The sequence below is a fragment of the Triticum urartu genome, chromosome 6A (genome assembly GCF_056163025.1).
Source record: "Triticum urartu cultivar PI428250 chromosome 6A, HENAU_Tu73, whole genome shotgun sequence".
NCBI lineage: Eukaryota > Viridiplantae > Streptophyta > Magnoliopsida > Poales > Poaceae > Triticum > Triticum urartu.
Window position 1 is genome coordinate 482,796,926 of NC_141878.1, and position 70,348 is coordinate 482,867,273.

Sequence of the window (70,348 nt, forward strand, 5' to 3'; positions counted from 1 at the left end):
AGTCTTGATTCGTGCCAACCCAACAGACACTTTCGGAGATACCCGTAGTGCACCTTTATAGTCACCCAGTTACGTTGTGACGTTTGGTACACCCAAAGCACTCCTACGGTATCCGGGAGTTGCACAATCTCATGGTCTAAGGAAATGATACTTGACATTAGAAAAGCTTTAGCATACGAACTACACGATCTTTGTGCTAGGCTTAGGATTGGGTCTTGTCCATCACATCATTCTCCTAATGATGTGATCCCGTTATCAATGACATCCAATGTCCATGGTCAGGAAACCGTAACCATCTATTGATCAACGAGCTAGTCAACTAGAGGCTTACTAGGGACATGGTGTTGTCTATGTATCCACACATGTATCTGAGTTTCCTATCAATACAATTATAGCATGGATAATAAACGATTATCATGAACAAGGAAATATAATAATAACTAATTTATTATTGCCTCTAGGGCATATTTCCAACAGAGAGCCAAGAGTTACGCAACAATACACATGTTGTGGAGCATCTATATCTCGTATACTAACTTCACACCTCAATATTTCTCTGAAATACAACCATAAAAAATATTAAGCCAAAGTGCCTTGTCAAATCTGAAATTTACAGCATGAAAATAGTACTAAGATAACAATAAAAAAATTAAGCCGAAGTGTCTTGTCAAATCTGCAATTTACGGCATGAAAATATCACTAATATCACATTATTGTTTCAGAGTGGCACACTATCGTTTTCCTCTGCTAACGTACACAAATATAGAAATTCAAAAGGAGCCTCAAACTAACCTTTCACTTTACCACTCCCTGCCTTCCCCTTTGCCATTGCTGGCACCATATTCTTCATGTTCATCTTCTAGGTAGCCCACTCGCAACAGCAGCAAGCCACCGGCCATGTCGCTACACTGCCATGTGCCCTTGCCTACAGTCTGCTGCCTGCATATGTGCCTGATATCTGCCCCGGCAAAACAATCACATGTCTGCTGCAGGCCTCCCCCTACACACCACTATGCTAGCAGCTTGTGTTTCTACGAAATTCAGAAGGTTCCAACATAACTGTAATGCTATGCTAAATTTTACTCCATGCGGAATAGGGCAAATATGCATTGCTATATATATATTTAACATTGCCCAGGATAGTTCTTGACCCTCGACAGAATAATTCACTTAAGATAAGATAGCTTAATTAAAATACATTAACAAGAAAATAATGTGGTAGGTTGAACTTCTTTGCAGTGGTGCTGAAGCTTTCCTGGCAGATTTGACAATTAGCCTCACTAATCAGGTTCTTCGTATCACTGAAGAAAAATGAAGGCCAGTCACAATTTTGAATGGATAGATAACCGTCTAGTATCAACCAACTAATAGTAAAAATACGTGAAGATGGTACTATCATCCGGCATTCAGCGCTGCTCCCATGATTGCAGAATGGGCAGGAAAAGACCGTATCGAGTTTGTCCATCCACTTCCTAGGGGGTGGCCTAGCGGCCGCTTTTCTCTTCCCAATGGTTCAACTTCTCTCCTTCATTCAAAATCTACAAAGAGCAGCGGTGTTATAATCTATCTGTCAAAATGGCGAATTGATGATAATACATATAACACATCAATGGAGTTGCTAATCAGGAGGAAATCAATAGTTGATATTTTCATGAAACATACAACAATTGTACGCATGAGGGTATTCAGATGCATAGTAGTAATTATTAGTATTACCATAATAAAAAGCACCAAGCTATCATGCATCATCCATTGTAAAAGATCCCTGAAATTTGCAACCACGCAAGATAAGACAGCGAACCAATCATACACATATCATCCAGAAGATGGAATCAAGGAACACAACAACATGCATGATCCTACCATGGACAATACACCCAGGGGCGGATCTGGCATAGAAATCGTGTGAAGGCCCCATCCCTAGCCTACTCGAATTGATCGATTTGGTTTAAAAAAAAAGAGAATTGAGGCCGCAGTGGATGAGAAGAAACAACCCATCTAGCTGCTCATGCATACCTCAAAGAGAGGGAGGAGATAAGAAGGCCGGACGAAGACTGGACGGGGTGGAGACAGCAGCAGGATGTCCCCAGGCCAGAGGAAGTTCCGGAGAGGCGACGGCGAGGGGGTGGAGAAAGCAGCAGGATGTCCGCCTCGATGCCCTTGTGCTGCACCTGGGCGCACTCGCGGCAGTCTTGCTCCTCGTCCATGAGCGCCCGGTTGAGCACCAAGAGCAGCCTACTCCTCGCGCCTACTCCGGGCCCGGAGACGGTTGAGGCGGCTGCGTCCTTCGAGGCGAGCGTATGGAAACGTGAGGCCTACCGGAGGTGAGGGAGAGGAGGCAGCGGTGGGTGAGTCGGAGCGGGGCGAGGGAGAGGAGAGAGATGGTGGTCGCCATTTTCGTCCTCTGCTGCCCGCTTATCGTGTGGGATGGTGAAGAGGGAGAAGAGGGGAACTTGGGAGGAGATCCCTGCCTGCGTCGCGTGGGGGCGGCGGTGGACACGACGCGGCCGTGGGGAGAGGTGAGCGGGGCGAGGGGAGGGAGCAGTTATTTTTGGGAGACACAAGTGGAGAGAAACAAGAAAAATCTTTAGTTGTTTCCATAATTAAGGGAATCATGCGAGCGAGGGAGATCACGCACTAATTTTGTTCCATAAATCAGGCAGGTGGGCCGCGGGATCGAGGGATGCGGAGCGCGGAGAATTGGCCGACGATAGCGTCTGCTTGGCGGAACATTTAATCTGAGACGTTGATCTATTTCGCTGACCATTGACATAATATGGACGGTAGAATATGTTTAAGTTAATTTAATCAGAAGATCCTGATTATTCCGTGTACAGTTTGTTGTGTGGTTTTAGAGAAATTTATGTTTGCTCTTTTAATAATAGTACAGATATAGATATAGATTTAGTCCGAGACGGACAAGATTTGGTTCCCTGGGCCGTCCCATTTGTCTCGACCAGTTTTTTTTGGGGTCGCCCGTTGACTTGGCCTTGGTCACAAACGTGGTGGTTTTCACCGATTTTACTCTGCGGGCTCCGGCCCTGCCCTAAAACACGGGCGCCAAGACGCGGACGACGACTCTTTTCCGCCGCCGGCCACCGCAGTCAGTGGCAGCTGCTACCCGCCGACCAAGTACGTTCTCACCGGACATTAATCCCAAGCTCATGTGAAACCATATGCCTTCTTCCTCTCCTGAAGAGTGAAGTCCTGGCAGATCCTGACCGAAAAAACCATGCTCAACCACCCCACTCTGCCGCCCCAGTTTCTCCCACCCCCGCAGCGCCGCCGATCTTGCTGGTACGGACGCAGGCAGCCCGAATCAATCCGACTGGTAATGCCAATACCACCCCCTTCCTCATCACCTGCATTACTTACGATCAGATTGCTCGATGCGTTTCATCCAGATCTCGCCGATTCGCGTGCAGCGGGTGTTCCATGGGTCGGTCGGGCGAGCGATGAAGAGTGGCCCGCATTCAGATGATGGGCTCAAGGTGGTAAGGATCTAAAGCACCAGTCCCATCCCCCCTTTTAGACTCAATTTTGCAGCAAGTGTTGCAACCCAAGGCATGTGCAAGTTAATTTGTGAATGAGTAAAATGCATCATAAGTCCTAAAACTATCGGAGGTGTGTCAGTTTAGTCCTATAACTTTGAAACTGCACTTTTGGGTCCTAAAACTATCAGAGGTGTGTCAGTTTAGTCCTATAACTTCGAAACTGCACTTTTGGGTCCTAAAACTATCAAAGGTGTGTCAGTTTAGTCCTATAACTTTGAAACAGTAGTTGTGGGTCCCAAAACTATGTAAGTTTCTTCCTCTTAGGTCCTAAGCTTGCATGGTTAGCATTGACCCACCAACGTGTCACTTGGAAATGCTTGGATTGTAGCCACGTTGACCTGACCCAATGGGCCCACCAGGTAAATATGCAAAAAAAAAACTAGAGCGTTGTCTCGCCTCATTCTTACGCGCTCATCTTCTCCCATGCACAGAATGCTCAGAGGCGACGGTACAGAGGCCATCAGTGGAATGATGGTTTGAGCTCCAGCGAGGAGAGTAGACCGGTCATCTCAGCCTCCCCCAACAGCAGCAGAACGACATGTCGCACAACGTCCAATTGCTACCCACCTATGGCTACTGCTAGGGTTGTGTCACTCTCGATGACCTCTGCGCCAGCTTTGCAGTTTCCGCGCACTCCTCTGTGTCGCCCGACAGCTCACCACCTATGACCATGCTCGTGCCCAAACAACAGCCTGCACGGCCAACTCTACGGCAAGGGTGTCGGGGCAACGACGATATCATCAAACAGAGAGAGAGAGAGAGAGAGAGAGAGAGAGAGGTGGGATGGCGTACTCCATCCCAATTGGCTCGGGATCTCCCCGGCGGCCTTGTCGAGGGAGAGGGATGTCGTCCTTCGTGCCGACTAGCTCGGGGTCTCCCCGACGGTCACGCCAAACCTCTCAGGGAGGCTACTGTGCAGCTCATGGCCATGGAGGTGGTGGGCATGCAGGTTGCAGGACACACTGCAACGTGGAAGTGTATGTACCACTTTGGGGGATATAAACACATACAAAGGGCTCATTTGAAAAAATGCACCATGGATGGTGGCCATGCAAGATTAGGACCTCAGATGAACAAACATACATAGTTTTGAGACCCAAAACTGCAATTTTGAAGTTATGGGACTAAATATGACACACCTCCAATAGTTTTAGGACCCAAAAGTGCAGTTTCGAAGTTATAGGACTAAACTGACATACTTTCGATAGTTTTAGGACCCAAAAGTGCAGTTTGAAAGTTATAGGACTAAACTGACACACCTATGATAGTTTTAGGACTTGTGATGCATTTTACTCTTTGTGAATTCTTTCTGCTATACAATCAAAGTGGGTAGTAATGGGTATAAATAGCAGTGGGTGATAGTGCCAGAAAATGCTAAATCAGAAGCATCAGATCATTACAGCGAGTGTGCAAGACAGTTCGTGAAAAATAAAATAAAATTCAGCAGCACTCACTGAAGATAAAGTTTTTTCTAGGTCGGCTAGTTACTTCTAGTAAGCTCACACTTTGGTAATGGTAGATGCTAACATAATGGACCATTGTGGTGCACCAGTGAATCTCCGTCATGGTGGCTGAGCTAACTGAAGATATCAACAGCGAGATGCTCCATCTCCATAGCTCGGAGGAGCTTCGAAGCCAACGCACTGGCATAGACCGAGGAGCCCTCAGATATCTGCACAGTAGGTAAGAGATGTCAAGCAGAATGGTACCACCATGTGTGATAATACAGTAGAAACGGGGAAGAGGGCCAATGTGTTGCTTTGAGTAAAGAAATCTGATTGTTACCTTTGTGTTGAACATGAATATACGTTGATCTCCAATAATCCCCCCAACAACATGGATGAGTTCAAGACGAAACTCATCAATAACCTTTGCAGCACAAAGCAAAGAATTAGTCTTCTTCTTTTCAGTGAACTTGATGTTGATCTCATTACCAACTATGCGGACATCAACATGGCATTCCTTGGACCTCCTTTGTATCCATGAGCTCCTTATAGCTCCATTCAGCTGACTGTCTTGATCGTCCTTCACTTGCTGCAGCGACGAACTTTCTCCGTTGTCACGTGCTGCGTCATCCAACTTAAGCCTCTTCATCCTATGTTTGGTATCGCCTTCCACCAAACTTGTCAGTTCCTTCAATGTTCTGTTCAGCTCATTGATGTATTCGATGGCATCTCCAACTATAGAGGCTCGGTCATTCTAAAGAAAAATATTGTAATAACCCATAACATCACATTCACGAGAAATACAAGAAGTGTACACAATTTAAAAAGGTTTTGTCATGATTCCATTTGTCTTATTTGCCTTAGATAGCCGGAAGATACCTCTTAAGGATCAGTATGGTTGGTGATAAGGTAATGCTGTATATGTCAAATCAAATCCCATTTGATCTATGTAAGATTATTTTTCTGTTTCACAACTGTTTTATCTTCAGTGTTTCACAACTGTTTTATCTTCGGTTAAGCAAAAAGTGACAGATCCTAAAAATCTAACAATGGTAATGTATTTATGCTGCATAAACAAAGGAGTTGCATTCGAATTTGTTGTCTTTGGATACTAATGATCTATGCACATCAAATTTTCAACTAAATCCACCGAGAACTCCAGTATGCACCTACAGAAAGGTCCAGCATACACTTTCCCCAACATAACGTATGCCATCTATGTGGAACTTATATTAGGTGGACTTTGTAGCTAGGAAACTTTGTAAAAGCTTGCTGGTGATGAAAACATAAAAAAAAATTCAGGTTTGTTTTGACCTTCTAAATGCCAGTGGTAGTGGTTCTTTTTATACTGTTAGAAAATATTGTTGGCTTCATACTGAAATGGCGCCACATCTGGAAACTAATAAAAGACAGCGAATTTTGTAGAAAATTCACGTGATTAGTTGCCATTTAAGTGATTTATCAGTAACTGTGAGAACCAAAAATCATTTAAAATCTAGAGAAGATGTGTTGAACAAACCTTCGTAGGGCTTGGCAGCAGTGATCTTAAAGCCCCATATTTCACATTTATCTGCTCCCTCCTCTCTTTTTCAGTTGCAAAGTTAGCTTTTGCCTTGCCAAAGCCACCTTTCTTACTTCTTCCCAGTTTGGGACTACCAAACTGCCTCCCGTCTATCTCTTGGAGAATATTTCCTGCAGCTCCTACTACCCCCATCGTCCGATCTCTCTCATCATCACTGGAGAACAGCCCAAAACTTTGCGGAAGTGAATGATAGAGATCCTTGAATAGGTGAGATTGATTACCATTATATTGTAATGGTAGAGTTGAATCACCGAGCATCATCCCACTGTCATGAATTGCTCTTCCCAGAACATCATTGTTGATGTCCAATTGGTTGCCAGCATTCTGCCCTGGATCACCAAAGATATGTTCTGTCGAAGGGAATGCAGTAGTCATACTGTACCTTGGGATCTGTAGAAGATTTAGGAGATCAGGTGCAGTTGTGTGAGCACCATCTGGATATGATGCAGCATCATAGTCATCCATTTGTTGTTCAATTGACTGTTGACTGATGATATGATTTTGGGTACCGAACATTGCAGGAACCCAATTTGAAGTTTCTACCTGGGTCTCCTGTATCATGTGGCCGTGAAGATCCTGATCCATGTCAAATTCAGCCCGATGTTGTATATGGTTGATAGTTCGTGCAGGCTCAGAGGTAAGATTGGTTGGATTGCATATATCTTCTATGAAAAAGGAGGGACCGTGGAAGTTTCCTTGCGCAATCTCTGTACTGTCACAAATAGAGTCCAGGGAATCATGAATCAGTGATCCTGCCATGAGGATAGCATCTCTGGAACCATCAAAATAACCTCCCTCAGCAATCATTTTGTCCTCTGGTGCCTTCAGTCAAGATCTAAAACAACAAAAGTTAGTAACCAAGGAGCCTCAAAGATGTATCTTAAAGTAGTACAATTTTGGGGGAAAAGGAACCAAATGGAAGAGACGAAGCTGATGAACAAATGACACAGTAGCATGTTAGAAGCGATCAACTGAAATAGCTTGGATCTAAAATAGAGAAAATCATTGGTTCAAGCATGCATATTTAGGAAAAGGGCTACTCAACTTGAATGAAACAGACAATCTGTTTGTTAGATAGAGAAGGCTGCAGCTCGCCTTGGTCGTGTTGGTTGTTCGGAAGAAAGCAAAGACGTGGAGTTTAAGCTAGGCATCTGGTTGTCTCTTCTTTCGATGAGGAGAAGCAGTATTAGCACACTGGACGAGACATGAAGTCTCTTTGCTTCCTCAAGACCCAACAAACTCCAGTGTGTCTTTATTGGTATCATACTATAAATATTAATCTTCGTAGCTTGTGCTTCAACTACCTTAACCTCACCAGTTAATAAGCAGAGACTAATACAAAATCATGGGTAGTGACCTAAATATCCCTCGTGTTGCTGTAATTTTCTCAGAAAGTGCAAGAAATCAGAAGTTGTTGAAAGTGTTTCAACTTATAAAGCTAAAAGTAAGTTCTCTGAACAAAAGGCAGAACATTATGATCCCATTTTTCTAGGATTTTTTTTAATTCTTTAAAAGTAGGGGTGATGTGTGTCTTGACAGTAGCACTAAAAGCTTGAAGAAAAGAGATGTGAAGAGAGCATTACCAAGATTAATTCTTTCTTGCCAGATCAAATGAAGGAAATGTTGCTCAGAAACTAGTAGCTCAAAAGCATTGTTGAGAACGAGTTGGGGTGCTATGCCAATAATATGTAGGGACTAGAGAAGACTATGGTGAGAACTGGCAAGCAAAATGTAACTGGCATGTGAAGGACTGAAGGCATGGAAACAACAGTTTTTGATCTTCATGTAGAACTTATGAGCATATAACAGAACACGTCAAATAGCAATCATTTCCTAATTGTGTCTTCTAGACAGTGCAAGGGAGGTCAAACCGTCAAAGCTAAGGGCTATCATATCTTCATCATTAAGAACAGAAGACCTGAAAGATGGGAAACTCACACTCTTTGAACTTGGCATCTTTGCTGTTACTCTTCCAGCCGGAAGTTGGGAAATGCAAGTCATGCCTTCTCCATTCTTCCGTATTTCATGCATGTACCGGTACACTCCGCTGGGAGAAACAAACTGTACGACTACTTAAAAGATTGGAGAATTTAAAAGGTGAGCGTCATCCTGCATCTGAGGAGAGCTAACCGTGTTAGCACATACTCCCTCCGTCCCAAAATAAGTGTCTTGAGCTTAGTACAAATTTGTACTAGAGCTAGTACAAAGTTGAGACACTTATTTTGGGACGGAGGGGGTACAATTTAATCATGCCTGTGCTTGTACATCATACATTTTTTTATCAAGAAATGTTCTTTATACAATAGGCTCATCGCTGGCGGATTATCTGGAAGCCATTGTTCTTTTCCATATAATACTTGTACTAGGAATTGGAAGCTACATCTCTTGGAACTAAATACATATGTTTTGTCTGAATTTCTTCTGCAGAAGTGCATTTAACCGAAGCATGCAACCGCTCTCAAAGTCATCTACATAACAAGACAAAGGAACTACCCTGGCTAATGCGGTAACGACATTGTGATCCTATCTTTTCATCCTTTTTGACTGATCAGGAGCCAAGAGATACAGGCACAGGAGTTCAACCTCCATGCTTTGGGTGGCTTTGTGCCTGCGAGGACTGAGCGATCTGCCAACAGAACCATGTTGGAACTTGTTCATGGTCAATCTTGTGATGGGTTGCCTGCCAACCGATGGAGATTACGGTATTATTAACTACTCCCTCCGTCCCACAATATAAGACATTTTGGCATAGCTTGCAAAAACTTCTTATATTATGGGACGGAGGGATTAGTTGCATAATTCTCTTTCCCTTCGATGATACTGACCGACCTGAAGGAAGAGATCTCGAGTGCTATGGCAGGTCGTCGACAGATTCTTCCTTGAGCACCCCTGAGGCGTCGTACCATCGATACGACTACTCGCTGCATCGACATGAGAAGACTGTCTGGGCGGGGTTTGATCCCAGCCACTTGTTTCGGATCCGATGCTTGAAAAGCCTGTAACAAAGTTCAGGTAGAAAGAAAAACAAAAGGCCTGTAATTATTCTAGATGCTGTCATGTACTGTAACGCAAGAATATTCTTGTGAAGAAAAACATTTTCCTGTTTCTGGATTTGGGAATGGATGCCAATGCATGTGCAGGCACGAGTTAGTCGTGGGCGTGCTGGTCGGGACATGTCACCGAGTTCGATTTTACTCGGTGCTCACTTCTAATCTTCTGTGCACACTCAACAACACCGGAATGCCAACTTAATAGAAATAATGTTATTCAGTAAATTTCGTTAAGGGACCATGGCAAAGCGAACATTTTCATGACAATATATGCGTTGGGAGCATGTCAATTTCTTCAAGCAAACGCGGCAATTTGACAAATCCTCTACTGCCAAAATTTGCCGTGTGTTCTTGAGAAATTGTCATGTGTGTTTGAAGAACCTGCCATAAAAAAACGTTCGCAAATGCCATGCTTGGCAGGGAATGTTCGTTGGTTATTGCGGTCCAAAAAAAACGGAATGTACTAGACGATCATTCCCTAAAAAAAACTGGATGAACATTCGCAACGCGTGCTCAGAGTATATAAACTTTCTTAGTACCAACATATGATTCGCAAGCAGAGACGTCGTGGCGGAATACTGTGGTACATTTATTTGGTACCAGATTAGCCTAGCCATTTCTTTGGTAAATAATAAAATCTTGACAACTGAGTTTCATATTTTTGAGGGGAACCTTGACTGCTAAGTTTTACATCAGCTATCCTTTTTAGAAAGCCATAAATTTTTAGCCCCTCAAAAAAATTCCGGCCCAGGGAGGGAGGAAGGAAGGCCCATAGAGCCCAGTACCAAACCCTAAAACCGTGGGCAACAACGGCTCTAATCTCTTCTCCGTGGTGACTAGCCGTTGCGTCCGCCCCCGCCGCCGATCCCTACAAATACAGCTCGCGGTCAAATCCCTGAACCTCACAAGTCACCGAGCAATCCGTGGCTTTCTTCTCTCCCTCCCCCCTCTCGTGCTCGCCGCCGCCGCCTCTCTCGCTCCCGATCTGTTGATTGCTTGCTCATCCGATCGATCTGTTGATCCGCGTTTACTTCTGTGATTTCTGTTGCGATTTCTGCTGTTTGTTTCTTCTGTTTCTTCTAACCATGGACGCAGGCTCCCACTCGATCTCTTCCGGCAAGAACAGCGCCGCCGCCGTGCAGCGCCCGCCGCTCCAGGAGGCCGGCTCCCGCCCCTACATGCCACCGCTCAGCACCACCTCGCGCAACCCGGCGGCCAAGTGCTACGTAAGTCGTTTGCTCCGCCCCGAGATCCTGCGGATTCGTTCTGCGCGCGAGCTGTTCGATGGAATGCCTGACTGACATGGTGTTTTTCTCCTCTTCTCTCTCTGTGCGCGCAGGGGGACAGGTTCATTCCGGACCGGTCAGCGATGGACATGGACATGGCGCACTACCTGCTCACGGAGACCAAGAAGGACAAGGAGAACGCGGCGGCCATCGCGGCGTCCCCCTCCAAGGAGGCGTACCGGAGGCTTCTCGCGGAGAAGCTGCTCAACAACCGGACGCGGATCCTCGCCTTCAGGAACAAGCCGCCGGAGCCGGAAAACGTCTTCGCTGCCGACACGGTTTCTTCTCACCAGGCCAAGCCGGCCAAGCAGAGGCGCTACATTCCCCAGGCATGCATGCGCACGCTTGTGGTTCTACTAATGCGTTGGAGCTATAGGTGTAGTAGCATTTGGTGGTGGTGGTTACTGATGTGTGATGTCTGATTGACAATTGCAGTCTGCCGAGAGGACTCTGGATGCACCGGACCTCGTCGACGACTACTACCTCAACCTGATGGACTGGGGGAGCAGCAACGTGTTGTCCATTGCTCTGGGCGACACCATGTACTTGTGGGACGCATCCAGTGGATCAACATCTGAGCTTGTGACAGTCGAGGAGGACAACGGCCCCATCACCAGCGTCAGCTGGGCTCCTGATGGCCGCCATCTTGCTATTGGGCTCAACTCGTCTGACATTCAGCTCTGGGACACCAGCTCCAACCGCCTGGTTAGTATACACTGTCCAGCGTCAGAAAATGTTATTTATGTGTCCAAACGTGCTTGATCAGATGCTGAATTACATTCTTCTTTGTATACACTGTCCAGCATCAAAAAAATGTTATTTATGTGCCTGAATGCGCTTGATCAGATGCTGAATTACAAAATTTGGATATTCGTAGACGAAGAATAGCCAATCTGCTGAATGTGCTTGATCTGCTGAATTACATTCTTCTTTGTATACAATTATACACTGTCCAGCATTAAAAAAATGTTTTTTATGTGCCTGAATGTGCTTGATCAGATGCTGAATTACAAAATTTGGATATTCGTAGACGAAAAATAACTAATCTTGTCTTCGGATTCTGTTCATTAATAGAATAAAAAAAATGACAAGAGACTTTTTTTCCTGAAATCCCTGCAAAAGAAGAAATTCTACCTCTTTCTATAAGATCTAATGAAAATTGATAAATCCTTTAATATAATTGCTATGCTTAGTGTGTGATCGTTATTTTCTTCTTTGTATGCAGTTGAGGACTCTGAAAGGTGTGCATGAGTCAAGGGTCGGTTCGCTGGCATGGAACAACAACATCCTGACGACTGGCGGCATGGACGGTAGGATTGTGAACAACGACGTAAGGATCAGGGACCATGCCGTGCAGACGTACCAGGGGCACAGCCAGGAGGTGTGCGGGCTCAAGTGGTCAGGCTCAGGGCAGCAACTGGCGAGCGGTGGCAACGACAACCTTTTGCACATTTGGGACGTGTCGATGGCATCCTCCATGCCGTCCGCAGGCCGCAACCAGTGGCTGCACAGGCTTGAGGACCACATGGCTGCGGTGAAGGCGCTCGCATGGTGCCCATTCCAGAGCAACCTGCTGGCAACTGGCGGTGGCGGCAGCGACCGCTGCATCAAGTTCTGGAACACACACACCGGTGCATGCCTCAACTCTGTTGATACTGGATCGCAGGTGTGCTCCCTTCTGTGGAACAAGAATGAGAGAGAGCTGCTGAGCTCACACGGATTCACCCAGAACCAGCTGACATTGTGGAAGTACCCTTCCATGGTCAAGATGGCTGAACTCACTGGCCATACCTCCCGTGTCCTCTTCATGGCACAGGTACATCTTTCTGGCCATTTTTTGTACAGATACTATCAACATGTTAACCTGTTTGTTCATTGCCTGATCATCTTGTCATGCTGTGGAATTGCAGAGTCCTGATGGTTGCACGGTAGCATCTGCTGCTGCGGACGAGACCCTCCGCTTCTGGAACGTGTTTGGCACTCCTGAGGTAGCCAAGCCTGCACCCAAGGCTTCACAGTCCGGCATGTTCAGCAGCAGCTTCGCCCATATCCGATGAAGACAACAACGTGAACAATCTCTTGAACTGGATATGGTTCTATGGGCAGCTGTGTAGTGTACAGAATAATAGGCTAAATACCTGGGTATATACTGCTGATGTACTGACTTCACTGTGGATAAGGAAATATACGGATGGAGCCGCCGCAATTCGGCTCCCGGGGACGTAGGCACATTGCCGAACCTCGTTAACAAATGCCTCCTGTGTCTTTTGTTGGCCTGTGTTTCCTTTACTTTGTGTGCATTCATCTCATCCAGAAAAGGTTTAGAGGTCATGTTCTTCCAGAATCGCCCTTTGCTGAGCAGAGGGCCTGATGGAGCATCATCATATATGCTCCTTTCCGTAATTAACCTCCACTCTTCAGAAACTGAACATAAGTACACATCGTATAAGATCGATCTCATTCTCATCGTTGCTGGTTACCTGTAACTTGAGATAAGATCCATTCGTTGCTGGTTACCTGTTATCTTGGTCCAACTCATGATGCCGAACAGCATACAGCAGTGACCTCCTTTTAGAAGAAGGGTAATTTAATCCAACCCAAAAAGTGGTGGCAGAGAGCAGCCGGGAAGAGGACCGTGCATTTCCCCAAGACCCACGCAAGGAACAGCGCTCCCACGTGGCCGAGGTCGCACCGCCCCTTTGTCGCGTTGCGCACCGCACCCCCGGGGCAGTCCGGCCAGCCGAGCGCCAGGCTCGCCGGTCCGCCACGACGACCGTACCAGCACCAGCACCAGCAGGCGACCGCCGAAGCAGGCGGCGGTAAACGAATAGTGGAGAGCACGAGAGATTCCGTGTCCCCTCCCTCTCCCCCGCCTCCCACGGCCGCGCCCGCACAGCTCACCCTCTGACCCGCTGCCGCACCGCCACCCAACAACCAGACCCCCTCGGATCCCCCTCCCCCTCCTCCTCGGCCAGCGGCGGCATGTGGCCTTTTAAACAAGTCGTACCGCCGCGGACCACGCCGCAGCATATGTTCATGTGGGGTGGGTTGGCCGGCCGCCTTGGCCCTTGGCAGCGGCGCGACGACGACGACCACCCTCTCCGTCAGATCAGAGCCTCCGTTTGGTTTGCATGCAGTGCATGCGCCAGACATGCGTACCCGGCCGGCCAGCCGGAGGGAGATTTTGATTCGGCTCAACCAGAAAATATTTTGGTGTCCTGATTGGTGAGGGTCTCAGCAAAAGGAACAAAGCTAACATGGAACGATGCTCTCTGCTGCTGTTGCTAATCTGCTGATCGGCTATAGCACCGATTTTCTTTTTACAGCTGATGTGATTATATATTGTTAGGGTTATTGTTACCGCTGGCTGGAGAGCGAGGCATGTGTACGGCTACATGTGTGCTCGATTGGAAGGGAATATGGCGAAAGCACGTGCTTAGCGATGGGTGTTACGACCTCGATGGGAACAGATGAAGACTGTTGGCCGGCCGGTCTGCCTTTAAGCATACGATTCTAGTTCCAAAACCCAAACCTAAGTATGCGATTCTCGGGGGGAGGAGTTTGCTTCAAGGAGCATATAAAGCGGGAATCAGAACAAAGACAAAACCAGACGTGGGCTCCTCAAATGAGTCAAATCTATATGCTCCAAGGGGAATCTTATGCTGACCCCAATGCTGCAAGCATTTCACACCATTAGGCCATCTCCAACAGTGATCCGTAAATTTCTGCCCGCATTCATTCGTGGACAAGGGGAATAGTCCGCGAATACGGCACGGGAGGCCATCATACAACGCTATCCGCATACATTTCAACCCGTATTTGAACTAACCGGACGAAATTCATGCAAACCGGACGGTATTCATCAAAGTTTGGATAAAAAATAGCATAAATTATCCATACATAGCATGCAAATTAAGTCTAGTACAACAATGTCTCAAATTCAACTAATTAACCGCATATCCAACAAGTTTCTCATCAACGGATCATGCCCTCCCACACATACTCCTCCTCGAGCTTCATCCAATGGTGTGTGTACGTAAATGGCGGTCCCTCTGAAATGTGTTACATCATGGTAGCACGTGCGGGCTACATAATGTGTACAACAATATTGAGTGAACGAATCAATCAACAAGTTGAGCAAGAGGAAGCAAAACTTACGATCTCGTCCTCTATCGTGTGCAATGGCCACCTTGCCTCCGGCTGACGAACCACGTTACAAAACTTGGTGACGCTGGTTTGGATAGCGTACCAGCACTACGATAGCGACTGCACATTGCATTGTTGAATGATGTACATGTCGTAGGGCGCAATGTGCTTTCATGCGTGAAACGATTTATTCACTTGGTGCCAGAAGGTCCCCCCTCTGCCACTGCCTACGAAATCTGCGAATACGGCCAACCACGCATCGCACAACAACTCATTCTCCATGATCGAGTAGCTCGGCATCCTTCGTACTCTAAAAATGACATAGTGCTCGAAAATAAGCTCAATGGCATTTGATCGAAGACCAGCCGAGCGTGGTGTCCTTCATGGAGGTCGTCTATAGGGGCGGAGTGTACCTGGGTACAAACGGCTTCACGGTGGACAACGCCATCATAGAGGCGAGTGAGCGTGTTGGTGTTGGTTGCGAACGTTCGGCAATGCCTCTGTGGTGACCAAAGACGTACAACAGCGACGGCGGAGGTGGAGGGTGCGGATGGAAAGCAAGGGGGAGAAGGGGCAGAGTGGAAGGAAATGAGACCGGGAGAGGGATTGGGTGGGCCGGGGTCATCCAGGCTAGTGCCCCCCTGCAGTTCTGTTTGATCTAATTCCTGACTTATAAGTTCACATATATTTCAAAACCTTCGGGGCCAGACCCGAAACAATTTTATCGTCGCCACAAGTCTCTGTTTCGAAGCAATCTCATCTGAAGCCCTTTCCCGGCATTCTGCCGAGGGAGAACCCATCCATGGAGGTCTCTTCATCAAACTTGTTGCCTCCATGGTGATGTGTTAGTAGTTCATCCTCGGGGGAGGATTTGTACCAGTAGTTATGTATTTGATCTCTCTCTTTCATGTTTTTGATGGATTTTGATCTTGACTGTATCATGAGCTTGATTAATAAAGTTGGATCTTATAATGTTCATCTATCTCTATTCTTTTTGTGGTGAATTGAATATTGCTCTTTGAAGGTCCTTTATGTTGGATTGAGTACTTTGGATTTGAGGTTACATGTTGTTTTTCTAATAATTAACTTGTGGATATTTGAGGTGACATTGAGGTACTCTTAGCATAAAGGTTGAACGATAATATCATAAGGTGTTGGTTCAATAGATTGATTGGAAACACAACTTTGAAGTGGTTTGCTAACTACGCGATTTCATCCGCTTGAGTGAATTTACTGTTGTTCTACAAAACTATGCGTTTGGAGGCTCAACAAAGTGTACAAAATGAAGTTACGTAGTTCCCTTTATAGGTCAGAAGCAGCTGACATCAAATCTTCATTTTCAAATTTCATCTACGAAATAAAGCCCACACAAGAAAACTAGAGCACGAGGTAACGACTCCCTCCCCTCCCCCCCCCCCCCAAAAAAAATACGTCGTCACTTTGTTTTTGTTTTGCGGAATATGTCGTCACTTTGTTAATGGTGAATTCAAATTGTTGCTCAAGAAAAAAAAATGTTCTCGTTGCGTCCGCATTCCAGGGCTCATTCGGTTTGGAGGAAATCTAAACGTAGGAATTTGGAGTAGTATAGGAATTTGATAGGATGGCACTTGCCACCCTAAGGAATTGACTTGCCTCGTTCCTACGCACAAAATGAGCTTTGAGTGGATGTGTAGTTTCCTCCAAAAGCATAGGAAATGAATAGTATTCCTATGAAATTACTTTACGCATTTCCTACAAACCGAATGCATATATAGAAAATTTTCCTCTGGAATCCTTGTTCCCATGTTTTTCCTATAAAAATCCTCCAAACCGAATGAGGCCCCAGTTCCAGACTTTTTTTTCCTGAGATTATTAAAGCTGGCTCGGACATTAATACAGATTTCAGTCCAGACTTGGACGTGCGGCGAAACCATTTTCAGAGACTTTTGGCGCGCGCACATACACACTGTTGTGTCACGTACCGTCCAATCCATACGCACACACTCCAAAAAAAAAGTCCATACGCTCTTCGCTGTTTTTTTTCTTTCTGACGGACATCTCTTGGCTATCGAGGCCGGACGGAACGGAGGCGAGGACAGAAAAGAACAAGCGCAAAAGCAAAAAAGCAAAGCGTGTGGGGGGCGGCGGTCGCAACCAAGTTGGCGCGAATATTCCCTCTGAGCGAGGGGCCAGGCGACATCATCGCCAACATGTCCCCGCGTCTCTCTCGCCCCCGCCGCTCCTCCACTCTCCGCCCCCGCCGGGCCACTCGCCGGCGCCGCCGCCGCCGGAATATTCGCCGTGGAGGTTTCTATAGATCAGAACCGTACGAGTTCCAGTTCCATCGACGTGTGCTACTGCTACAAGCTGTTAGTTTCCTCGACCTAGGAGAGCGAGGCTAGCTTGGCCTGGTTTTGGTCCGTCGACCTCCCTTGGTCCCGGCGGTGAGCCGATGGAGCTATCGATGCGTGTTGTCGTGATCATTGACCGGCGAGGCGACACCCAATCGCCAACGATCTTTAGGCAAAATCTAGCAAGTGAGCAATGATCATCTTTAGCAAAAAACAAAGGCGCGTCCGTCATGATCGATCGGAACAACAGACAGCGCCTCCCTCGCCTCGCTAGCTACGTAGAGTGCGTAGCAGCACGACCGGGACCCGGCGGCAGCGGCGCACATGCACACATGGCGCAACCGCCCGTGTCGGGGGCCGCGGCGACCACGTGGCGCGCGCCCTTCCCGGGCCCGATCGGCCGGCCGTACGCCGCCGGCGGCCCTCCACGCGTCGCGCCCCGGTTGGCGCTCGGTCGGTTTGTCTAGCTTACCCTAGCGCAAGGCTCCCCGAGATTCCAAGCGCCGCACCGCACGCATGATCGACCGAGCAGCGCACACGATGCTGCGGCATGCGATGCGATGCCCGGCGTCCGGTTCGGTTCGGTTCATGCTCTCTCGCCCGCCTCGGCGCCCATCTCTCTCCCCACCTGTCTACTTACATATCGCCGCACCGCACCGCACCTCCTCCCCGCGTCTCTATCTCCGCCCACGCCCGGCCATATAGCTAGCTAGCGAGCTAGCAGCACACATTCCCATCACGAATCCTCCTCGGGCTTGGCCGAATTCCCACGCCAACTTCACACGGCACCAGATTCGCGCTCGCGCTCTAGGCTCTAGCTGCGCTGCAGCACGCACACACAGGCAGCCGCCCTTGCTACGTCGGGAGATACATCACCAGTTGATCGGCCACGAGAGAAAGCTAGCTAGCTAGCTTGCTTGCTTGCTAACTAGGAGGCGAAGGGCGGCAGCTGGCCGGAGGCGCGATCGAGGTGGACGGACGGAGGCGAGAGCTCGCCGGAGATCATCATGTTCGAGGGGATGGAGCGGGCGGGGTACGGCGTGGGCGCCGGGGTGGTGCTGTCGCGGGACCCCAAGCCCCGGCTGCGCTGGACGCCCGACCTGCACGAGCGCTTCGTGGAGGCCGTCACCAAGCTCGGCGGGCCCGACAGTAAGAACCAGTCACCTCCTCTGCTCATGCCTAGCCTCTCCACTCCATGCATACATGTGATGCGCGCAAGTAATTTGCCACCGCCGCCAGCAGCCGGTCTGCTCGAGCTCTCATGCATCGCCCAGCTCACTCACGTGCTCATGTTCATGTCCGGCGGCTTGTGGGAGCATTTGCCCGCCCCACCCGGCCGGCCGCTGTAGCCTGTAAAGGCCAAAGGGGCCGAGCATGCATGCATGCACGCACTCTCTGACACAATTGTAGGCTGTAGCGCCGGAGAGATCCGTGTATCCTGATCACGATCATCTGTTGATCACTCGATCTGTGACCCCATTTTTTGATTGTTTTCTGTTCTGATCCATCCATGTATATGCAAGTAGTACTAGTTGTTACCAAGGCTCCTGTTTTGACTTGGTTTCTCATTTGACTTTACTGTCGACAGAGGCGACGCCCAAGTCGGTGCTGAGACTGATGGGCATGAAAGGGCTCACCTTGTACCACCTCAAGAGTCATCTTCAGAAATACAGGATGGGAAAGCAGAGCAAGAAAGACACAGGCTTCGAAACCAACAGAGGAGGTATGCACGCACTGTACCTTCTAAAAGCAGTACTTAGATTAAGCACCCCTGTGCCAAGCAAGAGGTGACATGATTATACTTTTTAAAAAGAAATAAACAACATGATAAAGCATTTGATGTCGATGCATCTTGGTTTTCGTTTCCAACCTTTTCCCTGTTCCAAATCTCACATGCCCTCGATTTCTCTTTGCACAGCCTTCGCCGCACAGGGCATCAGTTTCTCCTCTGCGATGCCTCCCAACGTTCCGTCCGCCGGGAATAACACTACGGGGTGAGTCAACCTTATACCAAGAGCGCGTTCGTTCATGTCTAATTTCTAGTTTAACCATGAATGACCAGGACGGGAGAACTAGCAGCATCTTTCAGCTGACATAGGAGTTATATATGACGATTCATCGTGCTATACTCTTACATACTAATACTAATATTGGTTTATACGCAAGAATAAACTTACTTGATTGTGATGGACTTTCAATGATTTGGACGGTGAGGTCATGGGATAGGGACATCAATCTGTTGACTATTTAAGCATATAGATGGCCTTATGCATGCATTTCTGCAGACCAGGTGTTAATTAATACTATGTTCATACAACGAAATTTTATACCGACATCACCTAAAGTACTTCAGAAAAACAACTCTAAAATAGAGGAGTAACACAAAATGCCGGATCAGTCCATGCACACCGGATCAGTTTATGTATTTCTTCACACTCGACGAGCAAGTAACATATGAAATGTCGCCGGCCTGATTATGGTCTTAAATTTTTGAAATCAATCATGTTTGGTAGGTTGTATGTCACACAATTCTTCTCTGAAGCGGTGCCCCTAAATACAATATTTTTTTGATGATTTCTTTTCTTGAACACTTTTGCATGGAACAGAGAAACGCCACTCGCGGACGCATTGAGATATCAAATCGAAGTCCAAAGGAAGTTGCACGAACAGCTTGAGGTAACATGTCCAAACCATCGTCAACATGAGCCTCATTCCTCCAAATCCCTGCCTCCAGAACCACAACGTGTTAACCAATCAGTATTCTCCTGTGCTACACATGCAGGTTCAGAAGAAGCTGCAAATGCGCATCGAGGCGCAAGGGAAGTACCTGCAGACGATCCTGGAGAAGGCCCAGAAGAACCTCTCGTACGAAGCAGGCGGAGACGCAACCCTAGAGACAACCAGGTCGCAGCTCACCGACTTCAACCTAGCTCTCTCGGGGTTCATGGACGACGCGACGCAGGCGTGCCAGCAGAACGGCGGGGAGCTGGCCAAGGCCTTGTCCGACGACGGCCTCAGAGCCGGCAACCTGGGCTTCCAGCTCTACCACGGCGGCGAGGACGTGAAATGCGCCACGGACGAGGACCTGCTCCTGCTGGACCTGAACATCAAAGGTGGGTACGATCACCGGCTGTCCGCCCACGGCATGCGGCGCGGCGCGGTGGACCTGGCGGTCGGCCAGCACCGGAGGTAAAATGTGTTTCAGTAGAAGGGCGAGCGTAGTTCTTAAGTCGAGCAGTTGAGTTCCCCACGAGAGATTCTTTTGGCGGTCCCGAACGGAGATCATCTTGTTTACGGTCTGGTTACACTTCATACGTACGTACCCATGCTGATGTAAAATCTGTGGAAATTGAGATCCAGGCTTCGAATAAGTGTAGCTAGACGATGATCGAGTGTGAGATCTGATTGCATTGTGTATGTACTACCTAAAATTCTGATCGACTACAACATAGCATCGTGGAGTGTTTTTGCTGCTGTTGAGGGATGGCATTATGGAGTGTTGCATGCAACAGACCGGGCACCTTCAAGAGATTCTGTCTGTCTTGTAGTAGTTGGGTTCAGTAGCTCTGTTCCTATGTATGAAAATGATATCTTGTTTCTAATGTCTTGTCGAGTAAGCAGATCGCATTATTGGCTTGTTGTGGGGAGGTGGAAGTCAAAGGTGGGTGGTGGTTTGCATGTCTTGACTAACTAGTAGAAGAGGAGCAATTGGAAATTCAAATTTTGGAGCCTGCAACTGAAAGTGCACCTCTCAATTCTGAAACAGAATGTCAACACACGTATCCTTCTTCGAAAAAGCACTGTCTGTTGTCCAAACGAGTAGTGCAAAAACCCTGGAAAAAAATTACATTGAAGTCCCCAAGGGCTAACCTTCTTCTTCCTCTCATACGGCTGATGGCGCATCACCCCAAACAGCTCCAAGCTGGAGTCAACTTACCCTTATTGATCGCGGATGGTAAGTCATCAAGGTCACAGTCCTACCGGACCATCACCCTGGAAAAGAAACTCTCAAAGTCGAAAGAGCCTTAGATCCAAGAGTTCAACCTCTATTAGATCTCAAAGGCCTCATGACGACACCATGGAGCGTGCTAATGTGACGAAGATGAGGCGGGAAGACTCACCTGTAAAGGGATGCCGCCGCGGATGCATTACAAATCCTATGACCCCAGCATCACTGTCCAAAACAGATGGCCGGAATCTACACCCGTGAACCATCGACGCTGCCAGACAACACCATGAGATGGGAATGCTCGAGGAATATTATTTCTCGGGCAACCATCGTCGCCAACATCAACGATAAGGCACCGAAGATGGCTTTACTTTACGCTATCATTACCATCACTGGAAGGGTCGAAGCGACTGACAATGAAGGTCAACCTAAAAATACCATAAGGAGAGAAACTATATCTTGATTTGGTAGATCGAGGCCTCCTCATAGTACCATACCGACATGCCAGCGGTGAAGGAGGGGCAACGACATACCAGTGAAGGAGAAGGAGTGGCACGACGCCCCCAAGCCTCTCGCTAGGGTTCGGAGAGGAAATGATATGACATGGACCCCTCATTCGACTTGAAGGACACTTCTAGCACATACATCAGTGCTAACATAAGCAACTTCCGCTCTCTTCATGACTAGGATGCACATAGACAACATCAACACACACATCAAGCATCAATTCGTCAAAGTGCAAAGCTATGCAAGACTAAAGCTATACCGGGGGTGGGTGTGTGTGTGTGTGTGTGTGGGGGGGGGGGGTTAGGATTCTAAAGCTATAACAGCGGCTGACGAACTATAATAACGATTATCCGCACCACTCATCTCTTCACGCTAGAAGGACAACAAGAAAGATTTTTTTTCAGCAACAATGCCTCTAGGAAGGGAACTACAGTCAAGCGTTGCATTCACCGGAACCAACCATCGAAGGCTAGATCCTAAGTTTTCATCCTAAAGATGAAGGCTGAGCAAATCCAAACAATGCCTTCAACAAATTAACAACATGAAAACACCGTCATTGAAGTACAACCAACTAGGGTTAGACGGGTTTTCACCACCAAAACAAAGTCATTATTTGTTGTAACCACCATTTTCGTGATTCTAGTAGCTACATGTGTAGCATGGTCACGTCGTGCGAGTGTCATGCCACGCAAGTGAAAATCATGCCCGCACAAGCAGACTATCTCGCCGCGACAAGAGGCAGTCACCACCATAGACTTCTAGTGGCAAAGGTCGCCACCGCACACGCAACGATGATTGATGAGGAAGAAGGCTCACTGGTACCGCCAAAATCCCAATGATGCTTTGGCAGTCCCATGTTGTTCTCTTGTCCCACCGTCCTAGAGCATAGCATTATGGAGTGATTTTGTGAGAAATAGCATTTTGAAGTGTTGAGATAAAGAACAAATGCTTACTTAGTAAATGATTGTACATACTTTTCTGTTGAGGACGAGAGGGTATGGATACAATTATTGCGTAAAAAGTATCTACACTCCAAAACCCTTGCACAAGTTACACGACAGCCGAATGATTCTCCTTTTTGGAAGAGGCTCATGCAGACAAAGGTAGCCTTTTTCAATAGGACCAAAATCAATGTTGGGAACGACAATTCAACTAGGTTTTGAAAAGATACTTGGCTAGGGAGCACGCCGCTGGCCATACAGTATCCAACTCCCTACAATATTGTACAACGAAAAGAGACATTCGTTAGAAGAATCTTGGAATCTGTTCCCTTAAACATACCGTTTAGAAGGTCACTTGTGGGGGGACGATATATAAATGACTATATTTTATGCACAGGTTGATGCAGGTCAGCCTTTCTGATAAGCCAGATACACCACACTAGAGACTTTCGGTGTCAAGGGTATTTTCGGTGAAGTCTATGTATACAAACTTGATAAACACTGGTCCAATCCCAAAGTCACTACACATTTGGAAAATCAAGGTGACCTTAAAGATGAAAAAATTATGTGGTTTGTTTACAAGAAAGTGGTCCTGACTAAAGATAATCTGGCAAAACGTAATTGCGAGGATAGTAAATGATGTTATTTCTGTGATCAAGATGAATCAATCCAACACTTTCCAAGCTACTGTGGCGCACAGTGCATGTGGCATTTAACGTTAGTCCATCTAATACCATAAACACTCCTTTTGGGACTTGGCTAAACGAGGTAGAGCCTAAGTTAGCGGCACATATTTGAGTCGGGGTGTATGTGCCTTACTTTAGGCCATATGAAACTATCGGAATAATATGATTGTTAACAGACAAAACATTATAATTTTTTTGCACGTAATCTACAGAGCAACTGGTTAGATCTGTACATGGTCGTTACTCAACAGTGCGGAAGCCAATGAGCATATGACTTATGGGTGCAACAGATGGAAGACGGTCACACGGGATACCTATAACCGGTTTGGAAAACGGTCTAACAAAAGATAGGTGTATAGGCACCTAGTCCTAGATTTTTTTAATCTCTTGATGAGTTGTTGTATCGTACTACACATTTGTTGGATCTTTTGGTTAATAAAATGATTGCATGCATCGCTTCGCTGCTGCAGAGGTCGGGAGTAATCCTTCTTTTCTAAAAGAAGAAGAAATGAAGCGTTGCATTCTGTGTGTCCTGTGGTTGGGTTCAGTAGCTTCTTCCTGTGCATGAACCAAACAGGGCCCAACTAGTAAAAGAGGATCAAGTGAAAATGCAAAATTTCGAGCCTGCAACTGAAAGTGCACTTGTGAATTCTGAAGCAGAATGTCAGCACATATATCCTTTGCTAACAGAAGCAACTTCCATTACAAGCCAAAGTGCACCACCGTTCATCGCTAGCTAACCAAATAGTTCCTCGAGAAATCTTGGAGCTGTCGTGACAAACGGCCGTTTTATTTCTCAAGCATCACTACCTTACCTATCCGACACATATACGAGTGTTGTTCTTCACTGACAAGGGCAGAGCTAGGCGGTCTGGGCATTCATCCGTCAGTGATATCCTAGCGGGGCAGGCGTCTTGTTGAGCTCCAGCCCCTGGAAATGGATGTCCTGCATGCCCATCACCATTCACCAGAATCAAAAAAACAGTTCAGAGTCCAGACATCACATCAGGAGAAGCTAGCAGAGCAGAGTTCAGACGTCGAGACATCGGGGACTAATGCATGGGAGATGAGCGTACCGCGGCGAAGTGGTTGACGTCGCGGTGGTGCGCCTCGTCGGCGCGCACGACGGTGACGACGTCCTTGAGCCTGGCGTCGGCGGGGAGGCGCCAGTAGTCGATGGCGATGCGCGGGGCGGGGACGTTCTCGATCCTGCCGGCCTCCAGGTCGCGGAGGAACTCGGTGTAGGAGTGGATGGCCTCCTCCTCCAGGTAGCCCACGACGCGGTGCGCGAACTTGGGGGACACGATGTACCCCAGGAAGTAGGCGTTGAAGAAGACGCCCTGCACCGCCAGCACCAGCGCGCGCTCGTACCACTTGGGGTTGGCCACCTCCATGAAGGTCATCAGGTGCATCCGCTCGTTCTCCGCCTCCTCCAGCAGCGCCCGGATCCACCCGCCGCTCTGCTCGAACCGCCGCAGCGACCGCAGGTGCAGCAGCATCCCGCCCACCATCCCCGGCACCGCCGCCACCGTCTCCAGCATCATCGCCCGGCACCCGTACCTCCGCTGCATAGCGTAGGCCCAAGTCGACCCGCCGTGTCATGTCAGTGTCGGACGAACACATATATCTGACCCCCGTGCCGTACCTGGAAGAAGATGTCGGTGGGCACGCGCAGCGACTTGACGGTCCAGTAGGCGATCTTGTCGAGCAGCACCTTGGGCTTGTGGTGCTTGGAGAGATCGATGGTCGTGTCCGACGTGTACGCCTCCCACGGCTGCGAAATCACACGGTCACCACGGCTACGTGCACTGTCAACGACAAGGAGAATATGCAGACGATTTCATTACCCTGAAGCAAGACCACTTCCACTCGGCGCCGTCCTTGTTCACCAGCTTGGCAGGCACGATGCCCCAGTAGCTGCTCGCCGCGGGGCTCTTGCCCTCCTTCGCGGCCTGCACAGCGTCGGCCTTGGCGGCCTGCATCGCCTCGGCCGTCGCGGCGGCGGTGCTCGCCACGTTGTCCTTGGACGCGGTCGCCTCCTCCCTCGCCGCCTCGGCGGCGGAGGTGGACAGCGGCCGCGCCCACATGGCCACGGCCACGGCGCCCCCTTCCCCTCCGGCAAGCAGGGGCCTCTGCGCGGCCGGAGTGGTCGGCCCGAAGACGCGCGGGCCCAGGTGGCGGAGGAGGACGGATCCGGCGACGCGGGAGCTCATCGCCGAAGATGACGAGCCTGCTTGGTGGGCTGCCGCTCTGCTCGCGAAACTCGTGGTCGCAGGCTCGAGAACCTGCGGACGTGCCAAGCTCTGAGAGGGTGACGGGATGACGTGTCGCTGTCGCCGAGCCAGCGCGCGCCACGATGGCATGGCGCTACGAGCAGATGACGCGAGACGTGGGAGCAACGGCGGCTCTGCCTGACTGGTGTTCCTGGAGCTCGCAATTGACTGGTGGGCAGCCTCTGCGTGCTCTCGCCCGTGAGATTTGTAGTTTCGGATGTGCCCCAGCTTTTCAGGAGGCTCCCCTCAAAAAAAAAAAAGCTTTTCAGGAGGCAGGAATGGGTGTCAAAATCGTTGCGGCTGCTATGTGGTGGGGTGGCTGCTAGGACTTCCGGTGGACTCTGAACTTGGCCGTGCGTCGGCGTGCCTAGAATCTTTGTGTTCCCATTTCAACGGATGAGGAAAGATTGTTAGTTTTAGTGGACTTGTTTTGACACGAAAATTAGAGTGGCCTACTGTTTTTCCCCTCGTTCTTAGAGCATTTCCAACAGCCGCCCAATACCGTGACACGGTAAAAATCAGTTTGCAGTGTGTCGACCGTCTGCTTTGGCACGGCGGGGAGCGCTTGCTCCAGCAGCCGTGATAAAATTTAGCGCGCGCAGCTCCCGCATGCGCGCGGGAGCAGCCGCGCTTGCCATATGTTGCATTTTGGACACAAAATGAATTTCAAACATCAAAACAATGACATGGCATAATTCAAATCACACAAACAAGTTCATGCTGACATAAAAGTTCATGCCCACAAATTCAAATTCATGCCCATAACATCATCTGACCAAGTTTAAAATCCAAAACAAATTCATGACACAAAAGTTCACATCAACGAAAGGCACATCAATAATTAAGCCTCGTCCTCGTCTTCATCCTCATCTTCCTCCGACTCATCCTCCTCCTCCGAAGACGATTGTTCCTCCTCCTCTTCATTGTCACACGCCGCATCATCATATGAAGCTCGGAAGGTGTTGGCTAGATTTTCAACGGCATCTTCATGCGAAGGTGTGTGAGGCACCCCGGAAGACATTCCGCCATGTCGCCCGAGGTGCTTCCATGCCTCCCATGAGAGACGCAAAACTCATGCCTCCCATACAGTCCGTGCCGCCCGGAGGTGCTCCGAAGCCACCCATGCCTCCCATGGTCTCCATGATAGCTCCAAAGCCATCCATGATAGCTCCGAAGCCACCGATGCCTCACATGCCGCCAAGGCCACCCATGCCGCCAAGGCCACCACCACCCATGCCGCGAATCATGGCTTTTTTTTCGATCAGGACTTCTTCACGGGCAAGATTGACATGCTCCTTTTACGCCTCATTGAGGATAGATGTGTCCATGAAGAACAAGTACTTCTCCCAATCCAACACAACAACCTAGATCGCTCCTCCATGCCCACCTTCCTCTCCTCCAATGTCACCTTCCTCTCCTCGGCCGCGGCATCTTGGTTCCTTGCCATCTTCCTCACCTCGTTCGCTTCTTTTCTTCCCTTCACAATAGTTTTCATAGCATTTTTTAGCTCATCATCTCTTTTCCTCTTCTTCTTTTCTTTTGCGTCTTTCTTGCACACATCCAGTCGTTTTGGCTTCGAGTATGAAACCGAGTTGGGTGTGGGGCTTCTCTTGCCGTCATCACTTGATGCCTCCTCCTCCTCCTCATCCAAATCAATTGTTTGCATGTGTTTGTTGCTCATATCCAAATCATCCATACCATCACGCTTTTTTCATTTCTCATCATCCTTCAATGCTTCATAGCAATGAGGCAAGGTAAATGGTCTTCCTTTCTTGCTCTTCTTCTCCTCTCCTTTGAACTAGTTTTGTGCAATATTGAACTACATAAAAACAAAACAATTTAGCACTACAAACACCAACAACAAGCATGATGAACATGGACGAAATGGCACTTACCCTATCTTCATCATTAATGCCACTTGAATTCAACTTGTCAACCGCCATTTGTGCGGCCACCCACTTTTGACAATCTTTGTTGATTGTCGACCACCGGGAGCGAAGAAATCGGTCGGAGTGATCACTTCCACTCTTGTTGTGTAGATCAAAATGCTCTTTCATCCGGTTCTAATAAGCATCTCTACTTTGATCACCTCCAACGGATGGATCCCTCGACACTTGCAACCAAGTATTGCATAGCAAGACGTCTTCTTCATTGGTGTAGTTGCCTCCTCTTCCTTTCGGTGCATCGACAATGCCCTCACCATCCTCGTCCACCTCGAACTCATGGTCATCGAGATGCATGTCATTTATTTGAGACCAATGCGAATTGTTGAAGCCAACACCCATAGTTGGCATGTATGCCTCATTGTTGAAACTACAAAGTATACACAATGAAGCAAATAAGCTATCTATATGCATGCATTCAAAAAATAACAAGAACAAAAAAGTTGGCGAAATTTTATACCTTTGGGTCATTTCCTTGAACACCTTGTGCGCGTCGGCCGCCGGCTCAACAAGTGAGCTCGCCGGCGCTTCAGTAGCCGCCGAGCCCGTCGCACGCCCTGCAAGCTTCTTCCTCGACGGCTTCGAGGAGCTGGAGCCGTCCGCCGCCTTGTTCTTCTTTGCGGATCCCTTGCCCTTCTTCGGCCGTGCCGAATTTGGAAGCTTCGAGAGGGGGGCACGTGGCTTCATGGCGGGCGACAGCGCGACGCCACCCGCCGTCGAGGTCATCCGTGGCGGCACGAAAAGACCGCGCGCGATGCCGGTGCTTGGAGGAGCTCCGGCGGAGGCGAAGCCAAAGCTACCCACGCTAGGGTTTGCAGCGGCGGCAGCGGTGGAGGGATTGTGGCTGTAGGAAGGGGTGAGGGGGGAGTCGGTGCGGGCGTCCATCGGGTCAATTCGCCGGCAGCGGCGCGGGCGGGGCGAAGGTGACGCGGCAGAGAGAGTGCGGCGCGAGCACTCGAGTGTGCGGCGCACGGAAGTGGGTGCATCAAATACACAGCGCGCGATCGTGATTCAGACCGCGCGCCCAACTCTATATGCCGCGCACGCTTATTGCGCGTCCGCTGAAGCCCCTATATCGATTGCGCACGCTAAAAAAAACAAATTTACGGTGCGGCGCTTATTTAGTGCGGCTGTTGGAGATGCTCTTAGAGATAGACCGGAGAAATGAAGACCCTTCGTGCGGCGAGCGTATCAGAAGGTGCAACTGCAAATCATATAATTTTCGCTTGCTTGATGGCAAGGAGCGCTTCCTATTTAGCGCTTGAGGGGCCGGTTATAGGCTATTGGGCAAACCGGAGCACACCCCCCTTCTGCGCGCTGGGCCGGCCCATGCCACTCCTTTTTCTGGTTTTGAATATGCAAAAAAATGTACACTGGAAAGAAACGAACCCGCGACCAAACCAGTGTGACCATACTTTGTGGATAACGAATTTTCCTGCTGATGTAACCCTTGCAGTTACCGGCGATCTTGTCGCGACCACATGTTAATGGAATGCAAGGTGTTTCATATAAAAAATGTTATGGTAATCCATTTACTTTTCTTCTTTCATATTTTCCCTAGCCGTTTTTTCTTTTTCGTTGTTGGGTTTTTCTGCACCGGTTTTTGTTTTTGTTTTTTCTTTCTTTTTCTGTTTTTTCTTTATTTTTTTCAAAAAGCATTTTTTAATTTGATGTTTTTTTCAAAATCGATGAACTTTTTTTCCAAATCGATGAACCTTTTCCAAAAATGATGAACTTTTTTCAAAAATTGATGATTTTCCTTGAAATTAGTGAACTTTTTCAAAATTTAATTATTTTTCATAAAAAGATAATCTTTTTCCAAATTATTTTCAAATAACACAAAAATCTAAGTGATATAGTAATTGACTGAGTAATAAATAGCGCACTCTATTAGTTCTAAAAGAATTTGCTTTGCTATTAGTCACTACTACCGTTGAGAAGCTCTAGTGGTTATTGTAGCAATACGAGAGAAGTAGCGGTGCTAGTTTCATTCTCCATACCACCGTTTTTTTGCATGGTTTTTTGCGCTATAAATTCAGTGTACTGCGCTGCCCATTAGGCGCTGCAGATGGCTTCCGCAGCGATGAGAGCAAGTATAGTAAGCCTGAGTCAGCAGGCTATAAGCTGTCCAGATCAGCAAAAATACTAACTGGACGAGAGAGAAAGTTGGAATGAGAAAGAGGCCGGCGCTTGGGCAATCGCCCGGCTGTAGCACTGCACTCGAGAGAAAAGAATGCATGCAGGGGCTGAAAGCTGACGCTTCTTTCCCTCTTCCAATCAAATGCGTTTGCATTCTTACCCATGCATGCAAACATTAATTGCTACAGCCAACTTACACGCCAGCCTTATTATATGCGATTTTTTTCACAAAGGCTATATATGACATGGCATGAGTACAAAGCCAGCTGCCGGCTCTTCTATTAACCATGCTCTGAACGCGCCAAATAGAAGCCCCTGGCAAGGGTTGAGTGGCGTTGCGTCAAAGAGCTCTTAGGTACTTCCAACGCTGACTTTCAAACTAAATGCATCCGTTTAAGACATGTTTTATCATCCAATGTGGTGTCCCGTCAATGAACCTATGAAGTGGGATAAACATGTCCACACATGGCGATAATGAACGCTTTAATTGCTTGTTGTAACGGGCTTTAAGGCATGGTAATGTCTCAACTAATGCTTCTAGATGTATAATTTATATTTTGTTAATGTTTTAGATGGTCAATTTAACCCGAAATATGAGAGGGCACAATAAATCTGGATGGAGGTAGTAGTGTGCTTTCTGACTCTTTTTAATTCAACCAAGTGAACTATTTTCAGAAACCGTACCATAAGAGTCACAAATTGCATCCTAAGAGCCCGGTCCGTGTCTAGACCTGTCTGTTCTGAGCCCCTATTTGTATGTGGATGCAACTACGTTCCTCATTTTTCTCCCTTATATGCCCGATGTGATTAATGGAGATGAAGAAAGAGAAAGAGAAGGAAGAATAACGGAAGAGAAAAGGTGGTTCGCGGCGGGCCGCGTCGTAGCGGACCGACAAGGTATGTTCACAAGCCTCCATATCTTCCTCGTATTTGGTGTTAATATGAGGGTTTACAGACAACCCAGAGGCGTTCGTGAGCCCTCATATCCTTCCCATATTTGATGTCAAACATGAGGATTTACAGACAGCCTCATCATATAGAGATAATATAATGGTTTCGATTGGGTCACTTTTTCATTTTCTTTTATGTCCGACCACTACCGGGCTGACGTGAGACATTTGAGAAGGGTTTGAAGGGACCTTAGATGCTCTAACCATGGACCTATATTGAGCTTTATTAGCTAGGCAATCGTGTGATACAGATTTTCTGAGCTCATGCATCCGGGTCTCGCTATCCTAGCTCTCCAATGTTACTTTAAGATCTGTGTTGCACAACTAAGTTACTACATGAAAGTTTCTTTTTTTTCTCTCCCATATAAAACATATCTTGAACTCCAAACTTTGCAGCACAACAAAGTTTTCTAACTAAAACGTGGGATAAAACTTTCAGATTGTTTGGTCCAACATAAATATTAAAAAAATTAATCAAAAGTTTGAAGTTCAAGACAAATTTTATGAGAGAAACAACAAAAAAGGACGCCGACAACGCTTACACGTGTGGACGTTAAGGAGTCTGCCCATATATTTTGTATGGTGTCTAAGCGGACCATTCCACACGCCTACGTGTGGGCAAAACAAGTAATGCCCACACGTCTCTTTTTTTCCCGGTCCCTTTCACACGTCTACGTGTGGGCAAAATAGACAACGCTCACATGTCCGTGCGTCAGGCCTCCTACCTCATGGTCCCGCATGTCCCGCGCTACAGTCGCCAAGCGCCCGCAGTTGCCATGGTCCGGACCCTCTTCCATGTTCGTTTAACTGCAGTTGCCATGTCGCTGAACTACAATTGCCATGTTGGACAACTACATTTGCCATGATTGCTCAACTGCAGTTGCCATCTCAAGTCAAGTGCCAGATGCCATTTTTGGACAACTGCAGTTGTTGCCATGTTTGGCCTGGTTTACTATAGTTGCCATGATTTGAAAAACTTTAGGGGTTCCCCCCAACTAACACTAGGCGGATGCCATGTATGGTCTGATTTACTATAGTTGCCATCATTTGAAAACTTTAGGGGTTGCCACCTACTAACACTAGGCAGTTGCCATGTAGCGCTACAAAGAGACATGTCAAAATAACATGTTTGGGTAAAGAGAGAGTTGCCATCTGCTTAGAAGCACACTAGGGCAGTTGCCATGTACCCTGCAAAACACATGGCAACTAACATGTTTGGGTAAAAGAGAGAGTTGCCATCTGTTTATAAGCACACTAGGGCAGTTGCCATGTACCCTGCAAAACACATGGCAACTAACATGTTTGGGTAAAAGAGAGAGTTGCCATCTGTTTATAAGCACACTAGGGCAGTTGCCATGTACCCTGCAAAACACATGGCAAATGGCAGCTTTGGGTGTGGGAGAGGAGACGGGTGTGTGGACGAACTGATAGATGCCCACACACCAGCCCCTGTACGTGATTGAAAACTGACGTTTGGGCGAACTGTTAAACGCCACCACACCGATCCATCCATGTAATGAAAACGAACGTGTGAACGACCGAATGAATGCACACACACCAGCCACTCCTACGTGGCATCACAAATATGCCAAAATTTGTGCAACCACAAATGGACGTGGATCCACGTGTATGAGCGAAATGCAAATGCCCACACGTGTAGGTGTTAGTGTTTCTGGGCGAAAGGTACTTACACAAATCGCAATGAAGAGAAATAGAGAATGAATGGCTAGATAAGAGGAGGCCGAGGTGCATGAGCTCTAAAACATGTTTTCGGACAATCGTGAATGAAACACGTGATGATCACTTCAGATGCTCCCTTCCAAATCGATATTTGGTTTACTCGAAATTCATCTCACTGCCTGACAAAAACTCCGCAAACCATAACTTTCAGCAATTCAGAACCTGAGGTCTACGCCGATTCTTTTTTCGCGCCCTACACGATCAACGGCTCGTCGGGAGCGGCGGGCTGGAGCGCCACGTCGATGCCGGGGAGGTTCGAGTTGACGGAGAACCTGAGCCACCGCTTCTTCTCCACGAACTTGAGCACCGGCTGCAGCACGAGCCCGACAGCCACGGCGCCGAGGCTCACCAGCGCCACCTTGAGCGTCGACAGCGCGAGCACCGCCACGATCAGCGCCGTCGCGGGCACCAGCATCGCCACGCACCCGGCTGTGCCCAGCGGCACCCTGTACGGCCGCGGGGCGTCGGGCCGCCTCACCCGCAGCAGGACGAACGACAGGAACTCGAGGAGCATGCCGAAGCAGTAAAGGAAGTTCTCGGCCGCCACGATCTCCTGGAAGCTCATCGTGGACAGCAGCAGCACGCCGGAGGCCGAGAAGAGGATGCCGACCAGCGGGGTCCCGTACCGCGACCGGGTCGCGAAGAAGGCCGGCAGCATGCCCCGCTCCGCCATGCCCAGGAGCTGGTACGAGTCGCTGCTCATCTCCGCCACGAACATGCCCATGTTGGACATCGCCGCCGCCGCCTGCATCCACCACATCAGCCACGCGCCGCCGAGCACCTTCGCGATGTCCGCGAAGTAGCCGTCCGTCCACTGCCCCCTGTCCAGAGGCACCGCGCCGGTCCCGGTGAGGAGAGGGTACAGGTAGCCGACGACCACGAAGATGACCGCGTAGAACAGGGCCTTGGGCAGAGTCTTGGCAGGGTTCCTGATCTCGCCGGACAAGGTGCTGATCGAGTCCCAGTAGTTGAGGTTCCAGAACAGAGTGTTCAGGTACAGGTTCCAGTCGACGTTGTGGAGATCGACCTCGAGCCACCTCGCCGGCCGGAGCTTGGGGATGGAGATGAAGCCCATGACGAGGAAAGGCAAGAGGGAGAAGACCCCGAGGCTGATGGCAGCCCAGCCAACGACGGTGAGCCCGCGGTAGTTGAGGAGCGTCAGCAGCGCGGTCAGCCCAAGGACAGCGCCCGTCCTGGGCGCGCCTCCGCCCAGCGCCGGGACGCCGGACTTGAGGTAGTCCAAGAAGAGGACGGGGTAGAGAGCGTTGTCGATGACGCCGCTGAGCCACTTCATCCAGCCCTGCTGGAACCCCCAGTAGGGGCCGAGCGCCGAGGCGACCCACACGACGTAGCCGCTGTTCTCCGGGAACATGGTGCCCAGCTCCGCCGTGATGAGCGCCTCCGGGACGCTCCAGATGACGGGGAGGGCGAGGAAGCCCGCGATGGCGAGGAGCGGCCCCGCCGCGCCCACGCTGTCCTCGATCCCGAACGGCCCGCCGGAGACCTCGTAGAAGATGATGAAGATGAGCGGCACGATCGAGAGCGACGCCGGCGACGGCGCTGGCGCGGGCGCGGCGCCCGCGCCGCCAGGGAGGCCCCGGTACTCCGTGCCTTCCTCGCCCATCGCCGGTGCGGCGCCGGCCGCTGGTCCGCCGTTCTGGGCGGGCTTCTGCTGCATTGGAGAAGACATACAGTTCTTCAGATGACGGCATTAGAGCATGAGAAGCGTTGAATTGTACTAGCAACAAGCGATCAACTGACATGATATCAAACGCAGATGCGGTATCAAATGCTCATTCGCGGAAATGAAAGAAGGATTCAATGTCAATTCAAATGCTGCGATGGAGTTACGACGAGATCTGAATCATATTTGCCGCGCCGCGCAGCTTCGGTGGAGTTGGACATTTTGCCGCCGCCAGCCTAGGCAGACGGCGGCGTGCGCTGTCCATGTCCGGCTCGTCGGTGTTCGGTAACATCTGTCGCTCAACGGACCGCCACGTTGCTTGCTCCGCCTATACACGTATGCTACAGCTCCACAAGGCCAGCATCACCCACCCCCGTAGCACTGCTGGATGAGATTGCAGTGGGCTTGCCGACGGCAACGCTCTAGGAGGCCTCCTCGGGGCCTTTGTGAGCTGAATGGGCCCGAGCCCTCTGCTTCAAGTTTCGTCTGCTCCAGAAAGAAAAGAAAAGAAAAAACTCTGCTCTCGCACGCAGAATCGAATCTCAACCAAATCGAAGCGCCAACTGTACCAGAGGGAGAAGATGAGGTGGAAAGGAGATCGGGCGAGCTCACTCACCTCCTGCCCTCCGTCCGCAGAGCCCGCTCCAGCAGCCGCCGCTGCAGCCACCACCGGCGGCGGCGGCGGGCTAGATAGCGCCACCTCCGGCGGCCCGACGCTCCCCATCGATTCGCGATTCCCGCGCCTCCCAGGCTCCCACGGCTCCTCTCGAGTGCCAATAAAGTAGGCTAGGCAAGGCGGTGCGGCGTGGAACGTGTAGGCACCGCGCAGCGCGGAGCTTGGCGGAGTGATTGAGTGAAGTATCCTCCCAGCCCAGCCCCCAAATCAAGCGCAAGCTCGTATAATAATGGAATGCAGCGTGCAGCAAGGGACGACAGGATGGGGTTTCATTCCTTCCTTTTCTGAGGAAAAGGACCAGATTTGTTTGGGCCGTTGTCTTCTGAGCCCCTGCGGATATGTGGAATAAAAAAACACGATAAACATGTCACATGCAAGATATGTGTAGCTTGCGAGCTCACTGCTTCGCGCCTACACGTCCTTCATTTTTCCCGGACAAGAGACTTCCATTAATCGGGCATTCTGCTTTTAACTATGGTAGCTCTCTCGTATAAGAATTATGAAGCCAGCAAGTGCGCTGTTGCGAGCGACTCATAGAGGCAACGGTATAACTCCCTTCACATGCCAACTGATCTTAACTAGCCTAGTGTTCCTTTCATCAACCTCAGACCGATTCACCTCCTTCGCTTGCACCTGTTTGGAGTATAAAGTAAAAAAAATGAGAGAGTTGAATGAAAGATGATTCATTATTTTATTTTTTTGCGAAAAAAAGATGATCCATTGGTCTTTATTGATGATAAAAGTGGGATATTTATACCCGGGCGGAAGTACACATGTTACTTGGGAGTCAAGTAAATTCAATGTTACTTGAGAGACAAGGAATTGCCTAGTTGTCTTGAGAGGCAAGGAAGTGCATGGATGCTTGAGAACCAAGCAACCAATCTAACAATTAACTTAATCCTAATTAGCTTAATTAATAAACAACCATTCTATTCTTAACACCCCCCTTGTACAACACCTCTTCTTGGGTATATCCATCATCTTCACAAATTCTTTGAATAACCTTGAGTGTCTCCTCCAAAAACCCTGTGGGAAAAATATGAGGAGAATAGTGCATATATGTTGCTAAACCTCCTTTAAACTCAGTGCAAAAAATAATAAGGAGAGAATGATGCAACATTTAATGATTATTGGCTCTTGACAACTCATATGAGAAAAACCTTTGAAGAAGGAGAAAACTCATCGGTGAGTTTAGGGAACAATTAATATGTCTTGAGTACTTTCTTTAAAAAACCTGATAGAGAAAACAGTAAGTATGACGTATGATCTTTGGTAAGATATTGCCTCGTGAAAAACCATTATGAGAATCTTTGAGAGAAAACTCACAAGGGAAAAGAGTGTGATATGATAGGCCATTGAAAACTCCTTTAAAACATAGTGGGAAAAATATAAGGAGAAATGATATGACATATACGGGCACTTGTGTTTATATTGTCTCGTTAAAAACCTTTATGAGAAACCATTAGGGAAAAACTCATGAAGGGAAAAAGAGTACAATATGGATTGTTAATAGGTTATAGATTTGGGAGATTACCTCCCCTGAACTTTGCAAACCTGGAGAATGTGTAATACAAATTCCATTGATATGATCATGACATTATGAATAATCCGTAGGATTTTCAAAGTATGTTGTTTGCATATTGTTTCCTCGCTTTTCTATAATTCGTGAGGATAAGTAATTTTCGAGCAATGTAATTTATGATAATGCTCTTCATACAGCCTGTAGTTTTTGAGTAACACAAGTGGTAGCATCTTGACAAATCAAGTTATGTGATTCCGATGAATCCCAACCACATGATTTTGAGTGTGGTTAATCATTCTGTTGGGCCATGCATATTTGGCAATGCTTTTAGATAAAGCAGTTATGTTAGAATGATTAGTGGAAGTAGCATTAAAGTCTATTTAGATGACTTCCATGAGAAGATTATTCCCGTGAATTCAGTCACTGATATGGCATTGTTGGGATCAAATAAAGAGCCAATATCATTTCATCATATCATGGTCATATCTTGATTTTCCTGATGGAATTGCCCAAGATTTATTGTGAGCTTGAGATATAAGTTGATATTTCTTATATTGACCATACACCTTTTGTTGGGGGTTCACTCTGAACAAAGATAGCAAATGTAGTGTCAGGCCTGACGTAGTTTGCAATTATATGAGTGCTTTAGTGTTAGTGAGATGTAGAACTTTAGGTTCTAATATCACTTCATTATCACCCCTAGGTATGAATAGATTCGTAGCCTATCATGGGTAGTATGACCATATTACATGTCTTTTATTGGTGTGATGTATCCACATTGAACTTCTCGTATATGTAATGGATATATGTAGCCTGATATGTATTCTTGGGAGAATGCGCATGTTGTAAGCTTAAGCTAAATTTGGTTGAATCCAAATTTTCCGTCTTAAGATGATTTTATGTATTTTTAGGTCTTGTAGAGACACTGATGATGAAATCAATATACACTGAGGTGATGTAAGGAAATCAAATTTGGGATTCCATTATTAAACATGTAAATAATAATCATTATTCGAGTAATCCTTTTGAAGAAGGGACTCATTTAGTCGTTAGTACCATATGATTCGACTATTCCAAATCATAGAGTGACTTTGAAGTTTTACACAAAAACGTGTTGCGATTTGTTTTTGGATTCGGAATTGTAAGCCCCTTCAGGGACTCTAATATAGATATCCCAAATGAGTGATCCGTATGAGTATGTAGTCACTGCATCCATTAACTACATGAATATTATTATTATTTTATTGCCAATGATATTTAGTATCGAAACATAATTCCAATCATATCAAGAGGGTATGTTACATCATAATTGGTGTCGGGTCTCTACGTGAACCCTTTTGCTACAAGCCTCACTTTCTCACCATCTCGTCGATTTTGTCTATAAATGAGAAGTTTTTAGTATTCCATATGGAAGATACTTATGAGGAGTAGGTATTACTGCAGTAAATACCACTCATTTATTGAGCGGGTGTTATTCTTCATTACATTATTTCCAATAGTATTACTAAGGTAATACATATAGATGAAAATAATAAATTACATACTTATGCAAATATGAAGACATGAGGTCGTCAAATGACAATTTTACCGATTATTAAATGGTCTATAAATATGTTGTATTTAATTTTGAATTGACCGAGGGTCTTCTACACACAATAATTTTTACGTATATAGCCAAAGGCTTAGAATACTATGGGGGTCGTGGGGCCGGGGGTACCCAGGACCGTCTGCCTGCGGCCCATCGCGCGACGCACTGCCTGGGCCCCCTCGCACGACCCACCTTTGGACTTCATGAGCAAGGCCCTCGTGAGGACCCCCTCCTCGTGAGGCGCGCACCGTCAAGCATCGTCAGTGGCCCCGCGAGGCCCCCTCGCGAGGCGGCTTTCCGAGGCAGCCACCCAAAGCCGTCTGGGAGGCGACCAAGTCAAGGACGGCTCGGCGGAGTCACGTGGCGCTACGTCTTCACGTGGGTGACGCGCATGGCGATGGGTGAGGCCAGAAGGGCGCCAGCAGGCACAGATGAGGAGGTTCTCCTCTTTTCTGCTAAGGGAGCATGGACAGCGCACTGGTTCCTGAAGCAGACCCAAAGGTTGCCACTTTGGTGCAAGAAGACCAAGATAGAGGGCTCGCCAGGACGGAGGTCATCACTGAGCCCACCCTCACATCAAGGCAGGAAGCATCAGCAGGTGAAGAACACCTTTAGTCAGGATAAGTTGTACTCCTATTCCCCTTCGAATTGGCCATTGTGGCAACCCTTCCCGCCTAGTGTTTTCGAGGGAAGAGGACCAAGGCCAGTATAAGTATAGGCAGGCCACCATGGTAGAGGGAGAGACTGAATCCCCCCGAGCCATCTGGGCCTCTCGAGGCAGTTCGCTCTCCCTGTACCCACATACTCATCCTCCCTCACTAGGCAATCAAACCACAAAGTAGGAGTAGGGTCTTACACCACAAGGTGGCTCGAACCTGGGTAAACTGTCGTGTCTGTTGTTCATCTTCCAACTCGTTGGAGCACGCTGGAGCATCGCCATGAGGTGGTGTGTAGCTAGGCAGGGCTCGGCAAGGTTCTGCGTACACCACCTAGAGTTTGAACCTTTCTTGGGTCCCTAGAGCCCCGATTCTGACATTTGGCGCGCCAGGTAGGGTGTGTCGCAGCTCTTTCGCTTCACTCCAGTTCCTGCTTCACCGCCACCATGGCCGACGTTGGCCGTGTTCATGCCGAGCGCCGGGCAGCTTGTGTCACCCAGACGGAGCCCGCGGGCCGTGGTGACCGCTGTCACTCCGCCTCGGCCGCGGCCAACGCTGCCACCGACCCCGCTGCCACTGAGAAGCAGGATTCTTCCATGCACGCTTCCGTGCAGCCCGATGGCTGCACACCGCCATGCCTCACTCACCCAGCTACGACCTCGTCCTCCCACGCCCACCGTGGGCCGGTGAATGCGCAGGCTGCACTGCTCATGGCACATGAGCTGCAGCGCTACCGCCCGACCAATGAAGGTTACAATGTTTGGCTTGGCCGCATCACCGAGCTCGTCAACTCCGCAGGCGAGGCCCCGACGCTCTCCCACTCGCTCCGTCCTCCGCCGGCTCGGGTTGGCGATGTGGTGCACGGCGTGCCTCCACCTCCTCCCCTGTACGGTGATGACACCAAGCCCCGGCACGAGACGCGGCCGCGCAACCCGCCGCGCGGAGCGCCTCTGCCAGCCCGAGATGGGGCTAGCTGCCAGATCATGCACCGTGCGCTGCTTGGCGCGCAAGCGTCCCTCGAGTGGCAGCGCCTGGACCGGTCGCTCAAGAGGTCGTGGCGGCAGGGCACCAAGATCGTGCCGCCCACGCCCGAGGTGCACCCACGAGAACCGTCGGCTCCCGGGCCTTCACCCGCGAGCTACGATGGGTGGTTTGGCTAGTCAAGTTTAAGCCTAAGCTGCCCCTCCCCCCGCTACGATGTCATCCTCGACCCCACGGAGTTTCTCCAGCTCTACGTGCTGAGTATTGAGGCGGTGAACGACGTCTACAAAGTCATGGAAAACCGATTTCCCATGGCCCTCAAGGATGGTGCACGCTCTTGGCTTATGAACCTGCCCAAGGATTCTATCTCTTCGTGGGATGACCGCAAGCATTTCATTGTCAACTTCCAGGGCACTCGCGACCGCGCCCTCACCATCAACGACCTGCGGCGTGTGAAGCCACACCCTAGCGAGACCCTCCGCAAGTACATTCAACACATCACCCAGGTGCGCCACAAAATCCCGCGTGCCTCAGACGAAGCCATCATCTCGGCGTTCACCAACGGCCTCACGGACGTTGGGATGTGTGAGAATCTCGACATCAATGATGAGATGAGCACGACACTGGGACTGTTCAACATGTCCGATAAGTGCGCCGAGGCGGTGGAGGGTCGCCTCTTCATTCACAATGACCTTGACACCGAGCCCGACGACAAGAAGGCCAAGGCCAAGGAAGAGAAGCGCAAGGGCCCTACTGTGCTGGCGGCGGAGCCCGAGCAGAAATGCGGCCGCGACCATGATGAGGTCGTCAAGGATGGCCGCTTGTTCTGCGCCTACCACAACGTGCGCACTCATAACACCGACGACTGCCAGGAGCTCAAGGCACTCCGCGACGAGCACTTGGGCCGATGCCCCGACCGTGGCTTCGGCCGTGGAGGCGGCTGTGGCGGTGGCCGGTAGGAAAACTACAACGTCAACCCTCGCCAGGGCTGGAGCGACCAGCCTTGTGAGGGTGGCTAGCGTGGCCAGCCTCATGATGATGCTTAGTGTGATTAGCCTTGTGAGGCACGCCCTCAGAACAAGGCAGCCCTTTCACTACTGCCGCAACCGCCCAGGAGGAACGATAACAACTAGCATGAGGATGGGGCTGGGGGCTATGAGCAGCCTTGCGGGATAGCCTGCATTCTCGGAGGAGCTCAGGCTCCTGCGTTCAACAACCTCTTCAAGTAGTTCTCTCGCGAGGTGAACGCTGCCAACCCAAGCTCGAGGCCGTGTGGCCCCTCAAGTGGTCACAGTACGCCATCACCCTCGACTCCAAGGACCACCTTAGGTGCTCGGCCACTGGAGGCGCACTCCCCATGTTGTGCAACCCCACCATCAGTAACGTCTCTATCACCAAGACTCTCATCAACGGAGGTGCTGGCCTCAATGTGATCTCCATCATGACCTTCAAGATGCTCCAAGTGCCCTATGACTAGCTGATGCCGACCTGGCCCTTCTCCGGGGTGACGGATGGATCGACCACTCCTTTGGGGCAAGCATGCCTTTTCGGTCACCTTGGGCACCCGTGACAACTACCACACCGAGCTCATCGACTTCAACATGGCCCACACTGGCCTCCCATACAACGCCATCCTGGGATACCCCGCGCTTGCCAAGTTCATGGCAGTGACCCACCATGGTTACAATGTCCTCAATATGCTAGGCTGCAGTGGAGTCATTACTGTCCTTTGCGATGAGAAATATGCGGTCAGCTCCCTTGAGCACGCGTACCGGGCCGCTGCTGCTGAGAACTCCGACGGCGAAGGTGACACTGCGCCTCCCGAGGCCGCCCCCGCGAAGAAGAAGCAGCTCCTTCCCAAGGGCCGCCCTGAGGCGAAGAAGGCACCGGCCGGCGACACCTCCAGCGCCGCGCTTGCCATCGGGGCTTGCCTTCCTAATGCATAGGAAGGCGCGTCCGGTGCCTCCCTCAGGGCAGGCTTGGGGGCTTCTACTTGGAGAGCGTCTGACCTGACCAGTGTGGCGAGCGAGGTGCTCAGGCACCACTTGACGCGCACCCCCGCAAGCAAGGAGCACGACGCCAGGAGCACAAGATTTCATCATGCAGGAGATCCACAAAGCTGCAGGAAGCTCGGGCCATGCACGGCGAGCGTCACCCCGCACGGCACGTTGACTCGACTGCATCCCCCGACGCGCGGGCAGTGAGCTACGCTTGTGCGTCAACATCCCGGGCCTCAACAGGGCCGGTTCCGAGGACATCGTCCGGCTGTCACGCGTCGGCTGAAGTAGGGGCATCGTCATATGTCTGCATGCCCTTCGGCTGCTGAACGTGGTGCCACCTATCAGTGGTTTGCGTAGCTTGCGTTGGCGTCTCGCGAGGCTTCGGCCCCCCGCGAGCGTCTAGGGCCTCAGGAGCCGCTCGACCCTGGGAGGCGAACCCCCGCGACGCTCTTTGCCAAGAGCCTTGGAACTTCCACAACAACATCACTGCCAGGTGACGTTTTGGTTTGTTCAATTGAGGGCGCCCCACATGATGCAATGTCCTCAAGCACGTTAGGGTCAGCCACTGCAGCCGCCTCACTTTTTGGTTGTGTATTAAACCTAGCTATGCTTTCATGAGTTTACCCTTCTTGCTTAACTTCATGTTGGGGCCGCGTCGCGATTGGAGGCGCCACCCCTTGGGCTCCACGCACCCGCCGCTCTCCTCTTGATCGTCCCATGAGCGGGTGCTATTGGCACGACGCATGTGCTCGCACTAAAAAAATACACTTTTGTGATGATACGTGTTTGTCACAGTACGCCACGTTTTCTGTCATGCATGTACATCCATGAAAAATTTATGACAAAATCAAGATAGTCATACCTGTGCTGTCGTAGAAGTGTTCCATGACATTACCAAAATTATCATCACAGAAGTGTCCACTTCCATGACGATAAATCGCGTGTCACAGAAGTGCTTTCGTCAAGGGTGACTGACATGTGGCATCCATTGTAACGGAACGCCGTTAAGCTATCGGGTCCGGTTTTGGATCCGATAACCCGTTAACAGCCCCGACCAATGGGGATTTTCCATGTGTAAAATCATCATTGGCTGGAGGAAACACGTGTCGGCTCACCGTTGGGACAGATGTCATCCACTCATTGTACCCAAAGCGCCTATGACACGTCGACACGTGGCACGGCCGAACAGAGGCCCATTCTTGTGAAAAGGCCGGCCCGTTTGACTTGGTCAAAAGGTGGCAGGCCGTCCCACGACAAGCCTGTTAACGGCCTGTTCGCATATAGCCCATTTACACCCCGCTATCCCAGGGCCCGTTTACGGCCTATCCGAATTAGGCTCAGTAGCGTCATCTGGGCCGTCCAATATAATTCCAGTCCGTTTTAACTTCTGGCCCATGTATGGCCCATGACGTCTTTCGGCCCATATGAGGCCCTTAGTAACCCTCGGGCCCTTAATGGCCTGTGGTAAAACCAGCCCGTAATGAACGGTGTATCACTTTATACCCATTAACGGCCCATTATTCCGTTGGGCCGTTTCCAGCCCATGTTATCTTTCAGCCTTCTCAGGGCCCATTTATTCTTGGGTTCATTTCTAGCATTCAGTTACTTATGGCCCGTTACTATCATTTTCTGCTTGTGGGCCAAATCCAGCCCGTGGTTACAGTCGGCCCGTTTGTGGCCCGTTAATACGTTGGGCCGTTTTCATGTCGAACAAAACCCGTTGGGCTGTTTTCATAGAGTTATCAAATACGGCCTATTAACGGCCCGTTATTGTCCATGAATAGTACGACCCATGATTGGCGAAATGATGTTACGCCCCGTAGAAGGCCCATGGATCCTACGGCCCGTAAAAGGCCCATGGATCGTACGGCCCGTAGAAGGCCAATGGATCCTACGGCCCATAGAAGGCCCATGGATCATACGGCCCGCAGGAGGCCCATGGTTACAACAGTTCGTGTGTTGCCATGATTATTTTGGCCTAGTTTCCAAAAATAGGTTATTGTGGCCACTAGAAAACACAGAAGAAGAATTGCAGTGACTACAAGCAAACAACTAAACAAGACAATAAGGAAATAAATAAGCAAGCAACTAACGCTAGCCTATTACCGCTATTACACATATTACATCCACTGGGAATCAAAGTCCGCAACCAGTGCAAATATAGGGAACAAAGAAGCATATTACATACACTGGCCGTCAAAATTGGCCACCAGTGCAAATAAACGCGGCAGCAAAACAAGAGCATAACTGAAACAACTTCAGAAGAGCTCAAGAAACATGGTATCCACCATGCTGGCAATAAGCTTAGCAAGCTTAGCAAGCTTATTAGCTTTGTCCTGTTTGGCGCTAAAATCCTCCAATGCTTGCTGTTGCACCAGAAAGTATGCATCTGAATGCTCGAGGGACTTCCGCGGTCCTTCCGCTTCTTGTCGCAGCACAGCTGATCGATGTCTTTCATCTTGTAGTTGAGACTCAAGAAACCGAACTGATTGAGACAGTGAGGTTGAATAGCTTGTGCAAGTGGTAGTGGCCAGTAACTCGAACACTAAACCAAGACAGGACTTTGGGGTTGTCTCACTGTCTTCGAGATAGTCTTCCTTAGCTGTTTTATCAGCTTTGTTGGAGACCAAGAAGGATGTGTCACTATCCTGAACCTTATCTGCATTACTTCCTTTACCATTGCTTAATAAGGCACTCTTCCCCAATATTCTGTCAGCATTCTAAAAGAAGAAACAAGCAGACACATAACAGGTTTAGCATGTACTAGTATATGAAACTCATTTCGGTGAACCAGTTTATTAGTAAGGTGGACAGGATTAAACTACCAAGTCTTCTATTGCCAAGTACTAGTACATAATAAAAGCATCAAACAAACATATATCTATGTCCTATGGTCACTGCATTGTCTTTTCAAATCAAAATAGAGACACGGTTCAAATCATATCAGTTCAATACAAAGCAGCAGTGAAATAATACAAAGTGTGGGAAACTACACGGCACAACAAGATTTCAGATGGGTACCACGGGTCTACATGTACAACAACACTATTGGCTCTGTTGTGATGCTAGTAATGTGCATGAAATGAGAAGTCAACTATATACACAATTGAAATTGAAATCAACAGAGCTATTGATAAGAGCAAGCCTGCTAAAGAAACATGCGTGAACATAACTGTTGTGCCATTGGAGTTTCGATTGGATCCTTCAATTTAAAAATAAGTTTGTATGAGTAAATACAGTGATACAAGAACAAAGCAGTATGCACGATAGCAATCATAGTTAAAAAAGGCGTGCCTAAGCGAGCGCTTAAGCGCACCTAGGCTCTAGGCATTGGCGAAACGCATTGCGCATAACTACGCTTAATCCGTGCATGACTGCGCATAAGCATGCACTTTGGTTAGTAAAGCCCAAGGCGGTGGCGAAACGCACAATTAACGCCTAGCGCTTTTTTGAACTATGATAGCAATGGAATCTTAAATTAGAATAGTTGTTCTTCAGGTTTAGGCACTTATTCTACATGAACAGGGTACAGTAAGACGCAAGAATATAATACTTAAAAATAGAAAATGAGTTCATATAACTTACCACATTCTTGGTTCGGGACCAGTACAGAACAAGGCGTTCCCAGTCATCATCCGGTAAATGTGTCTCAGGAGAACGTAAGGGAATTTGATGAGTTTCTTTGCCAGTGAAGTACGTTTTCTTCATGTAATTCCGATACTGCCACCAAGCATTCTTGAAGATAGAGAAAAATGGGAAAATTTGTTGTATTATAACCATCATGGAGATATGATGTATGGGACAAAGCAAAGTAATTGCCATGAATAACATTACTTACACATAACTCCTGGACAAACACCTGCAACTGGCATTTTCCTTCATCTTCAGTATAATATTTCCAAGATGGGAAGATACGCACATATGATTTAACAACATCAAATGCGATAGATGCTAAACTACGACTAGCTGGTTGTGCTTCCTCCACAGGAATAGGTGTACTAACTCGTGGAGTTGGGGTTCACCGTGGTAGTACTGGCCCTTTGGGCACTGGAGCTACCTTACCAACTGCTCTTGTTTGGGAGCTCTGTGGTGGAGATGGTGTTGTGTCAACAGGAACTGGGTTACTATCTGCTGGGGTTGGGGTTAGATTGGGTGAAGCTGGTTCTCTGTCCATCGCAGTAGGAGTACAATCTGCGAGAGTTTGGGTTATGTGTGGTAGGGCTGGTTCTCGTGCATGTACAACCGGGGTGCTATCTCCACCAAGAGGTAGCACTGTTTTAGCTGGTTCTCTGTCCATTGCAGTAGGGTTACAATCTGCGAGAGTTTGGGTTATGTGTGGTAGGGCTGGTTCTTGTGCATGTACAACGGGGGTGCTATCTCCACCAAGAGGTAGCACTGTTTTATTTGAAGACCATGTTTTAGTCCGCTAGATGCTGGCATCACCCGCTCCAATTCAAATGGCTGATAAAAAGGAAACATAGTTGAATATACAGACATTGTATGAGAGGCAGATGCAATAGATAGTATGGAAAAAATAGGGCATGAAATAGTTGACATGTATATTGTTTAACTAAAACGGATAGTATGACATAATTTCACATATATGATGTCTATCTAAACTGGATAGCATAGCATAACATAATTCAAAGATATGATGAATAACTAAACAGGATCGCATGAGATAATTCACCTACATGTTATATAAGTAATCATGATCGCATCATTTAATTCACATATGTGATTTATATGCTAAATAGAGGGCATTAGATATGATGTCTGAACTAAGAACATGGTGTTGAATATTGTGTATATGATGTCTAAACTATGCAACGCAAGACACCATATGCATGATATGAGCCGTATAATCGTGCCAAGTTAGAGCATACACCTCGGTGGGGGAATATGACTGGTTATCTGTCTCTGAATCCATCTCCGAGGAGCTATCGGGACCCAACAAGAGATCTGCTTCGACAGGTAGCACTGTCTGCTCTGAAGGCCTTGTTTTCACTCCAGATTTTTCAATCTCCCACTGTAGGATCGAAAGTATGTCTAGAGGGTGATTAGACTACTTGACCAAATAAAAACTTATCATTTTCCCAATTTTAGTTCTTGGCAGATTTTAGCAACTTTGGACAAGTCAAGCAATCTTAACACAATTCAAGCAAGCATGCAAAGAGTATATGAGCAGCAGAAAGTAAAGCATGCAACTTGCAAGAATGTAAAGGGAAGGGTTTGGAGGATTCAAACGCAATAGGAGACACAGATGTTTTTGTCGTGGTTACGATAGGTGGTGCTATCGTACATCCATGTTGATGGAGACTTCAACCCACGAAGGGTAACGGTTGCGTGAGTCCACGGGGGGCTCCACCCACGAAGGGTCCACGAAGAAGCAACCTTGTCTATCCCACCATGGCCGTCGCCCACGAAGGACTTGCCTCATTAGCGGTAGATCTTCACGAAGTAGGCGATCTCCTTGCCCTTACAAACTCCTTGGTTCAACTCCAAAATCTTGTCGGAGGCTCCCAAGTGACACCTAGCCAATCTAGGAGACACCACTCTCCAAGAAGTAACAAATGGTGTGTTGATGATGAACTCCTTGCTCTTGTGCTTCAAATGATAGTCTCCCCAACACTCAACTCTCTCTCACAGGATATGGATTTGGTGGAAAGAAGATTTGAGTGGAAAGCAACTTGGGAAGGCCAGAGATCAAGATTCATATGGTAAGAATGGAATATCTTGGCCTCAACACAAGTGTAGGTAGTTCTCTCTCAGAAAAAGTAAGTTGGAACTGTAGGTTTGTTCTGATGGCTCTCTCCATGAATGAAGAGGTGGTGGAGGGGTATATATAGCCTCCACACAAAATCTAATCGTTACACAACTTGCCAATCTCGGTGGGACCGAATTGTTAAAATCGGTCGGACCGATTCAGCAAAGCTAGTGACGGTTAGGGTTTTCGGTGGGACCGACATGCAACTCAGTAGGACCGATATGGTTAGGGTTAAGGCATAACGTAATCTCGGTGAGACCGATTACACAAACTCAGTGAGACCAATTTTGGTAATAAGCTAACCAGAGAGTTGGTCAGGTAAACTCGGTGGGACCGATCGCTCATTTCGGTGAGACCGAAACGTTACAAAGGGAAAACAGAGAGTTTACATTGCAATCTTGGTGGGACCGATCGCTCATCTCAGTAAGACCGAAATGTTACGAAGGGAAACAGAGAGATTACAATACCATCTCGGTGAGACCAAGATCCCTATCGGTGAGACCGATTTGCCTAGGGTTTGTGGTAGTGGCTATGACATTTGAAACTCGGTGGCGCCGGATAGAAAGAATCGGTGGGGCCAAGTTTGACTTTTGGTTTAGGTCATATGTGGATGTCAGAAAGTAGTTAAGGGTTTTGGAGCATATTACTAAGCATTTTGAGCAAGAGCCTCATTAAGCAACACCTCATCCCTCCTTGATAGTATTGACTTTTCCTATAGACTCAATGTGATCTTGGATCACTAAAATAGAAAATGTAGAGTCTTGAGCTTTGAGCTTGAGTCAATCCTTTGTCCTTAGCATTTTGAGGGGTCCACTTTTCTCATCCATGACATGCCAATCATTGAGCTTTTCTGAGATATTAATCTTGAAATAGCATTAGCTCAATGAGCTATATGTTGTTAGGAATTACCAAAACCACCTAGGGATAGTTGCACTTTCAATCTCCCCCTTTTTGGTATTTGATGACAACATATAGATAAAAGCTTCGACAAATGATAATAAGAGTGAAAAACATTGTCACTTTGAGAAGTATGTGAAAAGCAAGAGCTCCCCCTAAATTTGTGCATAGTTTAAGATTTGCTTTGGACTGCAAATGCACAATGAGTTAGGAACATGGGTTACTCTTCCACGTCACATACATCTTGGTGGAGCGCTCAAAATGATAATAATGAAATACATGCACTCATCACCAAGCAAAGTGAATGATCATATATGGGGATATAAAAAGATAATGTCATCCAACAAGCATTAAGGTAGCATATGACCAAACACATGATCATCCAAGTATCACACACAAGTATAAAGTTTCGCAAACAAGCAAATAAACAAAGTTTAACCACCAAACAATAAGAGAGAATAAAAAGCAACACTCTCTCTCGAAGCCTATGATCTATACATTCTCTCCCCCTTTGGCAACAAGTTACCAAAAAGTTCATAAAAAATGCATAGTGCTAGATCGACTCTCACGCTTGGTCTTCAGGTGGTGGTGTAGATAACACGCCAAGGACGAAGGCATCTGTTGATGTAGATGGAGCTGGTGGTGTGGGTGCTGGAGCTGGTGGCACTGAAGCTGTAACTGGTGCAGATGAAGTTGCTCTGGTGTCTGTGACAGGCATTGCAGCAGATCTCTGTCCTCTGGGCACTCTAGCAAAAGCATCAGTGGTAGACTTGCCCTTCTTCTCATGCACTTCATCCTGAAGTTGCTCAACAACTGACTGGATCTCAGTGACCTTCACATCTAAGTCATAGAACTTCTACTCCATGATCCTCTTCAAGCTCTCCTGGTTTTGAGTCAAGGTAGCCAATCCCTTCTCAATCCTTAGAGTGGAGGCAATCAAGTAGCCAAGCTGATCTTGCTTGCTCTTCAGAAGATACTGAGATGCCTCTTCAGTGGTTGCCATCTTTGCAGCCTTTTCAGCCCTTGCCTTCTCCCTCTTGGCTTGTGCGTGCACAGAAGATGGTTCATTTTTATCCATCACCACAGTGTTGTACTCAAAGTCTGGGTAGATGGGCATGTGTTCCTTGTCCAGGAGATATGTGCCAGTGCCTATCTTGGAGTTGATTAGCTCCTGGATCTGTGGGGCATACCCACAACTCCTCTTCTGATCTACAGCTGTTCTCTTAATGGTTTCCACAATTAGGCTCATGACCTTAAACTTTTGAGGCACATCAAATATATGAAGCAAGTTAATTGCATGGCCTCTGATCATCTTGTGATCACCTGACTTTGGCAAGAGAGTATGCCTGAGGATCCAGTTGATTGTTGGCAAGCCTGATATAAGATAATGTACTGATCCAAACTTGTGTGTCTCAAGAGCAGCATCTGGGATCTCTTTGTACATATGTGCCATGGTGTTGTGATCCTTCTTCTTCTTGGCATAGACATCCAAGTCATCTTCACTCTCCTCAGGAGCATTGATCAATTTTGCCCATTCTTCAACCGTTGACTGGTACCTAGTACCTTCAGACATCCAGACAATTCTTCCATCTGGGTAGAAATGAGATGTGGAGTAGAACTGCATAATGAGCTCATCATTCCATTTTGTGAGCTTCTGAGCCACAAACTTATCAACTCCACACGCCTTGAAGCTGTCATATACACCAGGGAAGTGATCTTCATTTTCCTCAATGAATTTCCAATCAACCCATATCATGTCACACACTATGGGCTTCTTGTCAAGTAAGATAGTCTCATAGAAGTCCTGATGTTCCTTTGTATGGAACATGTAGTCCACAGCAGTCCTTCTCCTGGTGGCATATGGATCAGACTCTCTCCATAGCCTTAAACCTGAATCCTTCCTGATTTTCATGTTCTCTGCAACTGGGTGAGCATCATTGTGATCTGGAATTTTGGGCTTCAACTTCCTCAACACAATAGAATCATCATCTTCTTCAGCAGTTTGAGGCATTGGGCCTTGTTCTTCTCCTCAGCAGGGATGTTCCTGGTGCTCCTCTTGGGTTTTGGCTTTGGAGCTGGAGCAGTAGTCTTAGGAGCAGTCTTAGGCTTAGATGGAGCAGCCCCTGCCCTTATAGCATCTCCCATAAGCTTTTGAGCTTTGGATGCTGGTGCTGCATCCTCTTCCTCTTCCTCTTCTTCAGAGTCTTTCATTATTGAAGATCTCCCAAGCACTCTGGCAGTGGTCTTCTTGACCCTTTCCTTCCTTTTCTTTTCTGCCACAAGCTGTTCTTTGGGTGCAGATCCCAAAGTCTCTTGAGTGGATGTTCTGGCTTTTGACATGGGAACTCTCTTGGCAGGAACCTTTTGCTTCATTCTTGGCTTAGTGGCAGCAGCTGTGCCATATTCCTTTTTCAGGACTTTCCTCTTTGAGGTGGCCTCTTCCTCAACAACCACATAGTCCTCATCCTCAGAATCTGAGGTTTTCTTCTTTCTGGTCCTAGTGGCTGCCTTAGGCAAGTTGCTAGGTGTACTCCTACTTCCTTCATCAAAGCTTCTAGAGGGACTAGTGCCCTCACTCATGTTCACTTGCTCCTCAGACTTGTTCTGACTGTCACTCTGATCTGACATGATGCAAACACTGACAGCAGACCCTGTGAATAGATTATAGATGAGGTAGATTTGATAAGCATCACAAAGTACAGAGGTTTTTGCAAAAGAATGAGTGAAAAACTTAGTTTTAGTTTTCCACAGAAAGCATTTCGGATCTACCGATTTGCATACTCAGTGATACCGAAACAGCTTTTGGAACCTAAACTAGTGAACTCGGTCAGACTGAGTCACAGTTCGGTGGCACCGAGACTGCTAGGGTTTCACAAAGTATTGAACTCGGTCACACCGATTTGCAATTCTCGGTCAGAGCGAGAATCACATGTGTAATGGCCTTAGCCAAATCGGTGGAACCGATTTCAACAACTCGGTCGGTCCAAGATGGTTTTGGAGGAAACCTAACCCTAAATTTTCAATCCACGACTAAACTACGGAGTGATTTCGATGGATAGAATGATCTCAAACGTGGCAAGATACATGGCAAAGCAATGTGCTAAGAATCAGAGGGGGAATAGCACAAGGATCAAGTCAATACCCTAGTGCGGCGATGGACTTGCTATGGTGGCAACGGCGGAGATGATTCCCGTTGACGGCGGCGGAGACTAGCGGCGGGAGGCAGCTGGCGATGAGGAGGACGATCCGGAGACCCAGGGAGGCAGAGCAGGCTGAGCGCGGGCGAAGGAGTTCGAATTTTTTTCCAAATTTTGGGCCGCGGATATATATAGCCTGACTCTGTCGGTGTGACCGAGTGGAACAACTCGGTGGCACCGAGATTCATAATTGCAAGCAGTTACTGAAACTCGGTGTGACCGAAAAGTTCAAATTGGTTGCACCGAGATTGAAAACCTAGATCGACCTAGTGATCTCGGTATGACCAAAATGGATGAATTGGTTAGACCAAAACGCACAAAGAAGTTTTGGCAGTTTAAGTCTATGACGAATCGTGGACTCCGGGTGCTCCTCACACAGAGTGGTTCGAATCTGACTAGATCAAACTTTGTGATGTAGCATGAATAGAGTTTGAGATGAGAAAAGCATAGATAGCTAGAGAAGGTTCTTAGGCATTCTTGTCCATCCACTTGGCAAAAGAAAAAGGAACCAAACAATCAAAACAACAAGTGGATGTCCTCGAATGAGTAAATTATGCAACCAACATGCTCACACAATAAAATGGCAAATGAAATATGTGGCAAAGCATGCACAACCAATTCTAGCATCTATCAAGCAATTGGCGATGACTAGGTCATCTATATATGAGTATATTGACTTAGGAGTCAAATGAGAACATTTGATCATAGGTCATACTCATCGTTTAAGCACAAATGGGGTTACCATTTTTACATAAAGCATTGTTGTGTTCACACCATTAGAGTTGCTTTAGCTCAATTTTAGAGTAAAGCTCCCCCCTAGATGTGAGATCCCCCCTAAGAGGGATGAACTAACCTTGGGTTTTGTCGATGATGACTTCATGTAGGTGTTGAAGATGTGGATGCTCAATGTTGATGTAGATCATTTGGAGCAATCATTTGGAGTGAGTTGCACTTTCAATACCTACATGGGTTAGTCCCACAAGGAACAAACAAGGATATCCATAAACATAGAGTGATGCACACACAAGATGATGTCTATGAAAGCATTAGGTTACCTTGTCCCTTGTCTTACCAACAAGAGGGTTTGTGACTCCTTGAACTAGTGCAAGATGTGGAAGTTGATTGCACTTGTTCTTGCCAAAATGATAAGAGTGAAGTATGTTGGTGGAGTCACCCTCAAGAACTCTCTAGTTCTTCTTCTTCGGGATCCACATCATCTTGATGGGAATCCTTGGAGTTGTAGTCATACTTGATGAAGTAGAACTTGATGTAGTCTTGGGAACCCACTTGACCAAGGCCTTGGGTGCTTTTTCAAATGCATCAATTTCCTCTTGAAGCTTATCCTTGCCTTTTTGCTTGTGGTCTTGTGGTGTAAGATCATCTTGAGCTTGTGTCCCTTTGAAGGAAGTAGGATCATACTTCTCTTGTTGAGGAACAAACTTCGTCCTGGGGTATTGATCTTCTTCCCACTCAACTCCATTGGCATTGAACTTTCGTTCAAAACCAACACCTTGGTTCTTCTGGTGCCTTCCTTGCTTGCGTACAATTTCCTCGAATTGCTTACTCCCGGCAAGGCTCTTGTAAACACCTTTCTCTATAATTCCCTTCAATAAGCTATTTTCTTGCTCAAGTATAACTTGGCTAAGAGAATCATTAGTGGAATCAAGAGAACTACTAGAAGCAACAACATTAGATTTTGCATGATTATTGTTACTACTAGAGGAAGAATATTTCTTGTTCTTGTTACTAGACTTGACTTCAGGCATGTAAGTGAATAAGAGTAAACGCTTGACAATGTAATAAGAACTTTTGTTGCGGAGATCATCATTGATTGCCTTTAAGAACTCATGCTCTTGCTTAAGGTTGAGCTTTTCAAAAGGTAATTTCTCATGAGTCCTTAAAAGTTCTCGATGATCTCCTAAGATAGTTTCATGAGCTAACTTAAGAGTGTTTAGTTCTTTATTTAGAAACTCAATCTTCTCCTTATCATTGTCATTCGTTTTATCTTGATTAGCATGATTAATTGACGTTTCATCATAGTATTCATCACTAGAGTTGTCAACAAGTAAATCATCATCACCTAACAAGTCATCTTCATCATTATTGAAATCAACATACTCGGGGTGTGATACCTTTGGGCCTTTAGCCATGAAGCATCTTCCAAGTCCTTCATTTGGTGAATCAAATATGTCGTAGGAGTTGGTTGACAGAAGTGCTAGACCGGCAACACCTTCATCTTGAGTATATTCGGAGTCGAAGTGATAGCTTCTCTCGGAGTCATTGTCGGAGTCGGAGCCGGATACCCATTCACCAACATGAGCTTGATGTCTTTGTTTTGTGTAGCTCCTTGATGACTTGTCCTTCCTTTCCGAATCCTTACTTCTCCGGGATGTTCTTCGTTCACAACGATCATCTCTACTCCTTCTCTCTCTTGATGGTGATTCTTCTCTTCTACTTCTTTTTGGAGAATCTTCTTTTCTTTTGTAGGGTGCCGTACACTCATTGGAATAGTGTCTAGGTCTTCCACAATTGTAGCAATTTCGCTCTCGACTAGATCTTTTGTCATTGTAGGACCTTGACTTGGAAATTCTCTCTTTGCTTCTACTCTTGTAGAACTTGTTGAAGTTCTTCACCATTAGGCTCAATTCTTCATTGAAGGTTTGTTTCTCACTTGATGATGAGGGAGCTTCACATGAGGCTTTGTAAGCACCACTTGACTTGTTATGGAGCTCCTCCTTATCCTTGAGTGACATCTCATGACCAACAATTCTTCCAATGACTTCTGTTGGCTTGAGATCTTTGTAATTGCGCATCATTTGAATCAATGTGCATACGGTATCATATTTTCCGTCCAAGGCTCTTAGGATCTTCTTGATGATGAACTTGTCGGTCATCTCTTCACTTCCTAAGCCGGTGATCTCGTTTGTGATAAGAGCAAGCCTAGAGTACATTTCAGCGACACCTTCACCATCCTTGATTTTGAACTTGTCATGCTGACTTTGAAGCACATCCAACTTGGATTCCTTGACGTAGTCGGTACCTTCGTGCATATCAATCAAAGTATCCCAAATTTCCTTTGCATTCTCAAGACGGCTGATTTTGTTGAATTCTTCGAGGCACAATCTGTTGAAGAGGATATCACAAGCTTGAGCATTATATTGCAGCATCTTTAACTCTTCTGCGGTAGCTTCACGATTCGGTTCTCTCCCATCAAAGAATTCACCTTGCAAGCCAATACACACAATAGCCCATACGGCGGGGTTATGTCCAAGAATATGAATTTCATCTCATGCTTCCAACTAGCAAAATTAGTACCATCAAAGTAAGGACCTCTACGATGGTAATTTCCCTCGCTAGACGCCATACTATCCTAGGTTGTGAAACCAAGGCTATGACTTCCAAAAGCTATGAAAATCAAAGCAAATGGAGACCAAAGCTCTGATACCACTTGTAGGATCGAAAGTATATCTAGAGGGGGAGGGTGATTAGACTACTTGACCAAATAAAAACTTATCCTTTTCCCAATTTGAGTTCTTGGCAGATTTTAGCAACTTTGGACAAGTCAAGCAATCTTAACACAATTCAAGAAAGCATGCAAAGAGTATATGAGCAGCGGAAAGTAAAGCATGCAACTTGCAAGAATGTAAAGGGAAGGGTTTGAAGGATTCAAACGCAATAGGAGACATAGATGTTTTTGTCGTGGTTCCGATAGGTGGTGCTATCGTACATCCACGTTGATGGAGACTTCAACCCACGAAGGGTAACGGTTGCGCGAGTCCACGGAGGGCTCCACCCACGAAGGGTCCACGAAGAAGCAACCTTGTCTATCCCACCATGGCCGTCGCCCACGAAGGACTTGCCTCACTAGCGGTAGATCTTCACGAAGTAGGCGATCTCCTTGCCCTTACAAACTCCTTGGTTCAACTACACAATCTTGTCAGAGGCTCCCAAGTGAAACCTAGCCAATCTAGGAGACACCACTCTCCAAGAAGTAACAAATGGTGTGTTGATGATGAAATCATTTCTCTTGTGCTTCAAATGATAGTCTCCCCAACACTCAACTCTCTCTCACAGGATATGGATTTGGTGGAAAGAAGATTTGAGTGGAAAGCAACTTGGGAAGGCTAGAGATCAAGATTCATATTGTAAGAATGGAATATCTTGGCCTCAACACAAGTGTAGGTAGTTCTCTCTCAGAAAAAGTAAGTTGGAAGTGTAGGTTTGTTCTGATGGCTTTCTCCACGAATGAAGAGGTGGTGGAGGGGTATACATAGCCTCCACACAAAATCTAACCATTACACAACTTGCCAATCTCGGTGGGACCGAATTATTAAACTCGATCGGACCGATTCAACAAAGCTAGTGACCATTAGGGTTTTCGATGGGACTGACATGCAACTCGGTAGGACCGATATGGTTAGGGTTAGGGTTAGGGCATAACGTAATCTCGGTGAGACCGATTACACAAACTCGGTGAGACCGATTTTGGTAATAAGCTAACCAGAGAGTTGGCCAGGTAAACTCGGTGGGACCGATCGCTCATTTCGGTGAGACCGAAACGTTACGAAGGGAAAACGGAGAGTTTACATTGCAATCTCGGTGGGACCGATCGCTCATCTCAGTAAGACCGAAATGTTATGAAGGGAAACAGAGAGATTACAATCCCATCTCGGTGAGACCGAGATCCCTATCGGTGAGACCGATTTTCCTAGGGTTTGTGGGAGTGGCTATGACATTTGAAACTCGGTGGCGCCGGATAGAAAGAATCGGTGGGCCCGAGTTTGACTTTTGGTTTAGGCCATGTGTGGATGTGAGAAAGTAGTTGAGGGTTTTGGAGCATATTACTAAGCATTTTGAGCAAGAGCCTCATTAAGCAACACCTCATCCCTCCTTGATAGTATTGGCTTTTCTTATAGACTTAATGTGATCCTGGATCACTAAAATAGAAAATGTAGAGTCTTGAGCTTTGAGCTTGAGCCAATCCTTTGTCCTTAGCATTTTGAGGGGTCCACTTTTCTCATCCATGCCATGCCAATCATTGAGCTTTCCTGAGATATTAATCTTAAAATAGCATTAGCTCAGTGAGCTATATGTTGTTAGGAATTACCAAAACCACCTAGGGATAGTTGCACTTTCAATCTTGAAATAGCTTTAGCTCAATGAGTGAGAGCCGGAGCAGCAGCAGCTGGGCGAGCGAGCGATCGAGCGAGAGCCAGAGCAGCAGCAGCAGCAGCTGGGCGAGCGAGCGATCGAGCGAGAGCCAGAGCAGCAGCAGCAGCAGCGCGAGCGAGCTAGCAAGAGCTGGAGCAGTAGCAGCAGATCCGACTAGTATGGATGCCGCCGCCGAAGGGGCCTTGCACTGGGGGAGAGCTGCCGTGGAGATGTCGCCCGCGGCTTTGGCTTCAAGGTAGCCGCTCCATGGGGGTGCGGGATGGAGCACTGTCGGTGCCAGGAGGTCGAGCTAAGGAGAAGGTGCGATGCGATGAGTGTACAAGATCTTTGGTGGCGCCGAGTAGGCGTCGGCTTCGTCTGAGGAGTCGGTGAGGATGATGCGGTTCCGGTGGAGCAGGTTAAGGCAGCGCTGTGGGGATGGAGCAGCCACGATAGGCGAGGTGATCGTCGGAGCAGCTCCTTGGAGGTGGTGGACGGGGCGGCTGAACCGGTGGGACGACGAGATGGACGATGGATCCTCATCCGGGGAGGTGGATGAGGGACGTCGAGCTGTTGCGGTGGACGACATCGTCGGGGAAGAGGCTCCGGCTGGGCAGCGGTGAGGTGGCGGACGGAGGAGGGTGGGGTTTCGCGGCTGGAGCGGAGAGGTTATGGCGGCCTGGGATTTCGAATGGCAAAAAGGAGACGATGGGAGGGGTGAACCACTGAACCATGACTTAGGGACGCGCTTGTCCAAAATGTAGGGTGTGTTACAAAAGTACCCCCCACCGATTTGAACTAGCAGCCCTTTTGGCTCAGGGTTAGAAGGGGGATTTCGCGTGTCGGGATTTGGCAGCTGGAGGGAGTTTTCGCGCGCGTTGTAATTTCGGGATAGCAAGGCCCGGGTTGTGAAGGCGCTAGTTTTGGGAGCACAATATCTGAATTTTCGGGATATAACAAGGCGCGAGTTGAGTTTTAGGGACAAGCCTAACGTGTAATATTGTACTTGTATGTACCAAATCAATTCGCACTTCCCTTAACCAAAAGAAAACGAAAAAAATAAAAATATTCACACCACACAAAGAGAGAGTCTTGTCCCGTTTTACTATAAAAATGCTATTCGAAACTACTCCCTCCTTCCATCTATATAGGGCCTAATGCGTTTTTGATGCCAACTTTGACCAAATATTAGAGCAATAATATATGACATGCAACTTACACAAAGCACACCATTAAATTCGTCTGTGAAAGGTTCTTTCAATGATATAATTTTCACATTGTGCTTGTCATGTACTATTAATCTTGTCAATAGTCAAAGGTGGTCTTAAAAAATGCATTACGCCCTATATAGATGGAAGGAGGGAGTATGAATCCATTTTATGTCCAATTAAATTTTTTCGCTTGCTGGAGAATGCACGTAACCTACTCATACCAACATTTTAGTGCATTCCAAATGTCTATACTACCGCCGCAATTCGAACTGAATTTGAATTCGTTTCTCTATTTTAATAAGAATCTACAATCATGATTGTTGCCAACTTCAACCATCATTCGTGTATTACCTTAATAACACACCACATGATTACTATAGAGATAGATATGAACTATGTGTACTACATGAACTCGAATTCTATTTTTTGAATACACTTGATGTTGATTCCAAATAATAGTACATTTGATGTACTAACTATATATTCATAATCTAAACCATGTTCCCTACGTGTACACCGTGTTTATCACACATAGTATAGTGCCCCGCCCCCTACATTATGACAAGTATTTAGACCTGAGCTGCAAAAGCCACACATTAGCCCAAATTATGATCAATGTTCTATATATTATACGTAGTACTAGCAAGATGCCCATGTGTTCCACGGAACATCAACATGATCAAGGGCAGGCCTAATTTGCAAATATGGAGAGGGGTGTGGGTATATTTTTTCAAAATTGCCATAGTTTCCTTCCTATCCGTCAGATATAAATCAGACGGCCTATATTGCAGGATGGCAGGCACACCATCATCAACAACTCCGTTTTTATAAGAGTAGAGATAAAATATATTATATGTAGTATAACATGTTCATAACCACACCATGTGTATCACCGTTATATATATTCACACATGCGTCGGTTTAAAACACTATGATAAATTCTTCAAATATCCGAATTCTCTTTTTATAATGAAGTATGATCTCTATTCGTCTTTTACACCCACACAATCCTCTTATCTTTGTAGCTAGCTAGCGCTAACTTTATCTCATGCATGCACACACCCGCATCCCTCTCACCCTCCCTCAGCATTCTCTAGCTCCATCGCGCAAATTCATCTTTTCACGTTAGGTCGTTCACCCACGGTGTGTGTAGGCCCCCCAGCTCCTTCTTTACAGCACACATCGATCGATATGCCTCTCTAGCCAGGTGTGCCTAGCACAAACACAAGCTTCCCCTCTTCTCTTATCACCGCCCATGCCTCACTCCCACCACTCTTTTCATCGATCTCGTACTCGCACACTCCTTCCCCCTCGATATAGTATGACTCTTGCACCGCCTCCTATATGCATCCCTCTCTCTATATCCTTCTCCCCGTGCCTCATTTGCTTCTAACACACGCATGCATGTATACCGATCGATCTCCCAACATATACCTAGGTCGACTTTAACTACCCCCCATCGATCGACGTACCTCACAAGTTATGTCTCTCCTTTCTCTGACAAAGGATGATTGATCTTCCTATGTAGTTATGTCTGCTTACCACAGCCATATCGTCCCCCCTCATCATTCGTGCATGCCTCCTGACCCGTCTTTCACACGCACGTGCACAGATAGGCAACCATCCCCTCTCTTATTGATATTGCAGGCGTGCCGTCCGGTTGTCTAGCAAGCCTATCCCACCATTTGTTACAAGCAACTCCACTACCACCCCCTCCAACACTCTAGCTCTGTCTCTCTCCCAACCTTATTCCTCTCCTACACATATGCATGGATGCCGATCGATCTCCCTTAATACATGAAGTAGATCGATCTCCCTTAATACATGAGGTAGGCCTCTCTCCTCCTCCACACATATACCAGCCATTGTACCTCTATAGTTAATTAGACCTCTGTCCCCCCACACACACACTGATAGTCGAGCGCTGTAGGTAGGTATCCATGCCACAGAGACAAACTGCACCTGTCCCCTCTCTCGTTCTAGTAGGCCAGCCACTCTATATCTTTGATGTGGGCACACACAAATTCGATGGCACTCTTTATTGACCGCGCGCGCACACACACACACATCATCGCTCTCTTCGATTCTATGTACACCTCAAGTCGATGATACCTCCACTCTCTTCTCATGGATCGCCCCCTCTATATATATGATATATTCAGGACTCTATTTCACACACATTGCATATGTTACATTTTTTATTGACCCCCCCCAAAACTCTCACGAACCCACACACTATATCTGTCTATGTTTGTATATCTCTCACACGACCCCACGTAGGTGGTGTACATATATAGGAAGAGAATAGGTGCACCGTGCATGTACTCACGCTTCGTGCCCAGCCACACCCGCGCGGTACACGGTGGAGCTCATTTCTGTACGAAATGGCAGCCCACGTGCTAATTTGAACGCTGTAGCGGTTGTTTACATACGGAGGTCATGTACCACGCGTGCATGAAACAAAGTTCGACTTGATGTGTTGGCATGTTATTTTTAAATAAAGTTATATCGCTCAATGGCACGTACACAGAATATAAAACGATTTTTATGGAGAAAAAGGTAGTCCGCTCCACCATATACAATGGAGCCTCCCTGCCTGGTTTGTCTCTCTTCAGAGTATCTCACACAAGGCTGCAATGGCCTCTCTCTCTCTCACCATTGGTCACTGATCCGGCCGCATCCCGTTCGCCGGCGGAAAGGGAGGATGTGCATCGTTTCTCCGTTCGACGGCGCTGAGGCGGCACGTCCCGATCTGTGGTACACGCCGTTCTCTCTGACCAAGCTCCGGCGTGGTAGGGCCTACGCCACCTGCTCGCTGCCATAGTATGGGCAGATTCCGCCCGCCGTCGCTCACCTAGTTACATCCCGACGACCTCCAGGTATCCCCTCCGGCCTTTCTCCACTGCCCGTCTTCCCACGTCGCTGCATGTGGATCTTCCATAGTTCTTTGCACAAAACGTAGCTCGTTCGACGTACTTTCCATATTGCAATCTCGTCCTCACACCGTTTTAGACAAACACAACCGTGTTGTTATCTTCCCTTAGGACAAGGAATATGCTTCTTTTTTGTCGTCGCAACTGTCATCAACAATATTTGTCTTTTTACAAATTTCAAATGGGCATATTTTAGAGTGTAGATTCACTCATTTTGCTTTGTATGTGTACTCCCTCCGTTCCTAAATATTTGTCTTTCTAGAGATTTCAACAAGTGACTACATAAGGAGCAAAATGAGCGAATCTACACTCTAAAATATGTCTATATACATCCGCATGTAATAGTCCATTTGAATCTCTAAAAAGACAAATATTTGAGTAGTCACTCATTGAAATCTCTAGAAAGACAAATACTCCGGAGTATATTTAAGAACCAAGGGGGTAGTGCACAGCCGCATGGGAGACTCAGACTAGTCGTTGCGCAGCATTAATAGTGAGTAATGAGCAGTCAAATCATAAGCCCCACATTTCCCACTGTAAGTTGCTCGAAAGAAGCAACCATCAATACGCTCTTCTTTGAATCCGCTCATACTACTCCATCCGACACTGTTTATAGAGCGCGCTTCAGAAAAAGAGAAAATCTCTGGGACCAAGGCGACTAGCGATCGGCCCGAAAAATAGCATTGGTAGTTATAGCACGACATCTATTACTAGAGGAAATAATGCGTACACATATGCAGTGCTTCCACCCCGGGTACACACATGCATGCACTTACTCCACTCCGTAGTACTACATCGAGAGAAAATTGTGGTTACCACGCCCTAATTAATTGAGCATTAAACCAAACGCGTCTAAAGTCTCTCTGGTGGTGGAAATGCATTGAGAGAAATGCATCATAATGAAGCGCGCCCTGTAAACTGTGACGGAGGGAGTAGTAGTATGAAGGTGCAAAACCAAGTACGCGTATGGCCAGTCAGTCAACGCACCTCCTCTTGGCATATCACTGACATGTGGGACCGGAGTGTGAGCAATCCGATCTCTATTGACGGCAAAATGGCCAACCCGTCGTTCCTTGAGAGAGACGAGGAGCGAGAACACACAGATGGGCTCGCACGGAGGCCAAGATATATTCGAGCATGGTTGAATGATATCATCATTACATGTTGGGCTGCCGTTTTCCGCCCTTCTCCGGAATAAATGTGTACTTTATCAGAGATTAAAAAAAGAGTACAAAGGCTCCACCATGCGGTTCTAGTAGTAGTACTACTCGTACTACTAAACCTTGTGCTTGGCTCTTTGCCTCTTTGTGAAGTCGAACAATGATGGTACTCCGCATGTTCGGTACTACAGTGTATGCCTCTGGCAATTTGACACCGAATGAACTGATGCATGTCCACCGCTTGGGCGAGGGTATGTTGCATTAGTCAAAAGGCGTAAGCGAGCTTCACCTTGTCCTGCAAGCTTCTCCTCGTTCTGCGAGTTGACGGGACACACCAACAAGTAGTGCTAGTCCGTACTCCCTCCTTTCCGGTTAATATGGATTAATCTTTTTTGCGGGTAAATGAGAGAGCTTTATTCATATATAAGCATTCTTAGGACGATCAGCCAAGACACTGGTCACTAGGAAGCGAGGTACGCCGCAAAAAAGAAGTAGGAAGTGTGGTGTTTCATCAAGCCAACTCTCGGCCACATTCAAAGTGCAGCAAGCACGGTTCGCACAAAGATGCGCTGCAAGGTTTGCTGACCTGTTTACATGCTGAATAACAAAAAAAAGAGGAAATATTACCGAGCGCTCCTATTTTTAATAGGATATGAGCCAGAATTAAGCGAGAATTATGGTGAGTGTTCCATGCAATCAACTTCCATTATCACATGCGAGAACCCTCGAAGAGAACCAAATGTGTTGAAGATTGCTTTATCACATTTTAAAAATATAATAAGAGTGCAGACGCTCCATCCGGTTCCTAGTACTAGTATAGTGCATACCTCTATAGACTATAGTAGTAGTACTAGTACTAGTAAACTTTGCGCTTGGTTGTTCGCCTCTTCGGGAAGTCGAACAATAATACTAGCACTAGTATAGTGTATGCTTCTAGCAATCTAACACCGAATTAACTGTTGCACGTCCACCGCCCGAGTGAGGGAGAGCTTGCATTAGTCAAAAGTTTCTCCATGTCCTGTGAGCCACCACGCTCAAGCTTCTCCCGTCCTGCAAGCTTCTCCTCATTCAGCAAGTTGACGGGACACAACAAAGTAATGCTAGTCCATAGTGCCTCCTTTCCGGTTAATATGGCTTAATTTCAAATGATATAAATACACTGTCTGTCACTGTATATTTGTAAAAATACGGTCAATGGACTTCATAATACACTCACTGCGCTCAATATATACATTTTCCGGTGTTTATATGGTCACTAGCTCACCCTGGCTGAGTATGTGTGTGCATGCACGTGTAGGTTGAACACTTGAGCGTGACCATGTGTGTTCCGTCGTGTGCTCGGACATGCATGCATTAGGGCGTCGCGCGCGTTTTTGCGTCCATGTGTACGTGCGACTGTTGCATACACGTAGGGGGAGTATGTGTAGGGGCCACTAAAGGAGCAGTCAAATCACACAATAAGTTAGTCGGAAGAAGCAACCATCATTTCACTCTTATATGACACGTACACAATATAAAATGGTTGATATTGAGAGAAAAAGAAAACCACTATATATACACTAGCAGGAGCCTGAGCTACAAGCCAGCTTGCTTGGGTTGCTCTCTTCACAAGCATAGAACGACGATGGCCACACCGCTGGTCACATATCCGGCCTGATCCCGCTGCTGGGGAAGGGAACAATGTTCTGCATAGATGCGATCGACATCGGCGAGGGAGAAAATCCACAATCAGTGCATCCCAATCGGGGGTCACCGCAGTATGGGTCAATGCCGCGTCCCAACCTCCCTTCTAGCTACAGCCCGGCGTCCGTTTCGAAAATATTAGTGCATGTCAACAAAAATTATAGTAGTATCGTTGTTCCGTTTTGAAAAAAAAGCATATAAGCTGTTACTTCTTACCCAAAGGATCTTTATATCCAACAGACACAAAATATCCATTCGACTGTTCGAAATTACTTTCACTGCTGATCTAATGTCGAGGTAATTGCTGCATCGCCACCAAAACCACCATCTCTTAAGCTAAAGTAGACCGAGCTACCCCCTATATTAGCATATTACTAAGATAAACAGAAGGCACTGTAGAATCATTTAGGACGTGAGCTTGTCAATCTGAATGTGGAGGGACACCAGCTTAGCCCCGGCCAGCAGCTTGGGCGGAACTATGAAGAAGGTCAGCTCCTGCACGGCGACGTCGCCGGGATCCCTGCTGCTTGTCACCTCCATTTCCACCTTGACGGCGTCGTTTCTGCCTTTGGGTTCCCTCGGCGGGCCGTTTGCCCATAGCTTGGCCACGTAGTGTGGCAGTGGGGACACCCCCGCTCTGATGCAGACGACCGACACGGCGATAGGCGCGCCAATGTCGAGCACACCGCCGACCAAGAAAAACGTGGCCGTCCTCCTCCACGAACAGCAAGAGCCGTGGTTTTGATAGTGGCACTTGCAGCTGGAGCGCCTTGCCGTACTGGATCCTGTGCACAGGCATGGGATGCACGGTGCTGATGTGGTGGGAGAGCACCGACGGCGGGCCTTCGTAGCCGCAGACGGGCACGGGGCATTGCAGGGCACGAGTGGACACAGCTCTGGTGATCGGTGAGCTTGTGGTAAGTGACGTATAGCCCATAGCCTTCGTGCGGGCACTCCACCCTCACCGAGGAGAGGACGGTGTCCACCACCGTGTTCCGCACATCGAAGCCACCGCCGCGCTCGCACTTCTGGCACTGCCGCTGGTTCCTGGGGCGCTCAACGCGACAGTCCACGCAAGCCAGGTGCCCTCCCTTGCACTGCACAAATCAATCGAACAACACATCAATCAAGAAACCTGCACCTTGCTCGATCAGCCGAACGGACGAGGTGTATTCGAACCTCATACACTGGAGGCTTCAAGGGGCGGAGGCACAAGGGGCAATGGAGCAAGGTGAGGTCCATCGAGACCATAGAGAGCTCCATCGTCGGGTCCTGTTCCGTCTGCATGATCTCGCCCTCCTTGTGCACAACCATCTCTCGCTTTATTAGGGCCGGGGCATTACAAAGCTTTACCGTCACATATTCATACTACTTTAAGGTGCATTAAATCAACACATGAAAGTATCGAAAGGAGAGTCACGACATGCATGCATGCGTTGTAATTAATGCATCAATAAACGCAAATTATTGAAATATATCGAGTGCAGTGCTTTGATGTGTCGCGTCAACTCGTACAAGACTAAGAAGTTTGATTACTACAACGCCCTCTCGCCTTAACTGCACCTACCTTTGGCTGCATGACAGGTGGGCCACCGACCTGTTGGGCCCACCTATCATGGATGCAAAGGCAGGAGCAGTAAGTCAATGAAGCTGCGTCCCTCCCTCGCCCATGAGCGTGGTGGCTGGCAGGACTAGGAGAAGCTTTCGTTTGCTACACGCTCTCCATCCCATACGCGGTGGACATGCAGCAGTTCAATCGGTGTCAGATGGCAAGAAGCATACTGTAGTACTCCTCCACTGCAGTAGTACCCCCGAAGAGGCGAAGAGCCAAGCGCAGCCCGGACGCTCGTGTGGCAGTTTCATGTGTAGAGTAGTCTAGGATAGCGTGTACCGTGCCTGTAAGCTTAAAATCACTGGGGTCGGCTCCATGCTGCATTTTTTTGATTAAAATAATCTTCTGGCCCTACCTGTCACCCCGGTGATTCTAGTTTGCACGCTCATCTGGTCAAGACAGGAATATATATTTTAATTTGTGGTGGGGTAAATGTTAGAGGTTGCAGCAAATGGAGTATTGTACACTGCGGGTCTTTCAGCCAAGTTTAGAGGCAACCATGTGGAGCCAATGCTATGATGTGTCGCGTCAACTCGTACAATGAGGAGAAGCTTGATTTTACTACTACACGCCTTCTCCCTTGCCCATGCACGCGGTGGCTCACAGATGAGGACATGCTTTTGCTTATAGTACTACAACAAGCTATCCCTCCTGCTCGCGGTGGACGGACATGCAGTAGTGGATTCGATACTATAGAAGCAGTAGTAGTAACATCATTGTTCGTCTTCTCGAAGAGGCGAAGAGCCAAGTGCAACCCGAACGTGGCAGTTGCGAACCTTGGAGCACACATATAGCCAGGCTCTTGCATCAGACAAAATTGCTATGTGAGCCCACTATTGTAGTACTCCCTCCGTCCGGAAATACATCATCAAAACGAATAAAAGGGGATGTATCTAAATGTATATTAGTTCTAGATACATTCTTTTTATCCATTTTGATGACAAGTATTTTTGGATGGAGGGAGTACTTGCTAGTATAGCCGTGTAAACCAGAAAGGAGAATTTGCCTTTCTAGAGATTTCAACAAGTGACTAGACTACACCGAGACGGAGTACATATGGAGCAAAATGAGTGAATCTACACCGTAAATAAATACGTAGTTCTCTCATTTTCCTCTCGGCCTTGGTCGCGGTGCACAATATTGAGTATACTAGTACTATCATCTTGAAATTTATGAAGTCACCATAGGCACCTCGTCTTCGACGGGAACGTCTCCTGACACGCGATAGACGCGAGCGACAGTCGCCTCCATAGGTGCTTGAATGCCAAGTAGGGAGAGGGTAGCGGTTCCTGAGACGTTGAACTGTCAATGATGCATCCTCAAATTACTCTACATGCAGAGGGAATTAATTGGAGAAGCAGAATAGAGCCAGCACGATGTGAATGCAACAGAGTTTGGATTCTCATATAAAGGTGCCCCACCACTCCAATCCATCTACTCAGTCTCTGCGCAACACTGCTCACTCCAATCCAAGACCAAGTGACTAGAAGCCAGAAGCACCTATGGAGGCGATGGTCACGAGCGGCAGTCGGCTGTGCCAAATCATCCAAGGCGCCGGCCTGTGGCCCTGCACCGTGCAGCGTTTCCAGACGGTGCTGGTGACCGCCGGCGTCGTAGCCCTCGCCGACGCCGGCTTCGCCTCTCGCATGGACGACATGATGGTCAACTCCATCCGCAAGTTTGCCGCCATCAAGAAGCGTGTAGCGAAAGCTCCTACTAGTCCTGCCAGCCACCACGCTCATGCGCGAGGGAGGGACGCAGCTTCATTGACTTACTGCTCCTGCCTTTGCGTCTATGACATGTGGGCCCAACAGGTGGTTGGCCCACCTGTCATGCAGCCAAAGGAAGGTGCAGTTAAGGCACCGGAGCTCAGTCCGCGAGGGAGAGGGTGTTGTAGTAATCAAACTTCTCGGTCTTGTACGAGTTGACGCGACACATCAAAGCACTGCACTCGATATAAGTCTTTTTACACATTTCAAATGGACTACTACATACGGATGTATGTAGACATATTTTGCTTCGTATGTAGTCACTTATTGCAATCTCTAAAAGACTTATATTTGGAAACTGTGGGAGTAGAACGCATGCATGCATGCCGTGACTTCCCTTTTGATACTTGCATGTGTTGATTTGATGCACCTTGCCAAATTTTGACTATAAATATAACTAACCAAATTTTCATGCATGTCACAAAAAATTACGGGGCTGTTTGGATTGTGACTATGTTTGTCTTATGTTGCCACATTATTTTTCCCACACTTGCCACACTTGCCTAAGCTGAGTTGCTCAAATTGTTAGACACACTTTGGCTTGCCTAAGGGAATCTTGCCACACTTTTTGTGTCTATCACATGTGGGGTTCACTGCTAATAAAAAAAATCTTGTCTTAGGTGTGGCTAATAAAAAGACTTATATTTAGGAACGGAGGGAGTAGAAAATATAAATAATAATGCATGTTGGGGCAACCCATGTTTCAGATAATTTTAGCCGTGGGCTTGTTCACAATTTTTACGAGGGGGTGGTTGTTCATTTAATGGAGGGACTTGTACTAGACTTGAACGATACAAAGTGCGATCTGGCACACCGTAACACCACTTGGAACAAGCGGGTAGCTATCTCAAAAAACAATCAACAACTAAAAAAACGGTGACCTGGCACGTAGTACACAATTTTAAATGATTGTTTTGATGGAGTGAAAAAGGAAAACTACCCCCCACTACGTATATATAGGCCGGAGCCTCCGCGCTTGCTTGCTAGGGTTGCTCTATTCACACACTCTCATCCTCTCCAGATCTAAACAAGATAGGTGTGGTAACACTGTCTTTCTCCCTTCAAAAAACACTGTCTTTCTATCCTCACTGCTGGTTACAGATCCGGACGTATCCCCCTCCACCGGTGAAGGGGAGGAGGGGCAGCGTTTAGGCCGCCGTCGACAGCGAGGGAGGAGACCCACTGCCGGCCGCACCGTTATCTCTGGCCGAGCGCCGGTGCGGGAGGTCCTCCGATCCCTTTGTCGTTTCCCTAGTGTGGGTGGATCCGGCCTCCCACCGCCCACCTATCCACATCCCGACAATCTTTAGGTATATCTTCCTTCGAAACCGCCTTAGCTCTACTTCCCCAGCTCGCTACGTCACTGCATGTGCATCATTTTCAACCTCTCAGCCCCTCTCGATCGGATGGTCCAACATCACCTATTTTTTTCTTCTATTGTTAGAGGCAAAGCTACTTCATGGAGTCGAATCTTGTACCGGGTTAGGCAAGGTTGGCAAAAATGTGTGGCAAAATATGGCAATACTAGGCCTAGAACCAAACATAGTACATCGGACTTGGTACAAACAGGAAGGAAAGGGGGTGAAAGTAGTACAGACTGGTCATCCAAACGGTCTCTTGGTTGAAAAGGGAAATATAGGGGTAACGCTGAACACAATGGTATGACCAGGACTAGATTTGCTATCCACACATAGGAGTAGGTGGCTATGGTGAAAAAATGGGACCAACCCAGATATGTTTCTTGGATGTTTGTTTCTCGGGGCAACAAACTATGAATCACCACTTTATGCCCCTGATTAGGTACATGGTGCTGGTGCACCCACTGTCCCATGCCCTTATACCAAATATTTAGTTGTTCTTAATCTAATGCCCCTGGTAAAAATGAAGCCATGCCACTGTTATAAGCCATGACAAGTTTAGCCAAATGTTTTTGCCTATAATTGTTTGACACTCTGACTGTTTCCTCTGTAGCTTTTTGTGTAAACTGGGATATCCATTTCACCTTGTTGCTGTTGTGACCTTTTGGTGCACTACACAAAACTCTTCTTAAAAGATCCTCTTAAAAGCAATGACTTTTGTGTTGTTTAACTGGAATGTCATAATGGAACAGTTGGTTCATTTCGGTGGAACTGCACAAAGGGAGATCTGTGTTCCAATCCTCATCATCCATATTGGCACCATAACCTTCCTTTAGGTAAGAATGATATTTAATGCATGTGTTCATCTCTATTTTGCGACTGCCATGAGAAAATAATGCTATTTTTTACTAGTACACTTGTACTCCGTCACTGACAAAACCAATTCTGAAATAGAAGGCCAATCATGTACTTGGTTTCACCAACTGGTGAGGAGAATGAGAAACAAAGCATGAAGAGGAAGAAGAAGAAGAGTAAACAGTGCCAAGGCAATCTTGGTGAAGCCAGAGGCCTCAGTCGAGGCCATTCAAGGGCTCCGGCAACGACTACCTTACATGTGAGACGATCCTCCAGGGAGCCCTTCCACTTCTGTCGTCTCACTTAATTAATTAGGAGTACTTAAGTACCACTAATTTATTGCTGCCTAATTTTCCTGTCGGAGTTAATATCTTTAGTAGCACCCTATGCTGAATCATGTACGTGTGTATGTTTTTCTATGGAGGTGAATCATGTGGTGGAGCAGGGAGGGAATATTATTAGTGTCTTGACATAATAGTGCTATTGTTTTGCATGTCAATTTATTGCCATTGGTTCAATGAGGCAATGTTTTGCGTATTGTCCATCATGAATTTGATGCTACTGTTAGAGTAATGCTAATGTATTTCTATCCTTTCTCACTAAGCTAATGAAGGTTTCACCTTGTTCCTACTTGTGCAAACAGGGATCATGTTGTGCCAATCATACATGTTAGTGGAACTACACAAGACAATACAATGAACTGTATCCCAGCCTGTGCTTTAATTCTGCTGGAAGTTCTTGATAATCTTTCGATATAATCTCAGCACTAGTAAACAAGAGTGATTTCAACCATACATTTGAAGTGCACAAAAATATATACTATTGAGTGATGCAAGTGAGTGCTTTATCATCTCTTATGGGACTACATGAATAAGCTTTCTTCCTCAGGTTGGTACGGGCCTAAGGCCTTCATCCATATTAGTTTGCTGTCATCTCTATTTGTATCATGCTACTGTCATGAGAAACTCCTTTATCTTTGCACGTTAAAGTTTTGCAACCAATGATACATGGCAATGCTTTGAGTGTTGAGCTAATTGGCACTGATTAAATAAACTAGTACCTCTCTTTAAGCAAGACTACTATGTTGCTAACTTTACCCATTAAGATAATGAGGGTGCTTCTATTTG

At 47.5% G+C, this 70,348-nt stretch overlaps 5 protein-coding genes and 2 pseudogenes across 8 annotated transcripts; 3 read left to right on the plus strand and 4 right to left on the minus strand.

Moving 5' to 3' along the window:
* Positions 1-5,097: 5,097 nt before the first annotated feature.
* Positions 5,098-8,294, minus strand: LOC125514225 (transcription factor EAT1-like). Its single transcript, XM_048679516.2, has 4 exons — positions 8,165-8,294; positions 6,519-7,416; positions 5,340-5,753; positions 5,098-5,226 (listed from the first exon to the last, which is right to left on the minus strand). The coding sequence occupies exons 2-4, from the start codon at positions 7,386-7,388 to the stop codon at positions 5,131-5,133; spliced, it is 1,380 nt and encodes a 459-aa protein (XP_048535473.1). The 5' UTR covers positions 7,389-7,416; positions 8,165-8,294; the 3' UTR covers positions 5,098-5,130.
* Positions 7,245-9,020, plus strand: LOC125516851 (uncharacterized; annotated as a pseudogene).
* Positions 9,021-10,446: 1,426 nt separating this feature from the next.
* Positions 10,447-13,114, plus strand: LOC125514226 (cell division cycle 20.2, cofactor of APC complex). Its single transcript, XM_048679518.2, has 5 exons — positions 10,447-10,857; positions 10,971-11,246; positions 11,353-11,622; positions 12,143-12,733; positions 12,828-13,114. Exons 1-5 carry the CDS (start codon positions 10,717-10,719, stop codon positions 12,972-12,974), a joined length of 1,425 nt encoding a protein of 474 aa, XP_048535475.1. The 5' UTR covers positions 10,447-10,716; the 3' UTR covers positions 12,975-13,114.
* Positions 13,115-18,018: 4,904 nt separating this feature from the next.
* LOC125514227 (myb family transcription factor PHL11-like) lies at positions 18,019-20,995 on the plus strand. The gene is made up of 5 exons (XM_048679519.2): positions 18,019-18,542; positions 18,982-19,116; positions 19,312-19,387; positions 20,000-20,069; positions 20,176-20,995. Exons 1-5 carry the CDS (start codon positions 18,401-18,403, stop codon positions 20,584-20,586), a joined length of 834 nt encoding a protein of 277 aa, XP_048535476.1. The 5' UTR covers positions 18,019-18,400; the 3' UTR covers positions 20,587-20,995.
* A 3,106-nt stretch (positions 20,996-24,101) lies between these two features.
* LOC125551505 (ubiquinol oxidase 1c, mitochondrial-like) lies at positions 24,102-25,951 on the minus strand. Of its 3 annotated transcripts, none has more exons than XM_048714765.2 (4): positions 25,324-25,949; positions 25,122-25,250; positions 24,553-25,041; positions 24,102-24,422 (listed from the first exon to the last, which is right to left on the minus strand). In XM_048714765.2, the coding sequence occupies exons 1-4, from the start codon at positions 25,837-25,839 to the stop codon at positions 24,363-24,365; spliced, it is 1,194 nt and encodes a 397-aa protein (XP_048570722.1). In that variant the 5' UTR covers positions 25,840-25,949; the 3' UTR covers positions 24,102-24,362. The 3 variants fall into 3 exon arrangements, with proteins under 3 accessions (XP_048570722.1, XP_087384527.1, XP_087384526.1); XM_087528401.1 differs by having other exon boundaries at positions 24,283-24,422; positions 24,521-25,041; positions 25,324-25,951; XM_087528400.1 differs by having other exon boundaries at positions 24,284-24,422; positions 24,513-25,041; positions 25,324-25,951.
* Positions 25,952-32,562: 6,611 nt separating this feature from the next.
* LOC125551503 (polyamine transporter PUT1) lies at positions 32,563-35,215 on the minus strand. 2 transcript variants are annotated; one of them, XM_048714762.2, is made up of 2 exons: positions 34,822-35,215; positions 32,563-34,190 (listed from the first exon to the last, which is right to left on the minus strand). In XM_048714762.2, exons 1-2 carry the CDS (start codon positions 34,927-34,929, stop codon positions 32,715-32,717), a joined length of 1,584 nt encoding a protein of 527 aa, XP_048570719.1. In that variant the 5' UTR covers positions 34,930-35,215; the 3' UTR covers positions 32,563-32,714. The 2 variants fall into 2 exon arrangements, with proteins under 2 accessions (XP_048570719.1, XP_048570718.1); XM_048714761.2 differs by having other exon boundaries at positions 32,563-34,193; positions 34,822-35,213.
* Positions 35,216-64,032: 28,817 nt separating this feature from the next.
* On the minus strand, positions 64,033-64,426 carry LOC125517244 (uncharacterized; annotated as a pseudogene).
* Positions 64,427-70,348: the final 5,922 nt, after the last annotated feature.

Coding starts and splice junctions, on each gene's coding strand:
- LOC125514225 (XM_048679516.2), bottom strand. CDS start 7,388: ATGATTGCTGAGGGAGGTTATTTTGATGGTTCCAGAGATGCTATCCTC. Junction 5,754..6,518: donor TGCTGCCAAGCCCTACGAAG/GTTTGTTCAACA, acceptor ATTTTTCTTTAG/AATGACCGAGCCTCTATAGT. Junction 5,227..5,339: donor TATTCATGTTCAACACAAAG/GTAACAATCAGA, acceptor CCTACTGTGCAG/ATATCTGAGGGCTCCTCGGT.
- LOC125514226 (XM_048679518.2), top strand. CDS start 10,717: ATGGACGCAGGCTCCCACTCGATCTCTTCCGGCAAGAACAGCGCCGCC. Junction 10,858..10,970: donor ACCCGGCGGCCAAGTGCTAC/GTAAGTCGTTTG, acceptor CTGTGCGCGCAG/GGGGACAGGTTCATTCCGGA. Junction 11,247..11,352: donor AGAGGCGCTACATTCCCCAG/GCATGCATGCGC, acceptor TGACAATTGCAG/TCTGCCGAGAGGACTCTGGA.
- LOC125514227 (XM_048679519.2), top strand. CDS start 18,401: ATGTTCGAGGGGATGGAGCGGGCGGGGTACGGCGTGGGCGCCGGGGTG. Junction 18,543..18,981: donor CAAGCTCGGCGGGCCCGACA/GTAAGAACCAGT, acceptor TACTGTCGACAG/AGGCGACGCCCAAGTCGGTG. Junction 19,117..19,311: donor CTTCGAAACCAACAGAGGAG/GTATGCACGCAC, acceptor CTCTTTGCACAG/CCTTCGCCGCACAGGGCATC.
- LOC125551505 (XM_048714765.2), bottom strand. CDS start 25,839: ATGCCATCGTGGCGCGCGCTGGCTCGGCGACAGCGACACGTCATCCCG. Junction 25,251..25,323: donor GGAAGTGGTCTTGCTTCAGG/GTAATGAAATCG, acceptor GTGATTTCGCAG/CCGTGGGAGGCGTACACGTC. Junction 24,423..24,552: donor ACGTCAACCACTTCGCCGCG/GTACGCTCATCT, acceptor ATGGGCATGCAG/GACATCCATTTCCAGGGGCT.
- LOC125551503 (XM_048714761.2), bottom strand. CDS start 34,929: ATGGGGAGCGTCGGGCCGCCGGAGGTGGCGCTATCTAGCCCGCCGCCG. Junction 34,194..34,821: donor CTGCGGACGGAGGGCAGGAG/GTGAGTGAGCTC, acceptor TCTCCAATGCAG/CAGAAGCCCGCCCAGAACGG.